Source organism: Crotalus tigris, unplaced genomic scaffold (assembly GCF_016545835.1).
Source record: "Crotalus tigris isolate CLP2741 ecotype Arizona unplaced genomic scaffold, ASM1654583v1 scf7180000017792.2578787, whole genome shotgun sequence".
Taxonomy (NCBI): domain Eukaryota; kingdom Metazoa; phylum Chordata; class Lepidosauria; order Squamata; family Viperidae; genus Crotalus; species Crotalus tigris.
The window spans coordinates 1778117-1850205 of NW_024096639.1; the positions used below are offsets into that span (position 1 = coordinate 1778117).

The following is a 72089-nucleotide window of genomic DNA, read 5'->3' on the forward strand; positions in this document are numbered from 1 at the left end:
GGAATGTTTCCTTTGAAAATCTGTGTTATTGATCCCTTTAGAGGAAGGAAGAAAGGAAGGAAGGAAGGAAGGAAGGAAGGAAGGAAGGAAGGAAGGAAGGAAGGAAGGAAGGAAGGAAGGAAGGAAGGAAGGAAGGTTTTATTAACCTCATTACTGTCAACTACAAAATTCTAAATCAAGATTTGAGAGCAATATATACCTGAATATTGGAAAGGAGTTCACTAATTTGATTTCATTGCCATTCATCACCATTTATGTATTTTTTAACTTTAGAAAAGAAACTGTCTCTAGGATTCCTTTTAAGCTTCTGCATTCTACAGGAATCACTATTTTTTCCCAAATCTATGCATAACCACTTAGATTATAGGGAGCAGCACTGTAATAGCTGCATTAAAAAGTGTAGAGATCTTCCGTTCATCAATACCTATAAGGAAAAGGGAAATGAATATTTTGTGATACTATTGTTAATATACAAACAGAGCAAAAAAAGGGGGCAAAATGGATCCCTACGTCATTCTTTTCTTCACCTAATGTTCCCCATAGTGTTTCTGCCTGTTCTATATAAACTTGCATATTGGTACCTTAAATCACTTATAGATTGAATCTAAATTAATAATTAGAATCCTTGACAGCACATACACTGAAATTATAATGTGTAGGGAAGATTAGCTTAGCTCCTGTGAAAAGAAGTTACATAAATTAATCTAATAAATTCTAATTAATCTATTAGAAATTTTATTATTTTTTAGAAATTATGGAAATCTCCCATCTTGGAAATACATGTCTGTAACAGTAAGTAAACTTTCTTAGACTGAATATTATCCATTACTATGGATTATTTTTTTCGACCAAGGAATTCTCAAAAACCTTTGAAAGATCCAGAGCTTCCTAACAAGCAGTGTGAAAGGAAATGATGTACAGTAATATATCACACAGGATTCTGACAGCTTTTGGTAGATTACATGCAATCATACTTTGTAGGCAAGGGATTACTCTTTTTTTATAGAAGTAGGCTATTAAAACAAAACTTACAATCTAAGACATTTGAAACTCAAATAAAAAAATAAATGAGACTTTTAAGGTGATAAATTTTTTATTCCACAAGATCCTTTGAAAGGAATTGAATTCTTGGTGAAGCAAAATTGATGGAGTTTAGTATACTAGCAGGTTTTAAGATTAATAAACAAAAAGGGATCCTGATTAAAATATGTATTTACATGATCAAGAAGATCTGATAAAAAAAGTTTTTAAAATGTTAAATATTGGACATTACCTTGATTAATATGAATTGTATGTTTAAAAATAATTATGTTAAACCACAGAATTAAGTTAAAAAAGATATGTTCTGATGGGAAAAAATGTAATTACCACTGTTGGGAAAAATCTTTGTGATTGAGATGAAAGTTTTACTTAGATGCTACCTTTATTTCTTACAATACCTATATTGATGAATGATGTACCATTTAAATAATAGCAAAAAGATATCTCCAAATTTGTATGGCAAGACAAGAACCAAGAATTAAATACAAACTATTGTAGGATGCTAAAGAAAGAGGAGAGTCAGGCATACTAGATTTGAAATTATATTTTTCAGCTTGTTTAATATAGATGAGTGGGTGATTTTGACAAATAAGAGGTTATTAGACCCAGAACTCATGATTTAAGATCTGGCTGGCACAGCTATTTGTGGTATAGTAAAGTTAAGGATAATGTAGATTTTAAAAATCACTTCATCAGATGTGCCATATTAAGAATTTGGTATAGGGATAAGGCAAGATTGTCTTCTAAAATCTCATTGTGGTTGTCATCCTAAGAAACATTTTAAAGAAGAGAAATGATAATTAAACAAAAATGTAATGCCTGCTGATCTATTGATTTTTTTTCAAGAATTTAAATTAGAAACAACAGAACATTTGGAATTTGAAGGTTACATGTTATTGTTTTTTCAGTTATTCAGTTAATAGAAAGATTTAAATTTGATGAAAAGAACTATGGATTTGAAAAAGGTAAGACTGAGTTTGATCTAGAATTATATGTAGATGATGACCATATTTTTGCTAAGATGCATAAACATTGAAGAATTAATGTTACAGTTTATCCTAGTGAATACTATATCTAATAATACTTCATGGCAAATTAGATAATATGCATCACAAAATAAAAATATTATTTACATAGTTCATCATAAATAAGAAAAATTCAAATTTGAATTGTGTGAATCAGAGAGACATCATGGAGATCAGTCTAGAAAAATCCTCTTTCTTTTCTAAATTGTTTTAGTGATTGCTTCAACAGCATAAAGCTGCCAAAGCTATCCATTTGCAGACATCAATAAATTCTTTTTTATTCATCATAACTAGCAGTTAAAGTGTTAGATTAGAACTGAAAAAATTAAACTCGGTGTCTCAAAGGCCAACCTTTTCCAGAGGTCATAGTTACAAGGTTAAAATTCCTATATGTCATATAAAATATAAGTAATATATAAATATTAATGTGCTGTCAACTGCCTTGTAATTTCTGAAGTATGTTAGTCCAAGAGTGATTTGAAATTTTCTTTTAAACTTTTCTTGAAGTTTTTGAAGTTATTGTATTAGATGGCTAGAAATGGTACATGTTAATGTGGGACTGCCATTAATTTCTGTGACATATCTTTCTGTCTCTCTCAGACCTCCATAGATCCTGCCACTTTTCAGTCTGAAAAAGGCTCATAGAAGAAATTTTGTCACCCTGCGTTCTCTTGGAATTTAATCGAAACTTGATAAATCGGGAAGACCGATTGTGGGAGAATTGGTGTACAATGAAAGGCTACATCTTTTTCCTCCTAGACATGTCTACCAACTTCTTAAGAGATGGAAGTTTAAAGGAGATTTTTATTTTTTTCACGTCACCAAGAATTTTACTTATTGAATACAATAAGAAATAGTTCCTGGAGAATAGTGTATAGGATATACCAGAAGTACTGTGGTCATATATTTCTTATAGTGATACTTTGAGTAGGTGGGTGGAAAGACATTCAGCAAAAACAGGTATGTTGTGTATACAGACATAAGGCATGTACAAACTCAGGTGCTCTTCTTAGCAATCTACCAATGGAATAAAAAAGATCATCAAAATCATGAGTAAAAGTAGGTAGATTAAACAGATGAGCTCCTGTTTGCTGTAGATGTCAAAATGGATTGCATTATGGATTGCATTTGGGAATAAAGAAATATACAAATGCATTGAGTGTAACACATTTGCTTACAGAACTTACTTCAATAAAAAAGAAAGGCACATGCATTAAAACACATTCAGAAAATCATATGGCAGTACTAATTGTGGTATATTGAATAGAGCAAATATTTCCATCTTAATATCAATGCTATCTTCAGAGATGTGGTATTAAAAATTAATATTAGACTTCCTCAAGGGAAGAAAGAGATTTTTTTCTTGCCGTACCAGACAACAAGTTCACTAATGTATTTTTATGTTACCTGGCAGTCACTCTCTATGAATGTAGTTAGGAAATTTATTCTTCTAAGAAAATTTTGCCTAGAAAATTATCTTATGGAAAGCTGAGAATAAACCTTATTTTGTTAGTTCACATAGGTTCAAAGAAAGGAAGGAAGAAGGAAGGAAGGAAGGAAGGAAGGAAGGAAGGAAGGAAGGAAGGAAGGAAGGAAGGAAGGAAGGAAGGAGGAAGGAAGGAATTATTAGGTAGCTATAGGCCAATTCTTTATTATAAAAAATGTCTATTTGTACAAGGGGTGGGTGGGTTTATGATTGGACATTATCTTGATACCAACAATTATATGGAAGTATTCATAATGTGTTTTTCTCCTCAAAATTGTTTCCCCTTTTTCTGCATAAAAAAGAATCTATCCAATCAGTCAAATGCTTTTATTTTAAAAGTTGGTGTCCATTTAAAGTCAGAGATGGAGGATTGTGTAAGGCAACATATTGATAAAATGGTTTAATATATGATGCTGCCACAAAAAGAAATTCAAATTACCTGCACTTTCACAATTGTAATAAAGACGTTCATGTCAAAATTACAATTGGATAAAACATGATTTGATATCATCAGGATATATACAGTATCTTAATAGTTTTCTATGTACAATTATTATAAAGATTGAAATTACATAGAAGGACTTTTGGTTTTAAACATGGTAAGACAATAGAATTACTGTCAATAATTAAATAAATGCAATAGAATTATATACAAATAATAAGCACATTATTAATAAAATGTGTAAACTTGTATCTGAATATCTTTGAAAAAGAAGATGAACAAGTTAATGTATGATAAAGTGGAACAATGGGAGAATATGTGGATAAATGGATTGGAATTCACATTGTGTTTTAATCTTAAAGAGAATTTTATGAAATTTGATTTTATAAAAGTTGGCAATTGTCACCACAGAAATTGTTTAAAATGTATGAAGGTACTTTAAATGTATGTTCTAAATGTGAACAACAATAGGAGCTTTGTAACATGTTTGTAACATGTTTGGTGGACATGTAAAAAAGCTAAAACAATTTTTAATTTAAATATATAAATTATTTCAGAAGATCTTAAACACTAATGTAGAATTCAAACCAGAGGCATTTCTTTTGGGACTGATGGACAAACAATTGGAAAAGTACTCATGGAACTTTATTTCTACACATAAATTTATACTTGTATTTCTTGTTAAAGAAAGTCAGAAATTATTTCATATTTCTTTTTTTCTGCATTCTTCACTTTGTTTTCTTTTTCAATCTTTACTTTTTTTCTCATCTATCTTCCATTTTAATTATTAATCCTTGTTAGTTTTTATCTCTTTATTTCAAAATATAATAAAATGTAAAAAGATAGAAATAGATAAAAAATGTAGGAGTCTTATTATTTGATAGATTCTGGGTTTGTTTTTGTTTTTTTTTAAAAAAAAAAAACTATTTTGGCCTTCTTTCTTCGGAATGAAACATGCCAAGTAAAATAAAAAATAAATGAGATCTTTCTTAGTATCCCAATTCTCCAACAAGCCTCTTGAGCTAGGAATTGACGTTAAAGTTGCACAAAGCTCTGATCATAGGATATGCAAGAAGGTGATGCTGAAAACCAACAAACAAAAACAGATTAATACTTCTTTTCCTTTTTTACTTTTTAACACTGTTAAGTGAATACTTTAAAGGAGACCAACTTCCGAAGGACTGAATCTTTGCATGCTAACTCTTGCTAAAGCTCAGAGATCTGCTTTATTCTTCTCTAGAGATTTCAGTGGATGTGATTCAAGCACCATTGAATGTGATGCTGTATTAATTGCCCTGGAGGGTAGTAGGCCCTTTGAACTGTGGCTGTGAGTGATATTTTGCTGTAAGACATGTGTCAGCACTTGGCTGGTTAACTATGGAGCTGAGTTGTATAGCATGCTGAGACCAAATATCTGGAAAACTACTTTGTATCCTAATCTTACATCTGTTTTCCATCATGAGATTGACTGGCATTCTATCTTTTGGGAAGTGTCATTCTAAAATTATAAGAATACATATAAAATGTATATGTATGTGTGTGTAAATCATTCTATACTTGCATGCACGCACACACACACACATCATTACATTGTCAAAGAATATTAAGAATTTGCTATGATGTTTTAAAGTTCCCTAGAGTACTTGGCAAGTAGAAATTTGGAGATGATACAATGGATTGATGTGCTCCATTTCAACATTTGGAAATAACCTGAATGTGAATATTTTAACACCATGATATCATAAAATCAAGTCCACATGCAACCTATCTAGAGTTATGTGAGAGGTTATTTCCTGAATTCAACAATGTATGTACCACATTTTGTGTGTGTTAGCAAATCTGTAGACTTTCTTTTATAGACAAAGCCATGTATGATAGCAATTTGCTTGCATTTACTAACCTGTGGATCTGTAGATTTATGATTTGCTTTTGTTATTTGGCTTTTTTGAAAAAGTGCTCAGTTGTGTCACAAACCCAATAATACAATCCTTTCAAATACATTCTAGGCCACTGCATTGGTTGAGATGAAAAAACAGCCACAAACACACATAGAATACAATTCATCCAGGGAGCTTTTTCATGATCCTCATTACAATGGATGGGAAATCCATAGGTATTGTTGAGAAAAAATCAAGATATAGAACTTTTTTGTACTTTCAGCAGAATCCACAATTTTAGTCTCAGGTACTTCATTGTGTTAATTTAAGGCTGACTGCACAAATTTGTTTCTTTATGTGAAGGGAGATGTATAAGAGATGTATATTTTAATGGATGATGTAATGGATGGAATGGGAAAAAGACAACAAATAATTGATAATACACAGAACTAGTTCAGATCCCATCTTACTAACAGCTTGGGAAATTTTTGAAATAATACAGAAATCAGGCTTATGAACAAGGTAACTATGGTTATTTTTTTAAAAAAATCAATACTTAATGAATCAAATGAATCATCTACTATAAGAACAGCTACTTATATTTAATTTCAAGGTTTTAGATTTGGGTTCTTTCTTATATAATATCACGTTAGTTGTTTATAAATTGATATCAACTTAATATTACTTTACACCATGGTTGCACAGTGGTTAGAATGGAGCCAGGAGTTCAATCCTGACTGGCTCAAGGTTGACTCAGCCTTCCATCCTTCTGAAGTCAGTAAAATGAGGACTCAGATTGTTGGGGGGCAATATGCTGACATTGTAAACTGCTCAGAGAGTGTTGTAAAGCACTATGGGGCAATATATATAAGTCTAAGTGCTATTATTGCTATTACATATATACAATATATACATTCTTGAATTATTTCCTTCTCTTTCTTTCCTGAAAACTTTTTTTGCAAGGATACTTCCCCCTTTATTTTCCAAGTCTACATGAAATGTATATCTGAAACTGGGCACTTTAGGCATTTGCATTTGATGCATATCATATGAATGAAATGTGAAATATAATTTGAATATCAGATTTTCGGAGGATTGCTTTTGAATTTTTGAATTTTTTTTAAAAAAGCATAAATTAAAATTTACTACCTTTTTGATTCTGGAAAATTATCATAAAATATTTCCCTATTAAATCAAAGCTAAACTTTGGCTATGTTGTGCAAATGGATGTTGAACTAGAAAAAAATACATACCTGGTAAAGTTGAGGAAATAGAAGGAGGAGACCATTGAGGGTCTGGATAAGGGACATCACTGAAATATCCTAGGAAGAGTTGCAAATTGTCACCTGAGTCAATCCTTTGCCCATTAAGGGAAACAAAAGGAAGCAAAATGACAACAATAAAAACATCAGCATCTGACAGATGTGTACATCTATATCAAGTTAAAAAGTGAATATCAAACTGGCTTAGTAAATATGTATAAAATCTAACTGTGGAATTTTTGTGGTCTCATAAGATTTGTAATTACTTTTAATAATGCTATAAATTCCACTTTTTTAGCCACTTCTTTAAAGACTGAGTAGAACAAGGATTTTTTTATCTCCATTTTGTGTAAACATTGAGAAAGTGTTTTAGTGTCTTATCAAAAATTTCAGTAGAAATTAGACTACAATTTACTCAGTACCCACAAAATATTCCATTGGATTTGTACTGAAATGGAATAAGTAAATCATTTTGTCAGTGTTGCAATTAGAATAATAATTAATGTAAGTATCTGTGATATTGCAAATTTATTACATTCCAGGATGTAATTATCATACATATTAATCTGATACTGAGACTTTTAATATTTTCAAAACTGCATTCTTTTAACTACAGTATCCTATCACTTGGAAACTGATAGATATCAAATAGAAATAGATTCTCCATTTAGTAGCAGGTTTGTTCTTCACCACTGGAAAAAGAAAGCTATGTCTCAAATTATTTCATGGACCGAAAATATGATGTAACTTCTAATGTATGACTAGGTTGTCTACAGATATAATTTATGGATAACCATAATGAAAGATGGCAATTTATTGAAACTATTATGTACAGTATATAATGTGTATACTAATATCTTTTATTCTGTTTAATTAAATAAAATTCATTCAAAACTGAGAGGCAATTTAATCTAGTGCAGTGGTTCTCAACCTGTGGGTCGGGACCCCATTTGGGGTCGAATGACCATTTCATGGGGGTCGCCAAACAACGCAGCCCACCATTCTTCCCCCTTTTCCTTAGCTGTGCTACTTTCTTTTATTCTATTGGCTTTTGAAAGCCAATAGAATAGACTCTCTTGAATAGAATCTAATTCTATTGACTTTCAAAAGCCAATAGGAATTGTCCAGGCTGTCTCTGTCCTGCTGAATCCGCCAAAAGTCCCATTCTGCAAATGGTGCTGCACCAGTTGAGTAGTCCTCGATTTACGACCGGTGGAGTAATCCTCGACTTACGACCGGTTGGGGATTGTGGCATTAAAAAGGTTGAGAACCACTGATCTAGTGTTTCAGTCATCAGGTTCAGAACCAGCAGATCGTGAATTCTACTCCTGCCTTAGGCACATAACCAGATGGATGTGCCAGTCACTCTCTCTCAGCCCTAGGAAGGATACAATGGCAAACTACTTTAAAAAAGCCTTCCCAAGAAAACCACATACATAATGTAGATACTCTGCCATATAGAGTCTTATTTTCATTCAAAAAATGGGTGATATAATGACATGACCAATGGAAGATCTAGTAATGAAAATCAGAACCATTTAAAAAATCAGATATGATAGGGATACTATCAGGTACCAAAGAAATATCTGTGGACGTTAAGACAAAATTAGGAATCCCAATGGGTTAAATAGATAGGGACATAAATTTAGAATTGACAGCAATCTGGGTTTTTTTTAGCAAAGAAAATAGTTTTAATAGTAAACCAGCTGGGTGACCAGGAGTCAGTCACTCTCTCTGAGCACTAGAAAGGAGAAAATGGAAAACCATTTCTGAAGTCTTCACAAGAAAACTTCAGGGACCTGCCTAGGCAATCACCAAGAGTTAAGATTGACACAAACATATAAAAAACATTCAAACAGAAGGTGTAGATGATAGATTATATGCTATCAAGTTGATGTCAAAACAGATAAACCTTCTCCAGGATATTCTGTTCCCAACATGGCCTTTCAGTTCTTTGAATGATGATGCTGCTGTAATTGAAGCCATCTACATTTTTTTTCTTCTATCTTTCTACTTCCCAGTAGAGAAGACTTTGCATAATACATTCAAAATATGATAATTTGAGCCTGGTCATTTGTGTCTTAAAAGTAAGAATTCTGGGTTAATTTATTCTATGATCCATTTGCTTGTTTTCTTCTTTCCTCGGCATTCTCTTCAAAATCAGAATATAAATTAGTCCTCTTCAAAACCAGAATACAAATCAATCCTCTTTCTATCCTGCTTTTTCAAAGTCTACATTCACTTAGTAGGTTTTATAAGCCTACTAAGAAATTTAGTGTCATGCCATAGATTCCTTCTATATTATTTTTCACTCATTTTAGTTTAATTTGCCTGGGAAAAGGGAATTGTTTTGTTTTCTAAATAAATGCAGTTGTCAAGCAAGGGATACTTATTTCTTGTACTTACAATATTTGCAAGGTAGCTGAAACATTAAGTATGTCCTATCCTCCATTGAACCAGGTTGTTTATAGCAATCTATAGGTTTCTCATAACTAAATTAAATTCCAAGTGACAACACTATGATGTCCCATCATGGCACAGATTATAGTACTGGATGCTGAATAACGGAAAGCAATTGCAGTAAATTGTTTATTTTCCTTCTGACAATTTAGTAGAAAAATAAATGCCTCCTCCTGCCAGTGGAAGAAAATGTTCAGGATATTGGAAATAAAATTTCAACTTTGTATTACCATAAATTGCCATAAATAACTCTAACTTCTTGAAAATAGATGTCAGTAAGTTTAAAATGTCTCAGACTATTAGATAATGGGTAGTGATACACTTACATACTTTGAGGGTTTTCTTTTCTGACTTTAAACTCAGGCTTCTTTCTTGTTATTCTTCAGTCAACTACTTTAGATAGATTTTTCTTTTTTGCTGTAATTCCCATAGGGTTTTTTAAAAAGTATATTTTGTTTTTTTCTGAATTTTTCTTACCTTTATTTTTTTTTTAAGTTGCCCTAGCAATGTGTCATGTCTTGGGTGACTCCCTTAGGATTGTGTCTTACTTGAAACAACAGAAGAAAAAAGAGGGCTATACTGTTTCCACTCTAGGTTCATAATTACCTATTTATAGTAACCCTTCCTGAAAGAGAGGTACATTACACAACTTCAATTCAATTTTAAATGTTTGGCAGCTAACAAAATTGGGCTCTAAGGGAGTGCATGATGTCTCACAGAAAGACATTATTGGATTTTCACAATATAAAAAGTTGTGGACTGAACTCTGTTAGTACCTGCAGGAGTCTTTTCAAATAGGTAGATTTAATGTTGCCCTGTAGAAATGGGAGAAATGTTATTCTTAAATGTTTTTCTTGCACATTGTAAATAGCAAATGGTAGCCTGTGAAAAGGTACAGAACTGAAAGCCTTGCTATTATACTGAAAAGGAATTACTTCAGTCTTTCTTGAACATAGCATTTGTATTTAGCCTCAGATTGGAGGAAGTAATAACTTTGGTTATTACTTTGGTCCCCAACGTATATTTTTAGCCACCTTACCTTCTATAGCATTTTTATTCATCTATACAAAATACATTCTGCAATGTAAATTTATAAATATTATTTATTCTGTAATACTATGATAAATACAAATAGTACATTATGAACATGTTATTTTAATGACTTATTATTTCTGTTTTCTCTGTGATAAAATATGTGTTGATTTAATAAAAAGTAGACAGATTCATTTTGTAATGGTTATGAACCAATGCATCTGAAATAATCAGCTCATTTCAATCAAGCTTCATTTTACAACATCTCTAAGAGTTATTTGTTGGGTAGCTAGACACAGCTTAAATCTCCCATTCCTCAGATCATCTTGAGATTAACAATATTTCTTATCAGGTAACCTTCCATTCCCAACATCAGAAGTCATCAACGTTCTATTCTATTAATTAGTTAACCACAATTACAACAACTTTAGTCTAATTGTCAATTATCTTAATACTCCAGCAATAAGAGTACTATATCTAGCAAAAGAAGAGTCCACAGCTTAATTCTACCTATGATGTCTTGGCCCAGTAAGATACCTAGGTTGAGATCTCAGAATAGTTACGATTGACTTAAAAGCTTAGCATATCTCCAGAAATTTAACAGTTTTGTGTTAAATTCATCTAGAGATGATGGGATATCCAGCTTCTTGTTTTTTTTAAGAAAAGAGGATAAAAGAGAATTCCTTATTCTAGTGGAATTCTAGACAAAGATAGCAAACATTTTAACTCTTTAAGATTACTATTCTTCAGACAGAATATTCATATTTACTCTTATAATCTCAGTTTTATAACAATGTCTTACAATTTTAAAATGTGTCATGGTGCTGTCAACATCTATTTTTATTTCCAACAATTTATCTAAAATATACAGAATTCTAACAGATTGAGAACGGAGAGAAAGGGAAAGGCAATAGACTAGGTTGCCCACCATACATAGTGATACACAATATCTTTCTTATAGGAATGTACAGAAATGATGTCAACAAAATTTTGAAATATTATGTGTCACTTATAAATAATTAAATGTATCATATTCATTTCATGTTTACAAGCCTACTTGACTATGAACTGGATTTTAATTTAATACTAGTAATTTGACAGCATTCTCTAAATCTAGGACAAACACATTAGCCATGGAATGCATTATTTTTACTATCCCAAATTCTGAAGTTGTTCCATGGTATTTGAGAAATGTATTCAGAAATGTACTGACTATCCTTGATTAAATGGTATTATAAAACAAAAAGTTTTCTAAATGTATTTAATGTTATTTAATGGCTTTCTGCAACCCAGATCTGGTAGCTCTGTAACTAGGTTTGTTACAGAAAACAAAATAAATGATGAACGATTCTAGACAAAAGACCCTCAAAATTTTGAGTTAAATCTGTGAAAATGCACTGAAGTATGTATCTCTTTTTGGTCAACCAATTTCACAATAACTTGGGTTCTAAGTGAACAAACTATTTTAGTTTTTTTTGCCGTGATGCTTCCCCAGGCTCCAGGTTTTCTTGGAAAAAGTACATTTATGCATCATAAAATTTTCAATAGCTGAAACTTGATTGTGATTCAAGAAAGATAAAGCATTCCCTCTTACCACAGTAATTAAATTTAGCATTTTTCATCCCACCCCCCTCTGCTTATTTGAGTTAGGGACTAGAAAGAGCCCTTCATGTTTTCAGGAAATGTCAAAAGTAGTTAGAGACCTAGATGGCTACAGGTAACATTTCAATAAATCAGTGGCTATAACTTGTTACATAAAACTTACTAAGCATTTTTTTTGAGCTTTCTAGTGCTGTGAGAAAAGATGCCTGCAGTGAAAAATATTTTGTGATACATGTCTTGTATTTAAGATCACTGCTTTCTGGTAATTCAACCACATGAATTTTAACGTGATTTGGGACTAAATAATTCCAGTTTTCTTTTTAGGGAAGAACATTTTGGTAAGATCACATGATGTTGATGATAGAGTCTGTTTGATAATACAAGACATTTAATAAGCTGGAATACACATTTTCCTAGTTTTTTCTCCTTGTAGGGAAACTATTAAATTGCTGAGCCAATAATAATATTCTTTGCCATACAAAGTACAGAAATGTACCTAACTTAGTCTTTCTTCGCTTGCACTGCAGCATGAAACAAACAAGCTCTGGTAACATCATTTTTTTGTCATTTTTCTATAATGTTGCCTTATTCTAGTCTCCATGACCCTATCAGTGTTAAAGCAGAATTTCACCCTGAGGCTGACATTTATCAGCCATTCAAAGTTTCCCAGAACTAAGTTGTATTGAATTTGAATACAACTTATATTGAATTTATAACCTTCCAGCTTATAAATCCGTGAGTCTGGGAACGACTACCCTAAGTCTCTTCATAGCTATGTCAAGCACAATTCCAGCTTCTTCTCAGCTTAATGTACCACCATTCTGGGATAACTTTCCAAAAGTTGGATATAGGGACATAATGTTTGTGATTATTACAATTGGCAGGTGGTATCAAATTGTACTATCAGTAATACAGTATTTTTATGTTTAAATTTATATGACATCTGACTCTCAATGACTCTGGGTGCTTACAATTGTTAAAAAATTAAAAAAACAAGAAAACAAAACAAGAACAAAAATATACTTAATATTTAAACTTTTAAAAATGGCAGAAATGACAAAACTGAATGAGAAAGGAATAAAAAAAGGAGTTTCATTCTCCCTTACCAAAGGCCTGGACAAAAAGCCAGTTTGTTAAGGGCCCCTTTGAAACCCTGGCAGCATGGGAGCCATTTGAATCTCAGTGGCACCTCTTTCCAGAGAGCAGGTGCTGCTACAGAAAAGGTGAACTTCCAGATTCTCAGTGGAAGCATTGTTTAATTAAACTCCTAGCATATCAGATTGGATCACGCAGATCATATGTTTTGCAAGGGTGAAAAAACAGTGGAAATATTGAAATTCCAACAGCAAAATGACAAGATACAACATAAAAAAATCTGAGACTCAACATGCATTGCCTACATACAGAAAAGTAGGCAAAGGAAGAGAAATGCTAAATGAAACCCTTGCTTTCTCCAAGCACACAGACACACACACAAACGCAGAGAGAGAGAGAGAGAGAGAGAGAGAGAGAGAGAGAGAGAGAGAGAGAGAGGGAGGGAGGGAGGGAGGGAGGGAGGGAGGGAGGGAGAGAGAGAGAAAGAGAGAGAGAGAGAGACTTTAGCTCAGGTAATAATAGAATAAATGGAATGGAGAGAAACAGTTAGACTAGAAAGAAGTCTCAAAAACAGAAAAGTCAGTCAAAGGCTTTGTGATCAAGGTAGCACCATTTGGCAGAACTTCAGAGCAGGCAAAGCAAATTTCATTTTAATTCCAATAGTTTGCTGCTAGTATATCAGCAGAGAAGAAGCCTGACTATCTTTTAAAAAAGAAATCAGCAATATTCAAAAGAAATCATGAATAAAATTATGCTGCTGCTTTTCTTCAAAATTTCAGAAACTTACATATAAAGTTGTGTCCTTTGTTATGACTTCATCTTGAATATAAAGTACTGTATTTGTGACCAAATGCTAAATTGAAATGACTAAGCAGCATTGGTAAATCTATTTTAGTAGCTTGATGATTGGATGATAGGTAGATGAAGTTCTTAAATTTCTTTTTATCAGTATTGCTTATTCAGTGGCACACTAATGTATTTTTAAAGTGCAGATTTTTTTTAAAAAAAAGGAGAATAATTAACATTTCTGGTTAGAATATGGGATTTGGTGAGGTCACAATTATGTTGTGAATGATAACAATAACAATGACAATGTTGAGGTGATCATTGACAATTATTGATCTGCCAACCAAATTCATGGCTTTTGTCAACATACAAAATCTGTACCTTTGAACATTTGAAACATTGTACCTCCTATTCAGGATTTATTAAAAGAGTTGAAAGAAAAGGGAAACAAGCTTTAGTAATCATTTTTCTAAAGTAGTATCCGTATGATCAAAATATCAAGCAATATTTCTACATAGCTGGGAGTTTGCAAATCTCATACCCTGATTACTGCAGGATCCACTCTTGCTTACCTAATTTATCTTATTTTACATTCATTTGTACTAAAGAATCTCTTGATGAAGGTGAAAGAGGAGAGTGCAAAGTTGGCTTAAAACACAACATTAAAAAAACTAAGATCATGTCATTCAGTCCTTTCACTTTCTGGCTAATAGAAGGGGAAGAAATGGAAGCAGTGACAGATTTCATTTTTGGGAGGCTCCAAGATCATTGCACTATGGCAAACCTAGACAGCATATTAAAAAGCAGAAACATCACCTTGCCAACAAAACTCCATATAGTCAAAACTATAGTTTTCACAGTAGTAATGCATGGCTGTGAGAGTTGGAAGATTGAGCATTTGAAAAACTGGTGCTTTTGAATTGTGGTATTGGAGAAGACTCTTGAGAGTCCCTTGGACTGCAAGGAGATCAAATCAGTCAATTCTTAAGGAAATCAACCCAGACTTCTTTCGAGGGACAGATACTGAAGCTGAAGCTCAAATACTTTGGCCACCAAATGAGAAGAGAGGACTCATTGGAAAATACCCTGATGTTGGAAAAGATTGAGGGCAAAAGGAGAAGGGGACAACAAAGGATGATACGTCATTGATGAAATAAATATGAATTTGGGCAAACTCCAGGTGACAGTGGAGAAGAGGAGGGCCTGGCGTGCTATGGTCCATGGGGTAGCAAAGATTTGGATATGATTTAGTAACTGAACAACAACAACAACATAACTCATCCTCTGCAATGGAATATGCATCTGGAGGAGCAGTAGGGGAGAATTTTGGCACTACAGACCATACAATCCCAAGCTTGAAAGAGAACAAAAGGAAGATCCACAACTTAGAAACTCTCAGAATATATTTAATAAATTAGAAAGTTATGGCTTAGCTTAGCAAGATTCTGTCCATTAGATGTAAACCAATAAAGGACTGGACTTAATTGGTCTTGCTGTGTTATCTATTGGCTTTAGCCTGATATCTTCATTACTCAGTAGAAATGGAATTAATCTCTGAGGTTATCTTTCTGTCTATCTATCTATCTATCTATCTATCTATCTATTTATCTATCTAATCTTTATGACATCCTTTTCTATTGTGGAAGGAATACTCTTATTCAATATTAAAGTAGATAGCTGGTGAAAATAAACTGGTAGATAGCTGATGAAAATAAAATATGGGCTGATCCTCAAGAATAGCAGATTAAATTATGATAGCATTTGTATAATGGGTGACTATAATGCAATTGTGGATAATAATCTAGATTATAAATGTGGAAAGAATAGAAAAAGAATTAGAGGAACAATATCTGATATTTTCTTTAAAATGGTAGATGAGTTTAATATACAGGATATTTGGAGAGAAAGGAATCCTGGGAAAAAACAGTTTACTTTTTATTCTGGACGTCATCAATCTTGGTCCAGAATTGATATGGTGTGGATGTCAGCTGACTTAAATTTAGAAGTAGAGGAGATTATGATTGATACAAATACCTGGGCTGATCACAATCCGATTAGAATTAAATGGAAGGGGCAAAAAAACACGAGGAGATGGACTCTAAAAAGGGCAATCTTAAATCATAAAGAATTCAAATCAAAATTAGAAGAACAATTGGATCTGTTTTTTAAGTCAAACAAAAAGGAGGATACAAACTGCCAAAATTTATGGGATACAACCAAAGCCTACATGAGAGGCGTTGTAATTTCTTATATGGCTAGGCAACACAAAATCAAAACACAACGCCAAAGACAACTGGAAGAAGAACTACGTAAAGTTGAGGATAACCTGCAAAATGAACCACAAAGATGTGATTTGAAACAACAGATTGATTTAATTAAACATAAGATGGATATTATTACGAAGGAAGATCTAGGACAGCAGATAAAACGTACTAAACAAAATTTCTTTGAAAATGCTAATAAACCAGGGAGATGGTTGGCTTATAAAATCAAAAAACACAATAATAAGCAGAGAGTTACCAACCTTTATAACGCCAAAGGTGATATGGTGTGCCAGAACGAAGGAAAAAAGCTAGTGGCATATGAGTTTTACAAGAATTTATATAAGGACGACGAAAAGAGAAATAACCATGACATAGTACAGTATTTACAACTAGTCGATTTACCCAAGGTGCCAGAAGAATTTAAAACTCTCCTAAATAAAGAGATAACACATTTAGAGCTCTCGGTTGCAATTAAGAAACAGAAAAATAATAAAACACCTGGACCAGATGGTATACCTGCAGAAATGTATAAAATTGCACAAGAATCTTTAAGCCCAATGCTGTTGGACTTATTTAACGAGGTTTTAACCCAAGCTAAAATACCAGCTTCATGGGAAGAAGCCTTCCTCACGTTGATTCCTAAAGAAAACACCAACCTGACACAAATTAAGAACTATAGACCCATTTCTCTTTTGAATTCAGATTACAAAATCTTCATGGCAATAATGGCACAAAGATTGGAAAGGTTCTTAGTGGATTTTATACATATTGATCAAAACGGCTTTCTATCTAAAAGATATATAAGAAACAATATTAGGACTGTTTTGGACATATTGGAATATTATGAAGTACATAATGAAAAGCAAATGTGTTTAATTTTTCTTGATGCCCAAAAAGCATTCGACAATGTAAAATGGGATTTTATGTTTAATCAATTATTGTATATGGACTTTGGGGAAAATTTCTTAAATATGTTTAAATCAGTTTACTCTAAGCAGGTGGCCAAAGTAATAATCAATGGAGAACTGACTGAGAGTTTCCAAATGCAAAAAGGCACAAGGCAAGGCTGCCCACTATCACCATTGTTATTTATATTATCTCTCGAGGTATTAACTAGAGCAATCCGGCAAGATGAACAGATCCAAGGTCTAGAAATCAAGAAAGAGACATTTAAAATACAAGCCTTTGCAGATGATTTAGTTTTTATTATTGAAGAACCACTACAATCAGGGATTAGGCTGATGGAAACATTGAATAGATACGGGGAAATAGCAGGTTTAAAAATAAATAAAGAAAAAACTAAAATGCTTGTCAAAAATATGACTAAAATACAGAAAAGTGAATTGGTTGATAGAATTGGTGTTCAAATTACAAATAAAATTAGACATTTAGGGATACAACTGACTGCCAAATGCGCTACGCTTAAAAGGGATAACTATGATAAGTTAATAGAACAGATTCAAAAAGACTTTGATATTTGGACTAACCTACAGCTCTCTCTTACGGGCAGAATCGCGGTGATTAAAATGAATGTGTTGCCAAAAATTTTATTTTTGTTCCAATGTATACCTATAAAATTAGACAAGAAATTTTTTCAAAATTTGAACAAAATGATGTGTAAATTCATCTGGCAAGGAAAAAGAGCAAGGATTAAATTAAAATTACTACAGGACTCAAAGGAAAGGGGGGGATTTGGTCTTCCAGACTTGGAGAAATATTACCAGGCCGCAGCATTAGTATGGGTAAGAGATTGGATATTACTAAAAAATAGGAGACTATTGTGTCTGGAGGGCCATGACCTACAAATAGGATGGCATGCCATATTATGGGATCATAAATATAAAGTACATAAATATTTTCGAAGTCACTATATTAGGCAAGCTCTTATTGATGTATGGACAAAAATTTGGCAACCAAATTATACCCAAGTACCTAGTTGGATCTCACCGTTAGAAATATATGTACACCCAAAATTTACTCAATTAGACAAGATCATAACATATAAAAATATTTTAGATGAAAGAGGGGAATTGAAATCCAGGAAAACCATCCACGATGAAGGGATAGAATTAGAATGGTGGGCATACCTGCAACTGCAGGCAAGATATCGGAAAGACAAAAAAGAGTTAGGTATTAAATTAGAACCAATAGAATTGGATAAAATAATTTTGGGGTCGGAGGATAAAATGATTAAAAAACTATACTATTATTTGCTAGATCAGGCAACGTACGAGGAACAAGTAAAAGTGACTATGTTGAATTGGAGTAAGGATTTTGGTCTTAATTTTGATCTGCATATATGGCAAGAACTATGGGCAAGAAACAAGAAGCTTACTTTGGCCACCTCTTACAAAGAGAACCTTTACAAAATGTTTTATAGATGGCATCTCCCACCCACAAGATTGTCTAAAATGTATACCAATGTCTCCCCTAAATGTTGGAAATGCAATTTGAAAAGTGGAACTTACTATCATATGTGGTGGGAATGCACGCGAGCTCGTGATTTTTGGAACAGGATTAAAATTTGGTTGGAAGAAATATTAGAGCAAGCGGTAGAACCAAAACCAGAACTCTTTCTATTAGGTTTAACTACGCAAAAACATGACAAAGGCGTATTTTATTTAATGCTACACATTTTAACGGCCTCCAGGCTGGTTTTTGCTCAAAATTGGAGGAACAAGGAAACCCCAACGGAAGAAGAGATCCTGCATAAAATTTTAATATGTGCTGAGATGGACAGGCTTACAATGATTATGAAAGACAAAACGGAACACGAATACTTCGAAATCTGGGGCAAATTTTACCGCTGGTATGAATTAAGAACTGCTCGGACTTCAAACTAATGGTAGAACTAAAAGATATACATAACTGTACATATAATTGTATATATAATTGTATTGTATAAAAGATGAGGTTTATATAGAGGTTAAGAACAAAAAATTATAAAATTATAAAATTTTTGTACTATGATAGGAACTGATAGAAAAATTCACTCTGGAATGTCATGTTTGTCCATTGTTGTTTTAATTGTATTAATGAATAAAAATTAAAAAGAAATAAATAAAAAAAAAAAGAATAGCAGATTAAATTGAATTATTCAAGATGAATTTCTGATGGTAACTCTACCAACCAATTAATCTGCGAGTGATATATAATATAATGGTAAACCTAATGCAGGGGTGTCAAACTCGCAACATCACATGACATGGTGCAATATATCATGACTTTTTTCTATTGCTGGCCATGGGGTGGACGTGGTTTCGGCATGATGCATCCAGCCTGTGGGCTGGCAGTTTGACACCCCTGACCTAATGTAACTTGGTACATCTAAAAAGGTCCCCATTTCACCCAAATTTATTTTATATTATTTTAATTTTAAAAATAGAAATTGTCATGTTAAAAAACAAAGCACCAGGTTCTATTATTATCTTTGTTTATCATAATATATATGAACTGCATATACATGTTCTTAAAGTATGAATTGATGGAGAGTGTAACCTAATTACCTTTTGCAAAGGTGCTTCCCTACCTAGAAAAAATAACAGAATGATGAAAAGCACATCAATCATTTGCTTTTTCTTTTCTGACATGAGGAATCCTTGGAGCCTGGTTGTTTTCTTGCAGATGTTTTATTACACAAACTAGGAAACATCATCAATGCTAGACTGTCTTTTCTGACAGTCAACGCCCACTACAGCAGCCATTTTACAGATAGACAACATCTACAGGAACTTCAATTTCATTCATTAAAATTTTGTGTTTTTTAGGATTTCTCTATGTGGTTTTTTAGGGAAAACCTGAAATCAAGTCTCAGTAAACTTTCTGCTAAATTGTATTCTCTCCTTTAGATTATGGGCATGCTCTTTGAAAATACTTTCTGAACTACTAACATAAATTAAAGTGCTTTTCATAGTCAATGGTAACCTGGGACCAGGTTAAAATTTTTAAAGACTCAAATAAGCAAAGATGATAAATGTACTTGCTAGGCATTTTTTAAAAAAAAATGAATCACAAAGTTAATACTATTATTGCAAACTAATTTTAAATGTATTCAATCTGTGAATATATCCCTAGAGTACAGCTGTTGTGGTTGGTAAATAAGAACATTTGCTTTTGTTTCCTGGATTAATTTGTCTTGATTTTCTCCTTTTCCCATGGTATCTTTTGATCATATTTGCACAAATGCAAAAATGTAAGCCAATAAAGAGAAAGAACGAATTTGTTTTTAATTCATCTAGAGCCAGGTTGAAATAAAAACTATTTCTTTAAAAGAACTGCCCAAATTTATGAACTGTAAAAAGATCTTGCAATATCCCATTGTATCTTGTTATTCCTATAGTCTTAGTAAATCTACCAGGATTATCCTTTAGTTCACCACAAATTTGTATTCACCTACTATGCTAGCCTATCTAGCCTAAAATCTAATCTTATCTTTCTTTTTCTTTTCATATTTCCTAGAGCTGGAGTTGGTCAATATTTTTTTCCCATTGAATGTCAAGGAAGATAACTTATTTTCCTATATACATCATGGATGTTTTTTCTCTGGTAAGTAGCAACTGGAATAACTGGTATCCAAATAAAATATGCTAATTTTATATCTTATCTTTTAAACTGATAAGAGAATGGCAAAGGGAGTTTGTAAAGAAAATCAATCTCTCCCCCCCCCCCTTTCAAGACAATTGGGGATTTAACTTATAACTCTACATTAAACAATACAAACAGATCCACAGAATCTGAATCCACTTATCCTTTCTTGTCTCTATATTTAGTTTCTGAAGCACATCACTTATTAATATTAAGATTCCATGGAATTTTAAAATGCTAGATAGATAACCTTTAATTCAAGTAGCTACTCATTTCTAAGAGTTTGACTAGCTAGCGACATAAAGATTATGGAGAAAAATAAGAGCATAGAAGCTATTATTAATAATGGACACAGATATTGTGTTGATTTTCAGCGTGCTAACAGGGATAATGATATTCTCTCTTTTTAAAGAGTATATTGTTCTTTCAAATGTAAAACAGGATTCACAAATTATTATAGTTTTATTAAAATCCTAAAATTAATATAGTGGCACAAGCTTTGTCCCATATACGTTTTTGTCATTTGCCCTTGCTGTCTAGTGTAGATTCTCCTGATGAGAGAATGCTAAATCTGTCTTCCATCTATATTTTTTTCCTTGCAATCACTTCTTCCCTGCCTTTTTTCATCATGTGATATACTATATTTCTCGAATATGGTGCCTTCCTTGTGCCAGAGCATTACTTTGTTGGTTCCTGAAGACTGTGCTGTTTCACCCAGCTGTTGGTTAGATTGGATTGAATCTCTTGTTGAATGAACTTTTGGATATTTTTTTCTACTGATCACCTGTATCCCATCTTGTTTATCCATCTGTATTGTAATTTTATTTTGTTTTCTATATTGTGAGCTAGCGTAATCTGTTTGGAATTGGGTGGCAACAAAATCAAATCAAATAAATATATAAGCAAACAAACCAAGGAATTATATATTTTACATTGTTTTACATTGTAGAATCTGATCTATCCAGAATGAACCTTTGCTTAGCTTGACACCCAGCTCAAGCAATCAGCATTTTTGGAACTAAGTTTATGGATCAATTCCATAAGCAGCAAAAATAAATGAAGCTTTAATAGCAATTGCAGAAAGGTGGTTGCTAAGCACTAGCTCAGTGTTTGTTATGGTAAGATGGGAACATACTTAAATTAGTGCATAAAATGGAATTATGAACATCAGCTTTACAGATCATGCCCATTTGAAAAAAAAAACTCTGTAGATTGTATATTAAGTTCATTTATAGGATTAATTAGATATAGAATTCTATTCTTCTCTCTTATGTCTAGGAATTCAAAAAATTATACAAAGCCGAAAAATCTCTATGCAATTAATCTGCTTAGTATAAACCAGGTATGAATTTTTCTTTTTCATTGTAACAACCCTGAAAAAGATATTTGCAATGAAAGAGGAAGTTTGGATTAAATCTGTATTTTTATATGTAGATCTCTGGTTGTTGCTTTAAATTGAAAATGAAAGTTTATACAGTCTACATATATTCATACCATTTTATTTGCATTTGAGAAAATTGATCATGGGTTCAAGTTATATAAAAAACACCTTTTTATGTCTTGAGTCTTGAAATATCAGCTGCAGACTGAAAACTTTGACGTTTCCTACTGAAAGAGTTAACTCGTATTAAATAGCAGCCCACATGGTAGTTGGGCAATTCACTGCATTACTGCAACGATCAATCTTATCCCTACCTAGCTGGCAAGGAAGCAGCAGGCCCTTTTTTCATTTGTACTTGTTTCCTTTGATCTGCTTCCCATTTCAACTTTGCTTAACTTCCCCTTACAAGCTATCAAGCTCTTTGGCAAAGGTGTTGATCTCAACACCATCTGGCAACATACAAAAAGAAAACATTTCTCAGGCTCCCAATAGACAGTCCTGTGGTCTTATCCATGATCTGTTGATGAGATTTCTAGATCTGTGTTCCTCATTCACACACTACTGATTATGTTTTTTAATGACTAAAGAGAATTAGCTGACCTCCCATCTGTATAGTATTTGGAGGTACAGGACTTATTGGTCTAAAAAAACTTTTTGTGCTATAAAGCACATTGATAGTAAGCAAATGTATAATGTACAAAACCTTATAAATAGTAGAGCCAGTTTCAATAGACCTCACAAAAGTTAGAATAGATTATTATTCCAACCCCAAAATTCTTCACAGCTCTATGAAGCCATGTGTTAACATATGCATGCTACAGACCTTATTCAAAAAGATAGGCCCCCAAGAAAGAAACAAGATATTACAATATAAACAGATCAGTGATTAAAAGTTTGAATTTTTTTAACAAAGATCCTAAATACCCAAAGGCAAACCATTTCCACATCCTAGAAAGCTATATAGCTTTTCCAAGGTAATTACAAGATGATAAGCACAGTTTGAAAGGTTATTTTCAATCCTTAATACATCATGGACACCAAGTATTTGAACAGCAATTCAATGACTATTAACCTATCATAATATATTATATATTAGACCCAAACTATCAAAAGTAGCACCATGGGATACAGAGCAGGAATGCAAGTCAAAATAGGCAAGGAATTGGTGAAAGAACACTTATCCATCTTGGATGAGTTCAAATCACCAGAACCAGATGGTTTACATCACAGGGTTCTATAGGAACTGACAGATGTGTTCTTGGAATACATTGATTGCAGTCTTTTAGAGTTCCTGGAGTACAGGGGAACTGCAGATGACTGGAAAATAGCTTATGTGGTTCTAATCCTCAAAACTAGGAAAAAAAGTAGATCCAGAAAATCACAGACCAATCATCTTGACATCAGTACCTAGAAAAATCCTTAAAAATTAATAAAGCAGTGAATATGTGAGCCCCTAATATTGAACAAGATGATTACTAGAAGCCAGGATGGGTTTGTTAAAATCAGATCATGCCAAACAATCCTTATAGCCTCTTTTTATATTAGTGGGTAAAGGAAATGCTGTGAATATAATACACTTCGATTTTAGTAAGGCATTTAATAAAGTTAACTGCAGCCTACTACTTGATAAAATAGAACAGGATAGACTGCACCACCACTAGTTGGATATACAGTTGGCTGACCAATCACACTTAATGTATGGTCCTCGATAGAACTACATGTACATGGAGGATAGCATTCAGTAGTGTACCTCATAGTTAGGTCTTGGATCTTCAACATTTTCGTAAATGACCTAGATAAGGGGATTGGAGGGACACTCATCAAATTTGCAAATAACACAAATCTGGGGGAAATTGCTAACACTTTGGAAGATATGATCAAGATCCAGAAAACATTTGACAGACTTGAGCATTGGGTCTTATGCAACAAGATGTAGTTCAGAGGTGAGAAAAGTAAGGTCCTGCACTTTGGCAGGAAAAATCAAATGCACAGGTAGAAAATAGACTGTAGGGGGTTCAACAATAGTGCCTGTGAGAGGAGCTAGGTTTTTAGTAGACCACCACTTAAGTATGAGCCAGTAATGTGCTGCCACTGCCCAAAAGTCAATGTTGTCCTAGACTGCATCAACAGAAAGATAGCCTCAATGATAATATATTTCTATGACCACATAGTAAGACCACACTTGAAACTTGAACACTCCAGTTCTGGTCAAGACAATACAAAAAAAAAAAAAAAAAAACATATTGGGACCTTTGAAAGAGCACAGATAACAGCAACAAAGATGGGGGAGTATGGAAGGGTCTGTATATTTTCAAGGTCCCTTCTAATCCTATGATTCTATTTCTATAGCTAAGGGACAAAAATTCGAAGAACTATTAGATGGCAGCTAAGCAGTGCAAGAAATTTGTGCTGTCCTGTAGTGATCCTTCAGATTTTTGCAACCAAGAGCTGATCCTCCTACTGACTATTAATTATTTGAATGTATGATTTGTGTAGAGAAATCATGTTCTATTTACAGCATTATTTATTCATTTAAGTAGTAGTTAATTTTTCTGACTTCACTTTTTATTCTGCTCAATTATGTATCAGCTTTATATTCTCATTAAATCAAGATTATGCTTATTGTTAAGAGCAGTGGTAAAGGTCTTTGGAGAGCAAAAAGTAGCATAAAAAGTCTTCAGATACAAATATAATACAAAATAAGGTGAAATAAGCTAATGTAATTTAGTTCTGAAATTCAGCATCTTAGAGATGACATTCATTTACTATAAATCAACAAACATTTGAATTTAGAATTAAGGAAGAGGCATGTAGAGGGTGAGTTCTAACTCTCATATTTTCTAAATCAACCTTACGCATAAGTTTTTATTAATAGCAAAGGGAGGGGAGAACTTTGGCAAATTTGTTTTTTCTTCTTCTCTTTTCATGTAGGGCAAATATTTCACAATTTGTTACCATGCAATTTAGTGCTTTTCATATCTGACAATGCCTCAGTAATGACAGCCTATTAAAAATATCTGTTTAAAGTTTCTCTGTTGAACTGCAGGCAGACTACTCACCTACGCTTATTCCCTGTAGATAGTTCTTTAGTACAGATGAAATGTATATTTCTTTGGTACTGAGCTGAAAGAGCCCTGCTGGTATAATGTCAGGGACAAAACTATACTGTGTCAAACTCCTGAATGAGAATGAGCAGTATTATGTAGCTCAGTCTGGCTAATTACCATTACTTGGGAGACTATAGTCACTCTCTGCTCAAACCTAAAATTCATGAGCTGCAAGAAATCTATTGCTTGATATTCTCAGTAGGCTCTATGTACCCACTAGATGCAACAATTATCAATAAATTACTGGGTCCAACATGGACGTGCACTACTCTTAGTTTACACTTAAAGCACCTCTTACCTGCAAAAGGCTTTAAGTTTGGGATAATTGTGTTAAGAACAAGAGTAAATGAAAGAGCAAAGGAATGAATACATTTCTGAATGGGAATAATTGTTTCTCCTAACTGAATTTGCACTATATAACAATCTAGATTAAATGGGTCACATAATTTGTGAGTCATTATACATTTGTTTAGGCATGGCATGATTCTTGGATGATTCAGATTTTAGTTTTAGTTTTAGATTAGGTTTTAGTACGATATGTATACTCAACTATCAAGTGCTATTGGGCCATTCAGGATTTTTTAATCCTGGTTACTAGATAGATAACTAAACTGAAGTACATTATATCTACACTCCTTTGGTGTATAAATTGTTCTGCATTATGTTATGATCTACTTGCTAAGAGCAGACGGAATGCTAGGATTTATGCAGGGATGATCAGCGATTACACAGTTCATGCAACATACATGTTAGGAAGGAGAACAGCTGTTCTTATTCAACTCTGTTTTTATCTTAGTCTAAAAACAGTCCAGGCATAAAATATACGGCTTCAAACACACATTGGTAAATTTCATGTGCCTTTAACCTTAATTCAAATGCTTATGCAGACAACCAATTCAGATCTCTGACAAGAATAATACATCCTGGTTTATTGCATGAGAAGAGAATCAGGACAGAAAAATGAGAAAGATGTCAGATTTTTTTAAAAAAAACAAAACAGTATGATAGCTTGTTGTGGAAATGCCGCTATCATACATATGTGCAAAGGTAAATGTTTGGGAGATTTTCCACTTGCTTAGAAATGTTTAAATGACTAAATGTGGATTAGGCAATGTGACAGCATTGTTTAAAATGCCTTTAAACTGATTATATAAGCTTCTTGTATGTGCAGTTAAGGTCTTTCATTTGAAAATATTATTTAATGTATCCTTGCATGTTTGAACAAAACTCTTAATAAAGTTTTAAAGATTTTTAATTTGTATCCTGATCAACTAGACAAACAGACCTCAGGAAGAGAAAAGGGAAAAAAGGAAAGCATTTCTCCAACAGTATCTACCCAATTAAATGCCTCTGTATAATCTATAAAGAAAAAGTAGAACTATATGGATTTTTTTTCATTATCTACTGGACAATTATTTATTTATGTATTTATTTATGTATTTATTTATTCATGGTTTATAGACAATTGCAATCACAACAAATTTTGAGCAGCTTATCAGCACTGGGTGTAGCCTTATTCAACTCCCAATCCATCTCCTGGCCATTTTCATTATACAGATAGGGAAGGGATCCAATGCACAAATGGTAAATGTAAAGACACAAAGATCCTGGTACATATACTTGTAAACCGAAGGTTCAGAAACATCCCAATAATATCACATAATATAACTGCTATTGTTTCAACAGATTATGTTCACCCATTTATCATTAGGAACAACTTGGACCAATGATATGCAAGAAATGATTAGCCAGTCAATCACAGTTTACATTAATTAGTTCTTCTGGTCCATCAGTCCCAAAGACAGTTTGGGATACTATAAATACCCAGCTGGCTGACATTACATCAATGCAGTAAAAGATAAAAATAATTGCACTTTGGACTTCTGGTTTTGCACCTTGGTGCACGGCCAAGGGAATGCGGAGCTCCAGACCGCACAACTAGTTTTGCCTTTCCAGGGACCCTAAATGGGTCTAAAGTCACCCCAGAGAGGTGAAAAAGAAAGAGGGGCACCCCAATGATTGCAGAACAATGGCAGTCATCCCATTTGATCCAGGCTACTTGCAATCCAAAGGCATTAACCAGAACAAAGATGAACAGCGTGCCTGAAACTGGGTGAGGAATCCGATCTTCTCTCTCCTATTTTGTATCTGATTTCCTGGAAAAGATTCGCAAGAAACAAAAATCCTCCCAAAAATCCTTCCATAAATGGAAGCAGCAATTTAAACTCTTATGGGGAACAAAAATATATTGAAATGAGGTTAAAAGTACTACAGTCAGGATAAATTTGAAAACTAAGAAAACTGTTGAAATTCCATACCTGAAAAAGTATTGATGAAATGATTAACTAACAACAACAACAACAACAACTCTGCTATAAAAGCTGGAAAATGAATAGTTACTGACACCTAGTGAAAGATTAGAGAAAACTATAGCTGCATTGACTCAGTATTTGGCAAGATGCCCAGAAATAGCAAAAAAAAAAAAAAAAGCTGGGAAAAAAGCATTGGGCTATCTACTACAGAGTGAAATTATATATGTTTAGAAACTGCTGACCTTCTGGGATTATAAACACACTGAGCTGCATTTTTAAGTTAAAGACTGTTTGCAGAGAAAGAAAAACCTTGGCCTTTTGTTAATCTTCTAAAGGGGAAGTTACTGGAAAGCTTTCAGGTGGTTAAACACTTTGGACTGAAATCTTGGCTGGCTAATAATCATAAGACCCCTGAAAAGAAGAACTGTTACAAAATACTGTTTTCAGTGGTGCTTTGATAATTAGAAACATATTGGATTACAAAAACCATATATAAAGATAAGAACTACACAAGGTTTGGTTGTTTGGATTTTAAGATGGGTTGATTTGATAAAGCTAATTAAAGAGATTATGGTACCCATGAAAAACTACTTAGAGGAGGAAGACAAAATGAATATTGTATATTTATCTATAAGTGACAGAAACCACACCTAACACCTCCTGCTGAAGACCCTAGCATGGAGCATCAGAGATTTGCAGGAACAATGACTCAAGACAAAGCAAATACATTCCAGGAGAAAATATATGCAATGCTGCAACAGATTCAAATGACAATTGTCTTAAATCATGATGAGATTAAAAACAACTTTGATAAAATAAATGAACATATCTCTAACCTAAACAACATCCCAAAAATGATGATAAAGAATGAACAAATAAATCAGAGAAATATAATACAAATCAGAGAAAAATGACTTAAATATGGAAGCTACAAATGAAGAGAACTACAACTTAATACAAACAAAAGAAAATCCACAAAATTTTGCTACAACAAAGGAAATAAAAAAGATGTTTTACTTTCCAGGACTTCAAAACAAACTTGAGGACAAAAAAGAAAACTTAATAAAATGGATTAAAGAGCTGTCAGGAGAATCATTTAAAGCATGGGAGACAAAAAACGAATATTCTACTTAATTTGTCCTTTTTATCCCCAACAATATCTACAAAAATACAACCTGGCAAGCTAAACCTACTTATTTGGAAAGTGACCTGGCAAAAGAAGATTAGAATTAGATTTAAGTGATGTGATTCAACTTACTAGATGGAATACTATATGACTAAACACTTGTTTGAATAAGTTTATATATAACTTTATATATAAAAAATATATAAAGTTTGGATATAAAGAACCCCTATAGTAAGATTGCTAGATGGTGTACTATATGATTAAATACTTGTTTGAACATGGTTAAAAGAATAGATAAAGCTTGGACATAAAGGGGTCCTATAGTAGTATAAATACTTTTATAATATATGAAATGTAAAAATATTGAGATGGTGTATTTGAATGAAAAGTTTGGATATTCAAAGATAACAAATTTTGAGAAAATTATGACTGATAAGAGTGGTTTCGATACTGAGGGGAAATTAAGCTTAAATAAGAATTTTGAAAATACGACATATAATGACTTAATAAGATGACTTCTACAAAGATTAGAAAAGATGTTATATCTTGATGTTATTATTATATGCACAAATACTAGAAAAATGTTTATACCCAACCCTGTATGTATTGAAAGTATTAAGAATTGTATTTGTTTAATGTAGACAAAAGGAGAATATTACTGGAAGAAGAGAGGATCAAGGCAATATATTATCAATTAACATACTAATAAATTATAGAAATTAATTATTGATTGTTTTTAAATACCGTATTTTCCAGTGTATAAGACGACTTTCTAAAGCCTGAAAATCTTCTCAAAAGTCAGGGGTTGTCTTATACGCAGGAATATACGGGTAGCTGTTCTCTGAATTTAAAAACAATCTGCCCTCTAGTGGCCAGCCCTATTTTTTTACAGAAATAAGCACTTAACAGGACAAAGCTTTCTAGCAGCAAAGGAGCTCCTATTGTGCTCATCTATAAACAGAAATTCAATATTGTACTGTATTTTCTGGCATATAAGATGACTTTCTAAACCCTGAAAATCTTCTCAAAAGTTGGGGGTCGTCTTATACGCCCAGTCGCCTTATACGCCGGAATATACGGTATATGAACTTAGACAACACATTTTTCACTAAGCACTAAAATTGTTATTATAAAAAATTAATAAAATATATTAAAAAAAGAAAAATAATTGTACTTTGCCATTCTCATCACCAGAGAGTAGCCTCAAATCTGACTTTAAAGTCATGACCAATCATGCTCACTTCTCATCTTGAGCATCATTCCAAGTTTATCTTCACTTGAGTCATTTTCTGAAGTTCTTCAGAAAACTAAAAAATGTTGGCTAGGATCAGCATAAGGGGAAAAGCTTCTTGGAGCAATCTTTTAAGTACCCTGGTCACTTTTGACCTCTCAAATTGCTGGAAATATCCTCAAGCCCCAACGTTCTGGCTCCATCAAGTATCTCTCATGGTGGTTCATGGCTCCAGGTAACTCATTAGCATGAGGAAATAATCTGTGACATCAAATTCTTGGCAGAGCACTAGAGAGCTTTACCATTTCCTTCTCCAGTGGATCATATTTTGTCTGACCCCTTCTCTATAATCTACCCATCATGGGTGGTCCTTCTGGAAGCAAAAAATTCTAGTGATATAGCTCCTAGCAACATTGTTATGCATAAACCATTTTACCATTATCTATAAAAGAGATGTTAACACAATTTAATTTAGATCATTAGTTATGGTTATATTAGCTAGAAGTCTATACAGCAGTGAATCTTTAAATAGCAATGGATTTTTTCACATCAATATACAAATATAACCAATATTATAGTTTTTATTTAAATTGTTATTTAGTTCATTTATTTTAAAAATAAATCTGAAAAGGTTAAGCAGGTTTAAACAATTTTACATTAAAAAAATCAATAAAATATAAATAAAGTTCAGGAAAGTTTCTAACTTAATGACAGATTTCCAGCATGACATTTTTTCTGTGTGTGTAAGTATATGAGACACAGAAAAAAAAATGGAAATAATGGTTAAAACTATCCTTAGATATATATAATTAACTTCTAAAAATTCAAATAAGAAAAAGGTTAATGAAGGAGAACTCATCCGATCATCAGCCTCCTGCAACTTTCAGAAACTCTTTGGAACAAGGAATTTTATTTAAATATCCATTCAGATAGTATGTTAAGCCAGAACTGCCTTTGCTTTAGATCATGATCATTTACTTTAGGTAGAAGAAAGTTGCATGTAGTTTGGCTTGCTTTATGCCTAGCAAACTTGATACATGGCGGTAAAAAGGTGCACCATTGTGAAGCTGAAAAATCTAACTAATGGATAAAGTCTGCTTTTAGACATAGAGCATGAAAAACAATGCAAAGAATTTTCCCTGCAACCTGCATTCCTATGTAGATAACTATCAGATGCCTGGACATAAATAGGAGACTGGGCCATACATACTAAGTCATGGGCAAGACATATTCATGCATGTGTTTTCACCATTTACTTGTTCTTAAATAAAAACAGATACATTCACAACCATGGTGACTTGCTTTACAACAATCATGATGTCACAACTTACAACAACAATGATTTACAAGCAAAATACTGGGCTCCATTGTTGTCAAAGGACTATCTGTAAAAGTGAAGGTGAGGAAGAGTTAATAATCTTTCTCCCAACTGCAACTTTCTTATTTTTGTTAAACGTTTTAAAAATCTCAGTGTACCTTTGGCTTTCACTCAGATCATAGCTCAGAGTTTCCAATCAGTGCCCTAAATTCCCACATTTGAAATTGTGAAAATATGTGTCCACTTATTCAGATTCACAGATTCTCTCTCCACAACCAAAACCAAACTGGTTTTTTAAAAAAATACCTGCCCCCCCCCCCTTCCTGGAGAAGAATCCCTGCTATTCCTGTTAAGCTTTGTTCTATTTTAGGTAAATGGGTTAACCTCCAATCAAAGAACTGCCTAGAAGTTGCCCATAATTTCTATAGTCTTAAAAAAAAGTATATTTGGTCGAACTAGAAGAAGGCAGGACGAGAAGCAACAGATGGAAACTGATCAAGGAGAGAAGCAACTTAGAACTAAGGAGAAACTTCCTGACAGTTAGAACAATTAACCAATGGAACAACCTGCCTCCAGAAGTGGTAAATGCTCCAACACTGGAAGTTTTTAAGAAAAGACCGGACAGCCATTTGTCTGAAATGGTGTAGGGTTCCTGCCTGAGCAGGGGGTTGGACTCGATGACCTCCAAGGTCCCTTCCAACATTATTATTATTATTATTATTATTATTATTATTATTATTATTATTATTATTATTATTATTATTATTGATCATCGCATAGTCAACCAGATGTTCAGACTGGATTTGGCATTTTGTCTACATATCGAGTCCTTACCCAGGACCTGGGATAGGCAGATGTGGATGTTTGATGGTATTACAGATATCGTTGCAGGATGGAAGCAGTTCCTAGTAAGGCCGCTTTTGCAATTGACTAATAGCGAATTTGTCAATGCCAATGGTGTTCAAGTGGTGCTCCAGTTGTTTTGGGATTGCACCCAAGGAGCCTATGACTATTGGTACTACCCTTGCTTGCTTTTGCTACAGTCTTTCTATTTCTATTTGTAGGTCTTTGTATTTTGTTATCTTCTCCAGTTCTTTCTCTTCTATTCTGCTGTCTCCAGGCACTGCCATATCCACTATCCAGACTTTTTTGTCTTTCTTATCGACAATTATTAAATCTGGGGTGTTATGTTGCAGGTGCTTGTCTGTTTGAATTCTGAAGTCCCAGAGCAGTTTAATTTTATCATTTTCTATGACTTTCTCTATTTTATGATTCCACCAGTTTTGGCTTACAGGCAAATGATATTTTTTGCAGATCTTCCAATGCACCATTGTTGCTACTTTGTCATGCCGCTGCTTGTAATCAGTTTGTGCAATCTTCTTACAACAGCTTACCAAGTGGTCCACTGTTTCTTCAGCTTCTTTGCATAGGCGGCACTTACTGTCTGTTTCTGTCTTCTCAATTTTGACTTTGTATGCATTTGTCCTTAAGGCTTGGTCTTGTGCAGCCAGATTTAGTCCCTCGGTCTCTTTCTTCAATTTTCCTGCTCTTAGCCATTGCCAGGTTTTATTATTATCTGCTTTCCCAGCTATTTTTTTCATGTATTGGCCATGTAGTGCTTTGTCTTCCCATGCCTCTATTCTGTTCTTCATTTGGTCTTTCTTGTAGGCCAGTTTTGGTCTCTCCAGTAGTCAGTAAGCCTTCCTGATATATTAATTTCAGTGCATCTTCATCATTGTTCTTCAGATATTCTTCCAAAGCCATTTTTTCTTCTTCAACCATCTGATGTACATTCCACACCCACCTATTTGCCTTGGTAGATAAAGTCGGTCAATGTCACTGCGTGGATGAAGGGCATGATTCATTGTCATTATTTTTCTGGTCTTCCTATCCATTGCTTTTAGTTCTGCTTGAGTCCAGTCCACTATTCCAGCTGTGTACCTAATGACTGGAATTGCCCAGGTGTTGATTGCCTTTATGGTATTTCCTCCATTGAGTTTGGACTTTAAGATCTTCTTCACTCTCTTGATGTATTCACCGCTAATCTTTTTCTTGACTTCAGTGTGCTTGATGTTGTCAGCTTGAAGGATACCCAAGTATTTGTAGTAATCTTCCCCATCCAGACTCTTAATGTTATTTTTGTGGGGCATCTTGATTCCTTCAGTTTTCACTACTTTTCCTTGTTTGATAGTAAGTGTGGCACATTTGTCCAAGCCAAACTCCATAACAATATCTTGGCTATATTATTATTATTATTATTATTATTATTATTATTATTATTATTATTATTATACGTTAGATTGTTGATTTGTATGTAACATGTAAGCTTGTTTTGTTTGTTTGCTTTGTTTTTAGTAAAAAGGAAAGGAAACTTGTATGAACAAAAAATGTATCTTGGCACAGAGATGGTATGCTGGCATGCTATTTTGGAAATGAACAAATAGAAGTCACTAGAAAAGTTGCTAATGGGTATGTATGTGGCTTTCCAAAAAATGTATGATGTAATGTATTAAAGCTGTGCAGTTTGCCAAATTTAACCATATTAGCATAGAAGAAATATCCAGTTTGCCCTTGGAATAATTAAAAAAGATACTCTCACAAATTAAGAAATACATGTTGGGAAAATAAGTTCATTGTCAACAGAGACAATTAAGTAGCTAGTTATAACCAATTTCTTAGCCACATCCAAATGAGTACAATAAAATGAACAATGAAACAGGAAACAGGTCCTGTTTGATTAATATTTTAAAACATGTTTCTTTAATATGAATTAATTTAGAGGCAAGTATAATAGAATGGGCAATGTGTCATCATATAAAATTATTGTATGGCTTCTTTATTATATTCCACACTAGGTGACTTATAAAAGCAGAAACAAAGACCAGTAAATTTAAACACTTTTAATATTATTTATTTAAAGCCAAGTATCTGGCCAAAATATCTTTTTTCATGTCATTTTCCTACTGCAAACTAAATATCATGTAGAATCATTCCACTATTATTTTGTCAAAATAATAGTAGTGAGAACAGGTTTTATTTATCACCAGTGATGGATGAGTTATGCTATGAAAATTCTATAAATTACTATTGAGGAAACCTAATTGTGTTGCAACTGCAGGGTGTGGGAATTACAACATTTGGGAACAAACTAGATTATGAAAATGAAAAAGGCATATGAAACAAACTTTTGTCTGTCTATATATTTATGCTATGAACACATGTACAGTATCATTTCACACATACACAAACGTAAATGTGTTTCAGAATAAATAAATTCTCTTTAGCTAAATTGGAACCTCTGTGTGAGGTTATGTTCTTTTATGAAAAAAACGTATATGATAAATAGAGCTTATTTATGTTGGAGATATTGTTTCCTTTCCTATATCCTATAGAGAGAGAGGCATTTTCCTATTTTTAATAAAACACAGCTTTATGTTTAATGCATATATATTTTTAGTTGCAAATGCTGTGTTATCATTTATATTTCATCTTTTAACAAGAGTTTACAGAATAAAATAAAATATAAACAACAACAGCCAAAATAGAATAAGACATAAACAGAATACAATGGAATCTCCTTCTAAAGTCATAAATAAAGAGATAAGAAGTAGCTGTACTTTAATGCATAGGTTTTTGTAGAGTATGGAGGGAGTCCTCAGTTTTATTGTTGATTATAAATATAGAAATATACTAAGATCTCAAAGGTGAATTAGAAACCAGATATCTAAAACAAGAGCACGTGTGTATAATCTCGAGGGAAATACATTATCTGAGCACATGTTCTTCACCATATGTATATTTCTGGAACCACCTGGACCTATGAATATTTACAGCAATCAAACTTCAAGAAAACTATATGGCACATTTAGTGGCATGCTTAAAGGGGGTACACAAGTTAACAGCAGTTAAGAGAAAAGTAGCTCTTAAATCCAAACAGTCATATTCAATTGTCAACCATCACAATCAACTTCTCAAAAGATGAGAGATACAGTCAGTAGCAATAGAAAAACCAACCAGTGCTATTTAGTGGCAGTTTTGTCATTTTATCATCCGTCTACCAGAGAAATGATTGCTTTTTTCCCCTACTCTTTATGGTTAATACATAAAGACAGCATTTTCAGGGGCACTGATAAGTAGGGGACATGCCCCAATTTCAAACGCAGTGAGACAAAAAGCCATCATCAACCATTATGAAAAACGGAACACTTAACTTGTGACTGTTCCAATTAACCCTGTTCCTAATGTCAGCCAAATGACATCTTTCTTGTTCAGTCACTTGTTCAGCACAAATATCTTAAAGAAAAAGAAAAAAAGAGAAAAGAACAGCTATATTTTTATCCTTGTTAAAAATACTATTTTGATTTGGGTAGAAATACCTATACTTATCGATACATAAACAAAGTCTTTTTTTTTTTGCTTATTTCAGTACTGGTGATGGGAAATGATGTTCTATATGTAATAATATTTGAATGGGGTAAACAACCTGAAATACAATATCAGCTTTGCAGATAGTTGTGAAAAATCAGGTTGTTTTTGTATTTGTGATAAGAAATATAGGTTACAGTGCTATAAAAAACTTGGTAAAGGAATGCTTCAAAATATACATTTGCTTAAGCACCCTTGGAATATTAAACCACAGACATTTTCTGGAAGTTTCAAACCATATTTTTGGACAAAATATGGACATAGACAATATTTCTGTTGGTACTGCCAGAAAAGCAAAATAGTAATTCTTGTATTTATATATGGAAACTATTGGGAAAATACATCTATGATGATTCTCAGTCATCCAGATTATGGTTGCCCCAAAGGTACTTTTTCAAAAGGCAAATAGACTTTGTTTTTCCTTAAAGACATTTTGCTTCTCATCCAAGAAGCTTCTGACCAAGAAGTCAGAACTGAAGAAGCTTCTTGTATAAGAAGCAAAATGTCTTCAGGGAAAAACAAAGTCCAGTTGCCTTTTGAAAAAGCACTTGTGGGACTATTGGAGAAAGGCTTTGAAGCAGCCACTTCATACTTTCTGAAAGATGGTGCCATGGTGTTTTAAGTAAAAATATTTTGTTTGCACTGATGTACATTCCAAAGGCCTCTTTCTAATTTATCCATCTATCTAAATATTAGAGAGCCAGTTTGGATGTAGTGGTTAAGGTATCAAACTAAAAATCAGGAGACTGAGTTCAAATCCTACCTTAGACACAATACCAGCTGTGTGGTTTTGAGCCAGTCACTCTCTCTCTCAGCCCTAAGTAGGCAAAGATGAACCACTTCTGAAAAGTTGCCAAGAAAATTTCAGCTATTTGTTCAGGTAGTTGCCAGGAATCAGGTATCTGATTCAAAGGCACAATTATCCCCTCACACACAAGAAAACCCCAAGAAGAATAAATACTGCTTTTCCAGCTAGTGGCAAGTCTCAAAGGTATCTGACAGAAACTATTCTATCAGCTTCCCAATACTTTACGATGACATGATGAGGAACTGAAACTTAAACAATCATGACTTAATGCAACATGTGAACACTTGTATACACATTGTTTAAACTGCATAATGAACAAATAGAGTAAAAAATAAAGCCAATTCTCCAAATCATTTGTATATATACTGTAGCTTTGCTATGCTGAGGCAGCAAATGCACTGAACATTTAGCCTAAACCCTGATGATTTATTATGATTTAATATTTGCTACCTTTGTATTAAGTTCAGTTCAGTTGTTTCCTAAGGAATCATAATAGAAACAAGTATAGAAATGTCTTTGATATGCAGACCCTGCTAATATCTACTTATCAATTAGGACTCCTTGGTTAACAGCCATTCTCAGGATAGGGATGCTAGAGAGATACATATAGCTAATAGTGAACACAGTTCTATGCTAGAAAAAGAATTAAATAATAATATGTGATTATTTCTTGAGCATGAATATATTCTGTTGGGACATACAAATTTGGTAAAAGTTGTAATTTTTCAACAATTTTTTCACAGTTAATTAGCTTTAAAAAATCCTGCAACAGGGATACAAAAACAATGTTAAGAAGTAGATTAAAAGTGTAAGAGGACACATTCTTTCATTTTGCAATGCCTTAGAAATCATGGTGTTAAACAATTGACATGATATGATTCCTTAAAAAAACTGTAGAACTGTTTTGACATAGATTAATATTAGAGGTATGTTAGGAAAGGAGCCAAGAAACCTGGATTAACATGCAATACACATAAATATTCAAAGGTTGACAACACCTGAATAATACATTCATTTTCTTCTTTGTTTGATATTATTATTGTTCAATTCAAAACCATTTAATTTTGCAACTCAAATGATGAATGTTCCTCATTGTTGAAAAAACTGCAGTGACGTCCAAGTTATAAAGACTACAAATAACAATGGTAAGTTCAAGAAGAGCACTCCCTCTTCATGTTGCTAAAGCCTAAAACACACCTGAGCCTCAAGGGGATTTCTTTTTTGAGAAAATATAGGTGAGTATTTTTATGGGGCAAATTGAATAGCTGTAATCACATAAGATTATTTCTGATTTGTCTAACATCTTAAGTCAGCCTTGTGTCTTCCAGATCTGTCAGACATACTGTACTTCAGTTCATCTGCTTGAGAGACTGAACCCTATTTGCATTCAAATCAGATATAAAAAAATATTGATCAAAAGTTTCTATACTCAGAGAATGGACCAAATGTAGGGCTGGAAGAATGAAATCAGGTCTAAATATATAGAAAACAGTGCAACATGGACATACCTGAAGTAAATGTAAGTGAAATAAATTTTCTCAAAATGATTATAAATGTTTTAAATAAATGCATGTATTTGCTGTACAGAAACAGAAACACTATTTACATAATACTGTTAAAGACAGATGGGGACAAATTCACATTGCCATCCATCCATGAATCTCACTTGATGATTGAGTGCAATCTTTTTTTATAAAGTTACAAGTAGATGAATGAGAATCATATATACCAACATGATGTATGCAGAAAGTGGACTTTGCAACATGACCCTAGACATTCTATCAAGGAATGGCTGAGAAAAAGAAAAGACCTGAAGAGGTCTGAAATTATCAGTTTTGTGATATAGTCCAGACAAGAAGCACACCCAGAAGTACTAGCTCTGCTTTATTGTAAGAGTACATTAACAGAATTTTTCAACTTTGAAAGTATGTTTCTCCCTTGTCTGCCTTTATAGGCCAAGATATTGAAACTCTTCTAAGGTTTTTGCCACACCTACATTCCTGCTGCAGATTAAGTAGCCACTTATTAAACAACTGCCCTGGCTACAGTTCTTCCCTCTGTCTTCCAAGATCATTTCCACATGCCAAGGTCACCTTACATGTTGTGGAGTGATTTGAAATAGGTTATGTATGCAAGAAACCCCCTCAAACATTTCACAGCTGAAAAAAATCACCATGTAGCAGTGAGAAAACATTCTTCCCAATTATGTCAGAGACATTAAACAGTTATAAGACAGTTATAAGAAATGCCTACTTGAGATTATTTCTGCCAGAAAGGGCAATAACCAGTAATAGAGCCACTGGATGAAAAAGTATTGTTGTTGTTGTTGTTATTGAATAAATTATAGCATAAAGTCAACTTTTTTCATAACCTTTTCTCAATTGTGTTACTTTTATTTTTATATATTGTTTGAATGAAGATATAATATTGACATCTCCACTTTTGTATGTTACAAAAAACAAAACTTTACATGATGTATCTTTTTTCACATGACTGTAAGTATAATAATTAATTGTCATAATAATAATAACTAATAAAAGTTTACTTTTACCCTTAGGCCCTCATATTATTTGAGTCCTTATCCAACTTTCCCCAGAGTGTGCTGTCCTTGACATGCAAGTCAAAAACATGCTGCACATGGATATACATTTCCTTATGCTGTTTGGAAAGACGATTTTCAATATAGTAAATAGAAAATTAAATTGAAAAGCTATAAATTATTCTCCTAAGCCTAAAATATTTATTTAAGATACTTTTTATGCATATATTAGGTTTATGAATACCAGAGTTATCACCGATCTACTGTTTTCAATGTTTGGCTCAAAAACAAAACAAAATGTTATCAATTTGTTTGGCTCAAAAACAAAACAAAATGTTATCAATTTGACTTTTTGTACAAAAAAACAGGGACGCATTTTAATGTCTATAACAATCTACCCTATTGTAACAATTTTTTTTAGAAAATAAAAAATTATTTGCAAATAAACTAAATATGGATAAGGCTAATTAAATGTTCATTTTTTTACCAAAATTCTACATAATTTAGCCTATGATGACTCATAAATAAATTACCTATAAAGCCTCAAGAAACAAAAATATATGTATTAGTACAATCTGGGGAAAAATAAATACTTCCTATTTCTGAATTTAAAATAAGGTTAGGGTGATAAAGAAATAATGTAAAATATTTAGACCATAGAATAAAGTGCATGTTATCCTAAAGTTGCATCATTTCTTAATAGAGTTTGCATCAGATGTTGGACACAATTAGGAATGTCAAGGAAAGCAAAGAGTTCAGTTAAACCAGAAATTTCAAATTACTTCTGTACAAGTAGTCTTCAACTTACCACCACAATTGAGCCCAAAATTTATTTGTTAAGTGAGTTTTGCCCCATTTTATGACCTTTCTTGCCACAGTTGTCAAGTGAATCACTGTAGATGTTAAATTACTAATGCAGTTGTTTTTGCAACTGAATTTTGAATTCAGACCTTTAAATTTTGATGTAAACCTTCCCAATTGTCATACTACATATACTGATGAATTTTAACAAAAAAAATTCTAAGATTTTAAAAGAATTTTAATTCTTTTAAAGAGATCTTTTTTTATTGGAGTCATTGTCTTATAAAGTTGGGGTGAATGGGTGAGGACAGCTGCCAAACATACACATCAAGAATTTCTAGTTAAATTGTGTAGTTGTTGCAAATCCTTGTTGCTAAGTGAAGAGGGAATGGCCAAAAATAGTTCCCTGCACATTCCTAACTACGAACTATAGTAATTCTTAGGTATATATACCATGTGTAATCTGCTTAAGGAACTTCCTGTGCTCTTAACATAAAAAGAATAGTCAATATAGTAATTGAAATGAATTATCCTATGTCTAGGGAGAAATTCCATTAGATTTCAGCTGCCACTTTCTGAAATTAGGAAAGAAGCTTAAAAGCAGTATATCTCCAAGTTGCTAAAGTATAATTTGCTAAATAGTCATTTGGATGGTTCCATAGTTATGGATTACAGTTTCTTCAGAATAAGAAATGATTTTAGTTAAATAATGGCATAATTCATTAATATTTGACAAACTGCAAAGATAGCCTTCCATTTTCAGCATTTGAAGAGACAGAAGCGGTGTTCAGGAGTTACCTTCATATGTTAAATCTAATAAGAAAGATACAGTGGGCAACATTATTGGATTCAAAATAAATTAGATTGGATGGAATATAGATTGAATGTTACAAAGTTTAAACATTATCAAAATTAATTAACTGCAATATGCTAAATAAATAAAAATGACTGAATGAATGGTTAAAGTCTCTCTCTCACACACACATACACATCAGAAGGTAATTCCTGGGCAGATAAATTAAGTACATAAAATGCAAGGTTGATAGACAATTCCAATTTGAGTTTACCTTAAGTTAAGTTTTGTGTATGAAAATTCCTTTCTATATGTGACTAAAATTATATGGAAGGAAACTAAAGCCTCACCTTAATAACCTTATCTCCATTTCCCATTATTTATGTACACTGAAGAAGCTGTATTGGGAATAAGTAACTCCAGAGACTATTTCTTTTCATCATTCTCTCTTAGAATTCCAAAGAATGGAATTATTAATTACCCCATTTCCTGTAAAGGAATTTGCTTTTAAAATTTCTACCAACAGAAACATTAAATTTGGTTTAATTCTTGGATGGATGTGGCATACCTGTGGTTATATTTAGTCATGTGGTAGCTGTGAGGCATTATTAATCATCTCTCCAGTGGTGTTCAGCCCCAAGCTTCTCATCCTTCAATTAAATCTAAATGGAAGTTGGTGTGAGGAGTTGGCTTTTCCAGATGGCAAGTGTCATCAGCTGGGAAGGCTTCAGAATGATGGGGAAATGTGTAGTAAAAAAATAAAAATACTTTTTGCTACCACCAAAAGTCAACTAAGCTCAAAAACACCACAAGAAATTTCAAAGAATTTTCTAACTTCTTTGATAGAGAACAGAAACAACCACAATGCAGTATTAGATTCAGGGGTTATAAAGAATAACTGGACAACCAAGTCAATGCCCACTATTACCTTAGCTTTTTAGCATGACTCCAAAGACTCAGAAAAGCTTAAATAACACCAAGTCCTGTGACACCTGATTTTTTAAAAAAATAATTCAAGACTGTCCCATATCTTCAGGGCTGTTTAGAGAAATAGAAGGTCAGCTACCACATCTTAAAATACAGAACATCACAAACAGGATTGTCAGGATACAGATCACTGGGAGACTCAAAGATCTCCTATTTTCCATCACAATATGTGGCTTGCCTCATAACCCTTTATCTATATGGTCTCTTATAACATTTACATTTCAAAACCAGTATTAATTTAAAATTTGGATAACAAGAAAATGTAATCTAAAGATTAATTTGTTCTTAGTGGATATTAAAAAGGGTCACTCTGAATGTAGACCTAATTAGAGCTCTGCATGGATATTGCCTAGCAACCAACTGGAACCAAGGAAGTTACCTCTTTGACCTGGATGTTTTCATATAGCACTATTGCTGCAAGTTGCTGTAAATGGTAGTACTGATCTGCTCTTCTGAGACCATTATTTCAAAACTAGTATGTTGCTTTGGTTTCCATGACTAATTTTGCTTCCTAACCATGTAGTTTGTCAAATTCTTAATTCATTGGATGTATTTATTATAGCATTTTGCCATACTTAGGGCTGCACCATGGAGCAGAGATCCAAGGCCCTGGAATCAAGGGCTTCCCCAAAGTAATAAAATGAGTTTCTGCAGTGCCCTCATTCTCCCAATTTAAGTTCAGCAAGAATTCGTGTTGCAGAATAATTAATTTTTTTTCTCATGCAGGAAGCAACTAAAATTGTATTATGAATAGTGGTAACGTGAAGGTATCCAGAAGACATTTACTCAGTATCATCCCCCCAAGCCTCAGAAAGGCAATTGCATTCTTCTAACGAGGAGTTCAATCCATCTCCCAAATACATTTGTTAAATTTAAATTAATTCCTAAGTGAACTCTTATTTTGTATCAGTAACTTGTGATATTTATATGTCCACAACAATAGCTAAGTCTAACTCTCTGAATTATATTTATAACTGTTTACATAAATCTTTCACATTAGCAAGCATACAGAATGATAGCACACATAAGAAAGCTATACCTAAATATACAATGCAACAAAAACTCCTTTCTGATTAAATCTCTGTAAGAAAGCATGGCTTGAGAATGCAGCAACTTCATTTTCCTCTTATCAAACATTTAAGCTATTTATACATCCTCTGATTGTTATCCTACATTACTTGCCAAGAAGCATTTTGAAAGCCCTTTAGCCATTCTTGCTTGGATCTTGAAGATTGTCATGCCAGCCTGGGTCAGTTGCTGAAAAGTATAAACAACTCTTTTGTGTGCTTGAACTTGAAAGAGAAATCAGTCATCTGTATGTGGTCTGTGCAACAGCAAAATGTAATTTTTTTCCCTCTGACAACTTGTTTATGGTTGTTAAGTTATCTTGATTGCAAAGAGAAATCTGTTTTCTGTAGAGATTCTCTAGCTTAAAATGTCAGCTCCTTCCCCCACACACAAAACTTTTTTCCCCTTCCTTCCTTTTCTGCTTTCAGCTAATTCACAAATTGAATTGATTCTTTCCTCCCTTTTTAAAATCTAGCAAAGAGAGAGAGTGCAATGGAAAAATCCTGAAAATAAGACATATGGTACCAGGGTAGACTTTAAAGATCATTCATTTTATAATCCCTCAATCTCTTTTATGTATATTTTGTGCTTAAACAATCACATCTGGTAATAATGGTTTGAAACTCTATTTGGTTCCAATGTTATCTCTTCATGAAAATTGTATTTAATCTTGTATGATTAAATTATCAATGAAAAAACCTATTGCAATTCATATCTGTTGCTGGTCTAGGGGAAAAAAATCTCTGGATAAAGGATGCTGCCATAATAGTAATCATGCCTATTTAAAAAGCAAATTGTTTTTTTTTCAAAACAACAAGCATGTGTTAGAATCAATATGCCTCCATGTTAATTAATAGAGCTATATATAAAACAGTTAAAATGTTTAATGGAAGAGTAGCAAGAGTAGCACTCACAGGAAATGATTTTATTAAAACAAGATTATTTGATGAAGAATGTAATGCTAAAAGTATGAATTGCATCACTGAATAAGGGGAAAAACATTTGCATAAGATTCTAACTGGCAGTTTATAAATATAGATGCAAATTCAGAAATGATTAATGAATTATATTGTTAGGTTCATTAATCATTCATTAATGATTAATAAACATCAAGCACAAGACATTTTACCATATCTGATGCCATTCAAGGGATATTCAAGGCTCTTGTTCCTTCTTTTTATGATCTATCATTAAACAGTATGTAGAATGGACAAACTTTCATATAGAATAACAGAGTTTTAAGAAACTTTGGAGATCTTCTTGTTCAGTCCCCTGCTCAAGCAGGAAACCCTATAGCATTTTAGACAAAAGGTTGTCCAGTCTCTTTTTAAAAACCAGATTACCATTCTACGTAAATAGGAAAATTGTTTTCCACAGATGGCAGCTTTTCCTTCAAAATACTTAAGAGAAAATTAGGTATGGAGGCTGACATAGCATTACAAAACAACAAGCATAGGTAGGAAAATGGCTTGATGATCAAGCATATTTTGGCTGTCACCTGGATGATGCTTAGAGCCTATTTCCTTCTAAGATTGCTAATTAATTAAAATGAATAAAAGGCTGGAGGGGAGAAGTACCTTTATTTTCCTACATATATACTTTAGCTTGGTAAATAGAGTAAGGCCATCCTTACAAACATCTGTAACAGAACATATGTGCAGCATTTAATCAGTAGCAACATAAACAAATGGCATTGTCTCTCTGTGTAAATTACTGTCTATTTTACTATTGGCTGATACAATTTATGTCACCTCTGATAATTTTTAGTTTCTTCTCCATTCAGTGCAGGAAATCAGCAGCAAACAGCTTCAAAAACTATCCATCTCTTCCAGCCAGAAAGTAACTAACTTTCTTGTTGATGTCAAGAGAGTTGATCCCACAAGAGGAAAATATAGGATACTTTTCTTTCTTGTGGCACCAAGCCATGGTGTTTGTTGCCAAACTAGTTCATTTATCTTATAGCGAGGAAAGCAATGTCTCTGTGAAGCTCTTTGGCCTGGAAAGATTTTTTAGGAACCAAGCTGTTTTGCAGATGGTTTGGAAAAACCATTCCAAAGATCTCACCATGCTGGTATTTTGTTTGTTTGCTTTTTGTTTTTGCCTTTTTAGTCTTCCCACAACAAGCACATTGTGCGTCCAATATCAGAAGTGATGTCATTCCCATTTGAAATGCATTTACGATTCATGTATTTATCTATGTCATTTAAAATAGCATTTTGTTATGTAAGATACAAAGCCATTTTATTATCTTTGCTACTTAAATTCCGTATTGATCAAGATTTTTTTCCCCAGCTATTCAAATGGAACTATTGTATTGAAAAAGATAGAGAATACATTTCTGCATGAGCATAATTCAGAGCTATATACTTTGCACTACGTATTTAGGGAATTGCGGAAGCTCCTATATTCATTTTAGTTTCATTTAAAGTCTTTTTTCATGACCATTATTCTTCATGCACTCCAATAAATACTTTTTGAAAGCTCCATGTATAATAAAGAAGAAAGAGAAGGAAAAGGCATTGCTAATTTTAAGGAATTATAATGGATAAATATATGATACAAATGGTACCTCAGTGGCAGATAGTGTCCATTGAGTTTGATGATGCAGAAATTAGGATAGATAACTGCATGTTAAAGCAAAATTTCAAGGTGGGAACCAAGAATAAACAGATCCACAAGTCCCAATAGTCATGTCCACAGTAGAACAGAGTTTAACTGAGTTTAATGAGGATAAAATAATGTCAAGAAACAAATAACATCAATATGAGTTCCAAGCAAAGGATTTTGGGAGAAGGAGGCCTTATAGAAAGCTAGAAACTACTGAACTTTAAAAATTACAATCCTGTAATTGGATTTTAATGTTTAGTTTTAACTTATTTATTACACACACAGTATATACAATCACATATACATCTTGAGTGTTTTTTTAATGTACCCTGTCAGCCCAAATATGGCAAGAAGAAATCTTTTTCTTCTTCCCATATTTGGGCCGACAGGGTGCATCAAAAAAACACTCAAGACGTATCTCCTCCCCTGTCTCTTCCCTCCCTGATACAGCTTACAAAGTGAGAAAGAGCCTGTGGCCTGGGGGTCAACACAGCTGCCTACCGTGCAAGCAGCCCAGGTTCGAATCTCAGAAGGTATGGCTGGCTGATGACAGCTAATTTGCTCAAAATAGCTATACCAGTCTCCCTTTAACTCTTTGTTAGCAATCAAAAAATCATATATATATATAACTCTGGAAGGCTTAGAATTGTAACCTGACTTGTCTAATAGCACAAATTTTTAAAAATTGAAGTAAAAACAACAAAAAGAATTGATTTGTGAAAAGAGCAAGAAATTCTGGGTTACTAAAACAGTTAAGATGGTGGTAAGATGGAAACCATTAATTCCCAGAGATGACCATTAAGTACAAAAACTCAGGGGTTTTTGCAAGGAGCCACATGCAAAACTGTGACTGTTATGGAGAGCTGAATCAATAGGAACAATCACTGCTAGCTATTCTTGAGTTTGTGTGGTTAGCAGATTTGGGGTACAATCATCTATATCACCACTGGATGGTAGCAACAAGAAAGAGAAAATTCTAACTCTATGCTGGCATCTAGGGATCATTAGCTTATTCAGTAACATATGTGAAGCTTCTGCAATCTGGCTTTCTTCAGCTGTTTCCAATAACCATTCATTTGTTGGTGAATAAGACAGATTAAAGATAGTCCTCGTTTAGTGCCATAACTGGGACTGGCGATTTCATCATTAAGTGAAGCTGTTGCTATAGTTCTACTTATGAACTTACTTCAGCTTTCCTTTGCTTTACAGACCTATGTAATTTATAACCATAAGAACTTATTGTAAAGTTAATTTTTCATCACTGTCATAACAAACAGTTACTAAACAAGGATTACCTGTATTATCCTCATATTACTATATTTAAAAAATGTTATCAGATTTATGAGGGACTCATTTTTCCAATTATCTTATTTCTTTCTGAAGATAGGAAAAGAGAATGAAATCACATGGCGTGTCATTTTACTTTTGTCTGACACAGTCAAACTTTTATTCCAGTATTTACAAATCTAAATGGCTGCCCTATTACATGTTCAGTATGTACAATTGTGATTATATGAGCAGAATAATTCAACATTATTTCTCATTTTATGTACATAGAAAGGAATCAAAACAAGAAACGTTTGTTCTTCCCTGTTTCTTCGCAAGCTATTTCACCATTTCCTAAATGCTGATGTCCCTGTCACAGCATCATACGTTTTCTAGTTATCTCAAATAGAACAGCTGGCAAATGTCCTTATTGTTCTTTTACTGTTTCTTTTCATCACCTCTATAGCTCAATGGGACACTTACAGGGACATTTATATGTCTCCAAAGTATCTCACTGAATTCTACACCACAAAGAGATCAAAAATTAGCAGCTCATAAGTTCCTAGACAAAGTGATACAGTTGGCAATGACTAATGAATGTAGAAATGAAGTTGTGTCACCTAATCAATGTAGTGGCATCTGTGTCATTGTATGGACATAGGGCAAGTGGGATCTGCATAACAGGAGGAGCAAAACCTTATTTCCCAAAATATCAAGGTATTATTTTAATAGCGTTCATTGACCTTTGTTGTATAAAAAAAAGCAGAAAAAGCGTAAACCATTTTTCTTTCTTGGTTGCTTATTTACTTTATAAGGCTTAGCCAAGTTAACACTGTTCAAAACACTGCATTATTTTGTATTACTTTTTATAAAACAAATGGAATCAATCCTCACTCTCCCTCACCACTTTGTTTCAGGGATAGCATATCAAAGAATAATTTGTGTTGTATGGTGCTATCAGTACTCCCCTTTCTCAGCATGGCAGCAAGAGTTAAATTGGAATATTTTGCATTGTTTCCAATTAATAGCAATATAATGCATCTTAAACTGTGGTCAACATTCATGGAAATAAACCAGCTGTGTTAAACACAACATGAAGTGGGCATGTTTCATAGCTACGTTTAGCAGACAAAATACTAACTGTGGTTAGTTAAACAAAAGCTTGCTTCCAAACTTCTCACATATTCAGAATCACAGCAAAGAAAAACAGCTCACTGCTAATCCTCTCCATTGAATACACAGCTTCAGGAGGGATGAGAGATACATTTGCCTTGCCAGTTTATTCTAATAGTTAAGGCACTAGGCTAGAATGTGGGAAACCATGAGTTCAAGTCCCACTTATCCAAGCCAGCTGTGTGATAGACCAGCCACTCTTTCGGCCTAACTCCACCTCACAGGAGTGTTTCGTGGAAAAAATCGGAGGAGGAAGAGGTTTTGGATATATTCACAGCCGTTTAGTTATTGTATTGTAAAAATAAGAGAAGTGGGAAATAAATAAATAACGAATCAGGGGACAAATTCACATTTATCTACAAAATCACTGTAGATGAGGAGACAGGAAAGAAGAGTTGGCAAGTGAGAGATTTATTTGACATAAAGTTAGACAAGGGTTTGTTAACATGTGGCCCTGGGGTCTTATGCAGCTTTCAACAGAATACTTACACACAAACCCACCCATCCATCCTCCCTAATTTATAAAATTGTTATTTATTTAGTATTTCTGGGGTCAGAGATACTAAACAAAGAGATACTTCTGGGATTTTCTGCTTCAGTTCTCAAAGTGACTATCAAATGTAGTCATTTAATTTTGGCCAAAGCTCTTCTTGTATCTTAAACACAAAGTGGCTGGCAAGCTTGAGTTATTTATCACATTTTCCATTACAATAAAGAAACCAAAATGTTTCTTCCCATTGTACCAGTGGCAGAAAGCTAAAATGTCTAAGATGGAAAAAGACATAGGTCACAACCTTTCTCAGGGCATTTTCGCAATCTGTACTACTACACAGGGTAATTATAATGCTAAATGGGATATGGCAAAAAAACAATATTTGTTCATTAGATTCATATTTTGCCTTTCTTCTGGCACAAAGCATACTTTGCACTTCTTCCAGTTTTTTTTTTTCTACAACTACCATTCCACTGAAAGACAGTGATTGATTCTAAGTCACAAGTGAGCTTGCATGGCTCAGTGTGAAATTGGGTCTCTCCAATCCTGATCCAATATTCTCATTACTACACTATGCAATCCTGGCTGAGAAATAGAACAAAATTATATATACAAAGAGCTTCAAAATCATATTCATGAGATGTGAATGCCAGTTTAGAATGTAGATGTTCTAATCAAGAAATGTCAGAAAAAGGCTGGAACGCTATATGCACATACAGTATTTCAGAATATTCCCCACTCAAATCAGTGGGATTTATTTTTCAATAGACATGCATATGGATGTACATAAAGGTTTTTCTTCTGTGTAAACCTCTGTATGATTGAACCTACTGTAAAAACAAAGTAAAATTACAATCCTGCACATGCTTATTGAGAAGCAAATGATCATGAAATACAATTTGAAGCATTTCTGGTTGGCAGAATTGCCCTTTTAGTGCATAAAGGTAAAGGGGAAAGGTTCTCAAGAGGTCCCTGGAGAATTTGTGGCAAAGCAGATATCAATAAATCCTTTCTGTAGACAAAGTTCATATTTATTACTGTCAAGCAATTAGAGAAAAATAAAACTGTCACTTTATTTTAAATGTTTCTATTTTTGTGCTTCAAGTAATTCCTTATAAATTACAGTAACTATCATTTGTAATGGTTCAGGATAATGTGTGTGAGTCAGTGCATGAGCATATCGGTGTGCACATATTATTGTTTCTTTTCTTTTCTAAACGTTCTGCCTGCAGGAAGACATTGTTATAGTCATCTTCCTTCACCCCTAGGGGAATGCTATTAGCACAAAGATACATGAAGACCTCTAAAATGGTCAGAGTTTTTTAGCTGAGAGTTTATAAGGTTATAAAGGCACGTACTAAAAAGAGATAAAAGAGCATGTGGTGACAAAGGCTGCCAGTGATGAACAGCCTAAATTTCCATTTCTGTAGGGCAAGATGTTTAATTGCTATTCACTTCATTTGCAGAAGGAGCACATTATCTTTTTCTCTGTATCTGAAGTGGACTTATTTAACAACATTCCTTATCTGGATCTGAAATTATATAAATTTATTCACTGCTTCCTCCAATGTTACTTCAAATACCACATGCAATAGATATTGCTAACTATTGAGAGCAGCAACTAGATTCTTGTGAAAATCCTGCCTCTGTTATTACAACATGCTTGTAGTCATTGTACTCATATAAAGGAGAATAGTTAGAAACTTAGAATAAGGGCTTTTTCCCCATTACTGAGTTAGAGTTCTTGAAATGGTGCAAAACAATAACAGCCAAAGTTTGCCTGTCTTCATTGCCTATCCTAACTGTGTCTGTTCCAAACCACTGTCAAATAATGTCCTGATTTTTAAATGTGCCACTTGTTATAAGAATGGTGATTAGTTTTCTGTTCCAGCTTTGCTGCTGGCCTCTTTCAGTTTGTTATTAACCAACAGGAAAAATATCCATCAATTATAGCAATAGAACAAAAAGGTGGTGGGTTTGACTAAGATTTGTCTTCTTTATGTTTGTCTAACTCTCCTCTCTCATCCCACTTAGACAATTCCAAAGCTTTAAAAAAATGAAGAAAAAAAAAGAAACATATGGAAAGACACCAGGAATAGCCTGAGAGAAAAGAGAGACAAATCATGCTATAATTCTGTAATTAGGTAAGTTCTCTAAAGTAGAAGAACTGAAATTGACTAGCTCTGGACAACCATATGTCTTACAGAATGGTTTGGGGAGTAATTGAAAGTGACAAATATATGGAAACTGACAATAAACAGAAATACATCCCCTCTTCTTCTCAGATAAATAATGAAAACTCCTCTGCCTTGATACAAACCTGAATAGAAGGTAGTGTCAAAAATATAAAACATGTGTGCAGTGGGTGGGTGGAAGATGATAGGCATCAAAGATATTCAGGAAGCAAAGGGTAATGGGAAAGACTCAGTGAGAAATAGCTGAGGTGAAAGCATCTCCCAAGACTCACAATTTCACAAATGCAATTCCAGTCACATCTACAACAGGTTATCTGCCTTTTTCTCTAAGATAGTGAGCAGCAAAATATGACACATTTTCCATAATCTTGAGTCTTTTGGGGATGTTGTTAGAATAAGAGGTACAAAGTAATATTTTTATAAAACAGCTAATGTTGATTTTAGCTCATCTCACTTATGGGCTCAGATTGCAATGAAACGAACAAATTTGGTGTGGTTGGGACATAGTTTGCCCACACTGAGGAGCAAATGGGACATCATCTAAGAACAGGAAAAGAGACTAAGAATCCATACAGTCATGAAACTCACATGCCTGTCATATTTCTTAATTTGTAGTCCCCTTTCTTGGATCTTTTATTCCTTTTTAGTTATTGATGTACATTGAAACTAATAATATTGCTATCCTGAAATTCTCATTGGCATTTTTCTCTAACCATTGTCCTTCAGTTTCAGATAAAGGAAATCTATTTTTATTCCTCCCCACCTCCCACACCATCAAAGGAGAAGAACATTTGATGAAATTGTCATCCACAGGGTTTGGAGTGCTTTTCTTTACAGTATCACCAGGGACTGTGTGTGTGAGCATCTTACCTTTCACTGCATAGTTATCTCCCCAGCAACCTGCAAACTACCTGGATATTCATGTTTCAGTTAAATCCAAGAAAAGATACAAAGAGACTCCATAGATATTTTTAAAATGTTAAACTGTTAAATATTCATTGAAGAAGCAGAATTTCAACAGATGTAGCGCATATGATTGAAGATACATTCTTATCATTTCTAAACAAATATTCCATACAACTAGTAAAGTTTCAGGAAGACTCATCTACCCATCCTAGATGCAATTGTGCATTTGTGTTCAGTGTGTAAAGTAGTGCACTTTAATTGCTTTTGGTCCTGCGCTTGTAACAAAGTGTGACACACAGATGTATGGTAAAGCATTTTCTGCTACTTTAATCTTTTATCAGAAAATTGCACCATGCTGCTGTTAAATGTTCAGAAGCACAGCAAGTAAAAGGAAAACATTTCAAGAGAAGGAGTGCCAGGTCTAGTACAAAGTTCTTCTTACATCTTACTTTCGTCTTTTCTCCATTGTGATTTTTTTTTGCTAAGATATTTGGACAAAGTGGAGGAAAGTAGAAATAGAAAGGAATCATAAAAGCTTCTTTCCTTGATTTGTTATTCTAAAAATAATAATGACCCATTAATACTTACATGCATATTCCTATGCACCATAAAAGCCAGAGCTATTTTCCAATCCATTATTTCTTTCTGAGTCCATAAATAATTTTAAAAACATGCCTCGTTCATAGGAATTATTGTCAATCTTACCAGAAAGAAGGGTTTCATTTGTATAAGTAGCACACAACATGTTGCTTCATTTTTTTTAAGAGGATGTGCAAAGACGGGAATATAAGTCCTAGATGGATAGGCAGGCAGACAGAAAAACAGTCAAACTGCATGTCCCAAGTATTATAACTTCACAATTGATTTAATATTATCAAATTAAACAAAAGAGTATTGCTTAGATATTAACCAAATTGAATCACAAATCTAGGTTTCTTTTCACATTTAACCTTTATATATATTATCCTTGTACCTTTTATTAGAAGTAATATTTTTGCTGTTTTTCAGCAAGACCTTCCTTTAGAAAGTTTATTTTTGCTTCATTTAATCTTTAAATAGTTTCTTGTGACAATACAGATATATCTTTGCGATATATGAGAAGTATAAGTTAAAATGCTACAGGCTGGGAAGGAACAATCCACTAATGTACTTAGCAATATATAAAATTTGTCTAACAATATCAAAGAATCTTTTAATCTATTCCCAGTGTTCAAGTGAATAGTCAAATGCCACAGCCTGTACTAAGAAGTAATAGCTTGTATTCTGTTTCTTTATTCAATAAGCCAATGCAGTTTGTTTTATGAACTTGGGAGTTTGTAGATAAATGTCTGAATCTGAGTTTCTCCAAATTTTAGGCAGTAATACACTTTGTCTCAAACAATTGTCAAATCAGTGTGAACAATATTAATTGTTTCTTCTAAAGAGATATTCATTGTTATCAGTAGAATACGATTCCTCATGTACATGATTTGGGCTCAAAAAGGAAAACATACAAAAACCTCCATGCTGAAGTACTTAATGGACATTTAGATTTAGCAGACATTCCTTCCTCCTTTTTGTGAAGTCTATACCTTCAAGAGTTTATTGTAGTCATAAATGCAGTGTACAATCATAAAATAAAAACAATGGTCACTCTTTACCTGGCTCAACTAATTCATTTCTGAAACCAAATAAACAAATATTTATTCCAATCAATAATGTATTTGTTTAAGGACATGATACTGATGGGAATGGGAAAGAAGAGGTGAGTAAATGCCTCACCTAAATAAATAAACTCTTTACTCAAGTGATAGTTTTATCCCTTTACCAAGGCAATGCAATCCACAAAATATAGAAAGAACCATGAAGATACCACATTGTTCATTTCTTGAAACAGCTACAACAGTTGCTGATTGCTTTTTGATTCTCATTCTAAGTGCTTACATCAATATATAAAGCCTTATAAGATTTAAGTCATCTACAGCACCATCTTCTATGCTCTTCCCATATTTTTTGCTTTTCATTCAAATAACTTTACCAGGTCCCACCATGGTTGCAGCTAATAGCAAAGGTTTTCTTCATCTTGGGACTGACATTGTGTAACACCGGAACTGAGTCAAGACGCTTCGCATTACAGTTTAGAACAGAGTTTAAATAGATTGTCCAGAATAGTATATAAATATGCAAGTAAATATATGAACTAAATATACTGGACATAGAAGAGGATATGTTTACACCACTGGCACTGCTTTTTATCATTTTTTTGTATGAACAATACTAGATCTGCAGAAATACACATTGCTTCTCCTTTCTCCATACTAAGATTTATTTTATGGTAGAATGCATATTATTTCAAAAGAATCCAATGTAACACATTGTTGGATGGCAATTCAGTAAGATCTTTCAGCCATCTACAACAATGCTGCAAAACAGAGATTCAAGCTGGGAAAAGTATCTTATTAGAATATAGCAGAACAATGTCTCTGCCAGAAAAAACAGTAATGCCAGCAATCACAGAAGGCAAAGACAGCATTCAGATAAATGAGTCTCATCACTGTAAAGCCTCTTTTCTTTTTTCAGGGTTTTGTTGTTGTTGTTGTTGTGTTTTTTGTTTTTTTGTTTGTTTGTTTTTTGCAAATTTAACAAAGAGCCTAACACTGAAGTTTCAGCATTATCCACCATGTTAATTTCCCAGAAGTGCATTTGTTCACCATATTGCATTCATGGAAAAGGAAGTTGGTGAATATTGCTTCCTGGCAGAAAAAGAAAAGTGACCTTGAAACTAAAATGCTATGGGAGGAAAAGGGTGGAGTTGGGGTTGCAGAACAGATAGAAAGCCCCCCTCATCCATGATCCTTTTTGGATCAAGCAATGACAATGTAGCAATATGAATAAAGAACTAAAGGAAGGCAAATATACGTGTCCAGGATAATGATGAGAGATCGAATTTGTGTCAGTCACTAGGACAAGACATAATATGAACTAAAAGAAAGATGTTTATTCAAAAAGCCAGCAGCACAAGAATCATTTTTGGAGCAGATAAAACTTTGGCACAAAGTAGGTAAAGTAGTAGAGCCTGCTTGTAGTATCAGGCTGCTAAAGATTTCTTTTTTCTCTCCTGATGCAATTTATTGCTTAGAATTTGAAGATCAAGACAGCACAAGGGTAGTTTTTTTCCCATTTTCATTTGAACCTTCTTTTATAATTGCCATTCTATAACATGTGCCTTTGATAACTCCTTCATTAAAAATCTGTATTCTGTAGCTAAGAATCTCAGGTAACAAAGGAAAATGTTTGTCTGGCCTGATGATATTCTTTGCTATAAGTAGCAAAATGAATGTACTAAGAATCAAAACAAATACTGATACAGCATGAGACAAACACATGTTAACATAGTCATTGTCTATCTCTATCTGGATAGGAATCATATGCACTAATGGGTGCTCCACATACATTTCCAATCTCACTAGAACTTCATATATTAATACAACAGTATCAGATACACATAAATAGACTACATGGCATTTTGGTAGGGAAGAATAAGTATTTGCCACTCAGTAAATATTCACACCAAATTTTAAATTAAATATATATACAATAATTCACAAATTACACCAGGTAATGATTGGGATTGTATTAGGCAGTTCGGGAATGTTTTTTTTTTTTTTTAGCATTCTTCACCTTTTTAAAAAATGGCATATTTAAAATAATACTAAGATTTTTGAAGAACAAAGATTTCTTATTAGTGCTTTCAGAAATGGTCTCTGTGTTGTAGTTGTAGATCAATTTCAGGAAACATATTGGAAGGACTGTTCATATCTTCAAGTCATCATACTACAATAAACGCACTGAATTCTAGTTAATACTCAATTATTTTGCATATTTAGAAAGCAAGCATAACCCACAACACCATAGGTGTTTTCCACTAAAGGACAACAGATAACATTTATGCCTAGAGGAACGTTGTCCATGGGGTCGCGATGGGTTGGACACGACTTCGCAATTAACAATAACAACAAGATCCATTGATAGCAATGCAACCAAATTTATTTAGAACAGTTAATATAGTCAGCTGCTTGGTAGTAGATATTAGCAAGTAAAATTACTGTTTATTTAGAAAGTTTATATTTATACACAGATATTTCAGAGCCAAAATCTGTCAGAAGCTTCCTTTGTGCAGATTCCATTGAAATAATGGAAGCAACAAAGATTAGTGCAGAAGAGACATTGTCTCACTCTTAAAAGAGAGAGAGGGAGAGAGAGAGAGTAGTTCAGTAGTTGATAGCTGCTACTAATTTTCCTAATTATTTCTCCATGTCAGAAAATAGGTACTATAATTACACAGTTGTTATCCCTGAGCATTATTTTTTTTTTTTTTTTTGCAATCCTTTTATTCAAGTGAGCACACTGGTGTTGAGTATTTCATAAACACTGATACCATAATCCCTTTTTAATATTGTGATAAGTGGATTTCTTCATTTTCTGAAATATTGAAAAGCAGCAGAGAGGAGCATTTTGACAATTTCTCCCATAACACTATAAAATTAACTGTGTAAGTAGAATATTTGCTTTTCAGAATTTTTGTTTATAGATTTTATCACCTGAATGTTACTAGTTCTTACTAAAATTCTGTTTGTAGGCCTGGGCCATATTTCAGAGGCAGCCATTGATAATCCTGAAATAAATTTAACCATTAATAATATAAAACAATGTAGTTTGTGTATTGTTATGTTTTAAATGCAATATATACTTATAAATATCCTCTAGTAACTGTAATGAGATAAAATAGAACCATTATATTTCTTATTTGATTTTAACGGTTGGAAATACCTTATCAATTGGGTAGTGCTTATTGTTCTCGAACAAAGATATGTTTTGTTGATTAAGATGATTCATTGATATTGACTTCTGGGCAAACAATGCCAGACTGAGGATAGTTCTTCTCAGTTAACAAACCTTTCCTGTTAAATAAATGAATAGAGAGCAATAAATAAACATTACCTTAATAGGTATGAATAACAAAACAAAAACTCCACAGGAGAAGTACATTAAAAATATTTACAAGAGATGCATCAAAATATACACAAATGCACAAAAAATGCAGTGATCTGCAACAAATGGAAACTGGTTTTTTTTTAAAAAAAACTGTCTTTAAAGAGAGCAAAATTCAGCTTATTTAGAATACAAATCTGTAGAAATATAGCTTCATTAACACATAGAGGACAGGAGACAAGCACATTTAAAACAAAACTGCAACATTGCTAGCGTCTCTCTCTCTCTCTCTCTCTCTCTCTCTCTCTCTCTCTCTCTCTCTCTCTCTCTCTCTCTCTCTCTCCTAATGACCAGATGACTACAAAGAATATAAATCTTTCTATTCTCCACTATTCAGTCAGAAGCAAAGAAGCTTCTTGGATGAAAAATGAAATGTTTTCAAGGGAAAAAAAACCCAAGAAAGTCCACTTGCCTATTGAAAATCATCTATGGATCACTAGCCTTCTGTTTCCAAGTAGGCCTGTATCTTTGTATTGATACATATCTCTCTCATGAAAATGTTCACATCTGCCTGGCAAGAAAATTGCCCCATTGTGAAAATCATTTTGTAACCTGCCATTTAAAATGGACAGAAGGACTGTTAGTATTAAACTAATATTTCTCCCTATTTGACTGTTCAGTTCTCGTGCCTTCTTTTCTTCCATATTTGAATCCAGGAGTCTTAAATGCTGCTAGATTACCGAGGGATGTCTTGGAAATGAAATGTCTACAGTTGGGGAGTCTCTGTCAGGAAAGCTGTTCTGAAGAGATATATGGTATGCTAGGATATATATTTTTGTGCACTGGTGTCTCTCATGCTAAGGATATGTGCTTGTGTTATTTAAATCTGGTATCCATCATCTTGAATTGCGTCCAGAAGCCTATTGGCAACCAGTGAAACTCATGGAGCAGTGGCATCACATGGCAGACAATTACTGCCTATCCTGCCAAATTTTGGACCTGTTGTAGCTTCTGAGCAATTTTAAAGGGCACTTCTATGTAGTAGTCCAATCTTGAAGTAACTATGTCCAGATGCCCTTCAGATGGGCATCCTTATCTAAGAAAGGGAGCAACTAGCACACTAGAGGAATATGTACCAAAGCTGCCTAAGCCACAGTTGCCACCTGATCTTCAAACAGTAACTGTGAGTTGTCCTCCCCCAGATTCTACCACAATATTGAATGGGAAAGTGCAATTTCTAAATTGTAAAGATGGATGAGTTGTATCTCATGGCCTGGTCTATGTGACCAAGTGAAGTCTGAACACTATGTATCTTTTCAAAAATGATTCTGTGGTACAATGGAAGACAGGATTCTCCTCATTCACCTCGGAACAAAGATAATTTCAAGAGCAAATTAACAAAAACTAAATTTAAAAGCAGAAACAAAATGATGGCAAGTAAAAGCATTGATGGACAATTTCTACCAAAGATTGAGGAGAAAGTAGATAAAGATAAAATCTGGCAGTAGTTTACAACTGGAATATTTAAAAAAAGAACCTTCCAAGTGCAATTTAACCCTTTGGCTGACTACAACCAAATGTAACAATATCCATTCCTAATTCCAATAAAGCATGTCTTGGTTATTTGCTTAAAACAGAATTTTCTTGCATTTTAATTGCATTCCTTCTTTACAAATTGATTGTACTGCTAAAAGAAGAGTTAAAAAAGATACCAAGTTTGATTAGTGTCGAGCAAAATTAGATACTAATATATTACCTGTAAAGCTATACTAGAATATAAGCGGCAATAAAATACAATAAGGAAAAATACTGGGGATGTACAGAACATTCCATGAATGAACTACTCCATGTAAAGAACACCTAATTTCAGGTGGTCCATGTCTACATTAAAGCATGCATTTCAAGTCCAGATACAGAGCAAAATCTGTATTCTAGGAGAAGTATTGAGGAGGGTTAATGTCATGGTTCCAATAGATGAAACCCGTCAAAAGAACTTCAAGGCAAGAATTCTTTCTCAAAGAACATTTTATTCAGGAAACAAAGTATCAGCACTACATAGTTGAACCCAGCTTATCCAAGTGGTTCAGAAAAGCTTCCAAAACACAATGTATTTATTCTGAGTTTGAAACAAACACATTATCATGCACACTCCTAAATGAAATCTAAAAATGTAGACTAACTGTGAATTTTAATCATATCCAGGGATTAGATTCTTTCTTGGAGGCATATGTTTCATGAAAATCTCAGAGGGCAATTAATAAACTTAAATAAATAACCTGTCGTCTTGTGTAGCATGAAAATCAGGTCTGTCTGAACAAGACTATTTTTTCTGCTTATTCCATGTGATACTTGATATCTGCCCAGAGAGGTAATTTCTTTAATATTAGTCAATTAGTAATTATTTCAGTGTTCCTTTCTAAATTTGTCATAACATTTCTCCAGATGAGATAAATGCCTTTGCTAAGATTAAAGAGCATGTCTTTATAAATAGGCAACATAGCTTTGAAACCACTAATTATAATAAACATATCATATAAGAAGTATCTGGTAGCCCCATCTCATATATCAGCTGTAAAGAAACATTGCAAGCTTTAATTCTAACTGTAATAGTTAAGGCAAAGTTGAGAAAAATATAGCTTTCCAAATGCAGTTGTACTTCAATTTCCATCAAACTAGCTAGCATGGAGAATAGTCATGAATGATAGAGGTTGCCCTACATTACCTGGAAAGCAAGATTTCTCACCCTGAGTTTAACCTCTTTCCTGTAAAATAGTAAAAAGACATTGTTTTTCCAAGTTCTTGGTTTTTAGTTGAGCCACCATTCTAAATTAGCGAACAACAACATTTAGAATTCCTGATAAGCCAATGGCTCTAAAAAAATTTTAAGATTGAATTAGTACATCCAGTTTAAATATTCTTCAAATATTTTGAAGAAGCTTGGTTGAAATTAGAGCTTAGAAATCAGTACCATGCAGAGACTGAATTTCTGAAATGTATCAATATAGTATAAAACAGCTTTTTTCTACCCATTTTTTAATAAATTAAGGTTTATCTATTATCTATGAATCCAGAATTCAAAAAGGACATATTCCATACAGATAATTTAGTGGAGTATCAAAGAAAATAGACTCAGTTGGCTGCCTGTTCACTGATCAACAATTATACATCCAGGAAGTTCCTCTTGTTCCCTAGTTTAATTCCCCTCACTAATTCTGGTCCAGCTGTCTGCTCTAGGACAATAAAGAATAAGACTTCTTCTATGCATCAACAGCTATTATATTTCTGCTCAGTTCTCTTTCTATAGGCTAAACATTGTTATTTCTTTTTATTCAGTCATGTCTAATTCTTGATAAGTTTGCTTGGTGAAGATTTTCAGAAGTGGTTTGTCATTTACTCTTTCTGGGCCTGAGAGAAAGTGATTGGACCAAAGTCACGTGAGCAGGCTTCATGCCCAATGTGGGATTTCACAATTTCCTACTTTCTAGCCTGATACCTAAACCACTACAACAAACTGGCTTTCTGCTGAACATACCTAGATCCTTTCACCATGCCTTGTAGGCCTTGGTTTCCAGAGCTTTTACAGGTGGTCCATTTCTGAACTCACTTGAATCTATCATTGTCCTCTTTGAATTGTAATATTCAGAATTAACTTTAAGGGCAAACTGAACTATAACAATTGGGGAAAAGAAAATGGATGTGTTTGCATAAAAAAGGACTAAGATAGCATTCTGTTGGAGTTGTAATATAGATAGTGCTTCTTTAAAGCAATGTTTTTATATGTCCTATAACTACTAAGTTCTGGAAGAAAGTAATGAATTACATGAAAATGACTTCCACAAAAGGTAAAATTTTCAGAATATTCTCTTGAAGTACATACCTATTACATATAATTTGACAACTCTGAGGTGAAAATGGATTCTACATAACCTTAGTATGGCTAAAAGAATGATATTGCAGCACTGGAAAGATAAATATATGACCTCATTTACTCAATCAGGCCTCTCACTGAAAATCTCTGATTGCATTGCCATCTATTAGCGGACTGCCTATAGACCTAGAATTTGTATGGACAGGTATAACAAAATATGGGACTCATTGATACAGAATACAATAGGTTAAAAAGAATGATAGTTATATATGAGTATACTCATATACCCAGTGCTCTTCAACATCTTCATCAACGATTTCAACAAGAGGATAGATGGGGAAATCATCAAATTTGCAGACAACACCAAACTGGCAGGATTAGCCAACACTCCAGAAGACAGGCTTAAGATACAGAAGGATCTGGACAGACTTGAACACTGGACGCTATCTAACAAAATGAAATTCAATGGTGAAAAAAGCAAGGTTCTACATTTAGGCAAGAAAAACCAAATGTACAGGTATAGTATCGGGGGTACCTTGTTCAATAGTAGCAACTGTGAGAGGGATTTCGGAGTCCTAGTGGACAATCACTTAAATATGAGCCAGCAGTGTGCTGCAGCTGCCAAAAAGGCCAACACAGTGCTAGGCTGCATTAACAGAGGGATAGAATCAAGAATACATGAAGTATTAATACCACTTTACAATGCCTTGGTAAGGCCATACTTGGCATCCAGTTTTGGTCACCACGATGTAAAAAAGATGTTGATACTCTAGAAAGAGTGCAGAGAAGAGCAACAAAGATGATTAGGGGACTGGAGGCTAAAGCATATAAGGAAAGGCTGCTGGAATTGGGTATGTCTACTTTAATGAAGAGAAGGATGAGGGGGGACATGATAGCAGTATTCCAGTATCTCAGGGGCTGCCACAAAGAAGAGGGAGTCAAGCTATTTTCCAAGGCGCCTGAAGGCAGGATAAAAAGCAATGGATGGAAACTAACCAAGGAGAGAAGCAACCTAGAACTAAGGAGAAACTTCCTGACAGAATAATTAACCAGTGGAACAACCTGCCTCCAGAAGCGGTGAATGCTCCAAAACTGGAAGTTTTTAAGAAGAGATTGGACAGTCATTTGTCTGAAATGGTATAGGGTTTCCTGCCTGAGCACCGGGTTGGACTAAATGACCTCCAAGGTCTCTTCCAACTTTATTATTATTATTATTGTTATTGTTATATATCTGTAACTGTTATAATTTGTTTCTTTTAAAAAAACTTTTATATGTTGTTTTCCCCCTTGAGAAAGTGTGTATTTGTACTGTAATTTTCTTCATACTTTGTTATTTTTCTGTTACTATTTAATTTATAATTTAAAAAATAATAAAATAAATGAAATTAAATTATTTGGTGATGCTGAGTATCTACATGGCAAACAAAATGCCATGCACATTAATCTGTAAAACTCATAATACACCTAAAAGTCTCAGTAAGAAAAATATGATCTTTCTTTCCAATTATTATTTTTCTCACTTAACTGCCTCCTTTTCTATTGCTTTTTAAAACAAACAAAAATAACAAAGGAATAAGCATAGTACACATATGCTTTAATACAGAATCTCATTTCCAATGTGTTTTGAGGGGAAATAAGGATAATAGACTAGAAAAGATATGTTGTTACTCTGAAAACATTCTGAATCCTCAAAGTTAGTTGGAATACAGAGTTTGTAATAAAGTACATGTGCAGCATGCATTTTCATTTCTTGACTTGGTGAATCCTTTTCTCTATACAAAAGAGATTAATGTTTGTTTCATATTATGATACAGTGTTTTAAAATTTGATACATTTTCATTCTTATAAATAAATAGCATTATCTTAAAGTAAAATTAGACTTGAGCATGAAATTCTAAATTGGGATTAGGGTAACAGAAATACCTGTAGGATATAAAAAATTTTCTCAGCTCACAATCTGTATTTGCATTTGATTTAATTATAGCAATGTCCTTTGACTGACCAAGAAAATTCTGTAGTTTAATATTTAGTAATTTAATATTTAATTTAGCATTTCACATTTTTGTTTGTTTCAATTATTTAAGTATATAAATACATTTATTTCATTGGACTAAATAGACTTAATAATGCATTCCTAGATATTCTTTACATGAACATTCAATTCATTATTGTACTTTATACAAAGATATTTTTAAAATAGAAATGTATTATATGTACTGAATTACTTCCAGGTAAAGAGATAGGCTTACAGATATATCCAACATTTGTAACCCTTTCATAGAAAAGTTTATCATTTTGTCCCATACACTGAAACATACATTACAGAACAGTGTCAAGAGATATTTTCCACTTATGTTAACCAAAACTTTGGTTTTGTCTCAATTATCCTCAATTGAATTCCACTTTCAGGATTTACCATCCATCATTCTTTCTAAAGTCTCCCTTGCTGAGATAAAGCTGCCAGCATGCCCAAACGTTTGGAGTATACTATTTCTTTTTAGAGTGAATTGATGCTGAGAATTACAATGAACTCTCTGGAGCTTTAAATCTGTCTTTCATGGTGATAAATCCTTCACATATCTTCAGCAAATAGAAGGAGAGGAACCTAAAAATTGCATAAAAACATAATGGCTGCTTTAAGTTTTGCTTCTTTTGCACAGAAATAATGTAAAAGTCTGTCCTGAAATGGAACAATAGTGACTATTATGCTGAAATCTGATACTCTGACAAGTTAAAGTACTGTCTTGTAAAATCAAAATCCCTAGACATATCAAAAAAATATATTCTCACTCAACAAAGATTAATTGAAATAAAGGAGTGTGTGTATGTGTTTGTGTATGTATGTGTCCTTGTGTTTGTGTGGAAGTGTATATGAGCAAATGAATGAAAAATATTATGAGAACAAGATAAAATGCTTAAATTTGTACCTAAATAGTCTTTTTTAAAGAGACCAAATAAATATAGGCATTGCAAATGTTAACTCAATATAAACAGAAGAACTTAACTTACATCTCTTTATCAAAGTAAAGCCACCAGAGTAAAACATTCAGAAGTGCATTTGTGCTACTTTATGGAGAGTTGTATGAATAAAACTTGGTTTTATCAGTTTTGCATTTCTGCCAACAAATTTGTCGGATAAAAAGTCTGCCTATTTGATGGGTTTTTTTCTGCTTTATCAATATAGCAACATCCTGAAACTTAAAAATAACAAAGATAGCTCTGACTTCTGTTAGAGTAACAGAATCATATTACTATGATTACTGTAAAATCTATAAAGTAAATTTTTGCAGCACTTTAAATTATGAAAAAAGATGGGAAATCTGCATTGCATTTTGACCATAATCACAAAATACAACTATTTGTTCATAACATTTTGAAAGAGTACTTTTCTTAGTTTTCAGATTTCTCCTAGGCTGATCTTTCTCTTTCTGACTTTACCTAATTAAAACATATAAAGCAAGTAAATGTTATGCTCTTTTCTAGGAATCAGAAGAAACTATAAAAATGTTTGTTACTATTTGCAAATAGAACACTATAGGAATCCATTTCTACATCTGGCTGGGTCCTTGTGCAAGCAGAACGGCATAAAAGAAATTTTATCTGGTGTTCTACATTTTGATGAAACCAGAAGAACATTTGACTTAGTTATCTAACAAATTTGCAAGGAAGACTCTCTCAGTCTCTAAGAACTCTTAGTGTGTGCGTGTATAGGGGTGCACATATGTGTGTTGTTGCATTTGGTTCTGTTCTTTTGTGTCTTTGTAATTTTAACTAGGAAAAAAAAACCTTTAAATCTTTGCAAATTACATTTCATTCAAAAGCTATAGAACCCATACAAGTAAAGGTTACTGTTGTTAGGTCTTGGAGCATGAGAAAAACAAAGAAGGGAATGTGAATTACAGGAAAAGTTCATGCCAGCTTTATCAAAATTAAACCTGTTCAGACTTGAATTTTCAGTATGTGTAAAAAAAGCATTCTTTCTTGTGAGTTGTTCTTAATATCAAGCTACACACTTGACTGGAAAAGGTTACTTCTGTCACATATCTATTTTGTTTTCATTCTTTCCTAAAGAATGTTATAGCAAATAAAAGAAGGTATAATCTTCTATAATTTTAGAGATCAGATTACTTACTAGAGCTTGGATTCCATTTTCTCTTATTCTCACTGCTGAAAATGAATAAAATGCTTTGTGCATGGGAGTATAAGGCTTACATTTATTTTTCTGTCAAGAATGATACACCAAATGTTACTCAACATTCCTTTAGTCAAGAATAAAAAAAAAATCAATAGCCATACTCCCTTAAAAAAGAGGAAAAAATACCTATCAATAAAATGCAAACGTTTCAATTTGGAAACAATATATAAAACAGTTTATTGAATACCGGAAGGCAAATCCTATGCCTTGCATTAATCTTTAATATTGACTCATAGAATATCCTGAGACTTATATGGATTAAGAGTCCTTTCAGATACAATGCACATAAGAATGCCTAGATCCATGTAAATAAAATTTGCTTTACTGTTCACACTGAAAGGCACTTTTCTACCATTTATATTATAAAGTATCATATGACTTCAAATTATATATAATTTAACTACAATGTAGCTGGTATGGAATACGTTTTTGACTATGATTTGAATACGCTAATTTCCTAGTCCAGCATATTAATCACTACAATGCAATCAATTAATGTTTCACCCTTTAAACATGATATAGTACAAGTTTGTACAAAGTTTTTGGAATTCTACCCTGGATTCATTCAGAACCTCCAGTACCAGTTTGACTTTGCATCAGCTTACCACTCTAGAAATAATTGAGTGACAATAATTGCTTTTAGAGCTGGAAACTTCAAAAGAGAGCTTTGAATGAAGCACTCCATTCAAGTGGTCTGCTCACTTCTAAAATAACCATGTGGCTTCACTTTGGTCTCTTTTGGAGCCCTGATCACTCAGAGATAATGCCAGGAAAGAAGGCTGAGAGAAGACTTCTCCAACAGCACTGGGTTGAGATGATTTTAGGTCTCACTGTCAAGGTAACCAGAGCAGAGCAAATCCAGTTGCCACTGTAAAACAAACCTGTTTATCATTTTGTGTTTTCTTATGGCTCTAGATGCACTCATGAAACTTTCTTAATTTCTTGCCTGGTGATAAAACATTGTTAAGAATAAGAACAAATCAACACACATAAAACTTCTCTCTTTTTCACACATACACACACACACACAATTTCTGTTTCTGAAGTTTTAGAGGCTTATTAAATAGTCATTCCTTATCTGGTCATTATTTTCATAGCAAATAGCCAAATACTGTAGAATGGAAATATTCCTAAAATGAGAAATCCCTAGATCTTTTGTCTGAAATTTGGCACCTAAATTTCCACATGGAAATATCAGTTAAAATTTTTTAACAAATGCACTATTTAGAAATGATGGTATTTTGACTCATCACCATGATTTTGCTCATCACCATAGAATCAGCAGCTTTCAACCATTAAGAGTTTCCTGGTGGAGTTATAGCAGTATTTGACTGTTCTCCATTTTTCATTAAAGCTTTTCTATGTATGTAAAGATCTGAGAATTTAACAAGCTAATTATAACTCTTGACAAAAACACTGCTTCACCGATTCTATAGTCTCTCTGGTGTAAAAGCCTACTTTTTCTGGAGCAGCAACACTAATTGTTTTTATTATCTTAATAATCTTAACATTTCCTTATCTAATAACTGTTAGCTTAATGTGTTCCTATAAAGCAGATTTAAATTACTACATTCACTGTTGATTTCAAGTTTCTGCACACTGTATTAATTATCTAGAAATGTGTCTGAGATTTCCTGCAGCAGGTTTGCAGCCTCCTTAATATCTTCTTTGCAGACACTTTAAACACATTGTAGCAATTTTAAAATTCATCATCCCTATAATTTATACAAACCTTGTAATTGATACTTATAAGCACTGTGCATACCCCCCCACACAAAAAAAGAACAAATGGAAGGAAGGAAGAAAAAAATCCCTTAGCTGCCATGACTGTAGCTCACAAACCTTTAATTTGAGTGTATAAACACAATGATGTTAAGAAACAGTATCACCTTTTCTTGTTCTTGTTCTTTGGCTTCTACCTCATACTTCTCTTCTACAAAATACCTTGCGATTGTTCTTGGTCTGTTAAAGACTTTTGGAAATGAATTGATAAAGGAAACCCAAATATCAGTCTGGCGGAAAAAAACAACAACAACAACACAGCTATATGTCAATGAAGATTTTCAATCTTCCAGATAGAGGTGTCTGGAAGATGAGTCACGGCAACTGGACTTCTTCTATTTGGTTTGAAATGTTTCACTGCTTATCCAAATAGTTTCTTCAACCTGAGCAAGTTGGTTAGGGGCACCCCATATATGTCCTCCAGGGTGGTTTCACTTTTCATCTAATCTGAAAGTGCTCATTAGGTGAATAGGCAGAGAGTCCTTTTGCAATGTAAAAGTTCCAAATCTTGTGAGTTGTGGCCTCCCTGTGAAATGGTCTTAATCTTCCTGGTAATCAATGAAAGAGTAGCAAAGAAAATGGGAGACATCACTGGAAAATAAAAATCTTCACAGCACATTCACAAGTTAAAAATAGAAGCAGATGAGTAAAATAATATTCCATGAAAGAATTGAATTTACTGCGTGAGTTGAAAGGAATTTCTTTCAAATTTCTGAATCACCAAATGTTTAGTGTCTTTGCAATACTCTGTTCATTCAAAATGATTCAAAGCAATTTATTTATATGAAGCATTCTGCTGAGACTGTAATTTTGTCTTTATCAGAAGTGTATTTAATATGTAATAATAATAATAATAATAATAATAATAATAATAATAATAATAATATGTGGCAGTGCCTGGAGATAGCAGAATAGACGAGAAAGAACTGGAGAAGATAACAAAATGCAAATACCTACAAATAGAAATAGAAAGACTGTGGCAAAAGCAAGCAAGGGTAGTATCAATAGTAATAGGTACCTTGGGTACAATCCCAAAACAACTGGAGCACCACTTGAACACCATTGGCATTGACAAATTCGCCATTAGTCAATTGCAAAAGGCGGCCTTACTAGGAACTGCTTCCATCCTGCAACAATATCTGTAATACCATCATATATCCATATCTGCCTATCCCAGGTCCTTGGTAAGGGCTTGATAGGTAGACAAAATGCCAAATCCAGTCTGAATATATGGCTGACTGTGCGATGATCATCATAATAATAATAATGTTGGAAGGGAACTTGGAGGTCATCTAGTCCAACCCCCTGCTCAGGCAGGAAACCCTATATCATTTCAGACAAATGGCTCTCTTCTCTCTTCTTAAAAACTTCCAGTGTAGGAGCATTCACAACTTCTGGAGGCAAGATATTCCACTGATTAATTTTTCTAACTGTCAGAAAATTTCTCCTTAGTTCCAGTTTGCTTCTCTCTTTGGTTAGTTTCTATCCATTGCTTCTTGTCCTATATATGTACTAATTCATATATAGTATGCCTCAACAACATGGTATCTTCACAACCTACTGTTTACACAGACATACAAATATACAAACAAACCTGATATGGTCAATTGTCATGAAATGTCCATGATGTATTTACATTTACATTTATATGCAATGTTGCCACCTCATTATGATGGTGACAGTGGAATTTTTCTACTAGGGTCACCCAAGGCATGAAACTGACCTGAGCTGCTGAGCAATATTAGACATGGACCTAGAGCAGGCATAAGATATATATAGAAAAATGACAAAGGTGGATGATCAATTTAGTGAAAATGGCAAAAGAATTATTTCATGCTGTTTAGAAGGCAATGGTAAACTACTCCTGTATATTACCAAGAAAACCACACTGATAACAAACTAAAGTGATTAATGGTACAACTTCAGATGATACCCCCCCCCCGTCAAGTTGGATAGCATGTAATAAGCTATAACTGAAGGAAGCCGAGGAGTTTTTAGAGTACCAGTGGTATTTATGATGCAGCTAGATTAAAACCTTCAATACATATATTTGTTGATCTTGTCGTGCAGAAAAAAAAAATTGAAAAATGCATGGACAGATTTACAGTGAGAACATGGAGCCAAAGAAACATGATTAGTAAAAAGTTCAGCACACTGAAAGATAGAATGAATCAAGTACACATCAACATCTTAGGCATAAAAAAATTGAAGCAAATTGTAATTAGACATTTTCAGTCAGATCATACTGTTTGATCATCAGGACATGAAAACTATAGAACAAACAGCACTGCTTTTAGGAAGGATAAAGCAAAGACAGTGCCTGAGTACAATACAATTGCCAAACATCAGTTAGACTCCATAGACAGCTCTTTTATATGGCAGTTATCCAAGTTTATGCTGCAACCACTGGTGCAGAAGAAGAGGAGCTGTCATATTTTATGCTCAAATTAAATCTGAAATGAAGAGAAAATGAAAACAAGATATGTTCCTTGTGATTGGAGAATGAGAAGCAAACTAGAAAATATTAATGAAGAAAATGAAGTTGAACCATATGGTTTGGGAAACAAATTAAACAGAAGAACAATTTATCAGTTTCTCCTAATCCAATTAAGTTTCATTGTTAATTAAGGCTTCAAACAACTAAAACAACACCTTTATGGATGGAGACTGCCAAACAGAGTACACAGAAGTCAAATTGACTATATCATTGATACAAGGAGGTTATTACTGCAGAAACATCCCATGGGCTGATTCTGTAACAAATCAAAAACTGCCCAACTGCAAATTCCAAGTCAAGCTAAAGAAATGGAATCAATTCTTATAATATGATCTTGAGCATATATCCAGGAAGAGCATCAATAATTGCTTTGAAGATCTGAACATTTTTTATATAAAACTAATAGAACTGTGGAAGAAATTACAGACAAATGAATGTGCAAAAAAGACTGCCAAAGAGCAAAATACCGAAGAAAGCAAACTGGATATCAGAATAGATGTAGATATTATCAGGAAGTGAAGTAAAGCCAAAATCAAGAAAGTCAAAGATCTTGGGAAGAAACTTAACAAAGAATTTCAGAGAGATATTAAGGAACAGTGTTATGGAATCTGTAGAGACGCTGAAGATGAAGACTGAGAAAGAAAAACAAGGAATGTTTTTCAAAGGACCTGAATTCAAAGGGAAGTTCCAAACTCAAAATGGAATGTTAAAGAATAGACAGACTATTATGGACATAATGTTAAAAAATGTATATAGGTATTAATGGAATATCTATATAAATGTGGCAAGTAATATAAATATAAGGAGGGGTTCTAACCAAACTATGACAACAAGGGTTAACAGATTGAAAGAAGTGTACATAACACTATCAATGAAAAGGGCTTAAAAGAGTATGCAAAGTATTGTGCAATATCTTTACATTCACATACTAGCCAAATAAAACCATTAGAAAAAGTTGAAAGGATCAGGCAACTCGGTTCTAATTTACATGAAAGCTGGGACATGACCATTGAAGTAAAGACACGGATAGAGAAAGCTTGAACAGCATTCTTCAAAATGAAAAAGGTCTTCTACAGTCATGACATAAGCCTAAGATTGAAAATCAGGCTTGTCAGATGTTATATTTTTTCTATCCTGCTCTGACATAAGGCCACCTGAAGAGACTAGAAGCATTTGAAATGTGGATTTACAGTCGGCTGTTACATATAAGCTGGGCTGACAAGATCAGAAATGAGGAGGTGATAAGCTGCCTGGGAAATCCAAAGGAAATCATCAAAACAACTAAAAAATGAAAGTTAGAATATTTTGGACATGTGATGTGACACCCAGAAAAATATGGCATACTCCATTTAATCCTCCAGGGAAAGACTGAAGGCAAACGAAGTCCAGGTAGAAGAAGAACATCATGGCTTCAAAATCTAAGGGACTGGTTTAGACAAAAACTCAGCAACGCTTTTTCATGTGGCTGCTGATAAAAATAGGATCGCCAACATGATCGCCAATGTCCGATAACGGATATGGAAGAAGAAGAAGGAGGAGGAGGAGGAGGAGGAGGAAGAAGAAGAAGAAGAATGCTTAAGATGATTGAACACGAATGAGAAAAGGGAGATTCCAGATATTCAAGAGGCAGGGACAGTTTAGTATAATAATTGATGAATGCAGGATAATTGAGAAACTCAAAGAATACCAAAACCCAGTTTTACTGATTACAAATAAGTCTTTGAATTATATTCTTAGAAAAATGGGAATCCCAGAATGTGCTCACATTAAACCTATACAAGTCAGGAAGTCAAAGCAGAACAAGGTGAAATTTAGTGACTTAAGGTTGGTAAGGCTGCATATTCTGTCTTTATTTATTCAACTTATATGCTAGTTGCAAAAAGTAAATTGGAAGAACATAAATATGATTTTCAAATTGGACAAAGAAGCATCAGTAACCTGAACTATGCTGATGATATTACTGTACTATGATAGATGAACATGCAAATAATCTTAAACTCCAGTAATGCTTACTGAGATCCTTTTCCTTCAGATCCCTTATAAAGCCTTTTACCTTTAGATGTTTAACCAAAAAGGTTGCACCTTTCTGGCTGTATCCAGACGTTATCTTGATTCTTTTGGAACAGTTTCTCTCCAGTGGACATATCCTTATTCTTCTTTATCTTCAATTAATGTCCTTAGGGTGGGTGCTGTTACTTTTGCCAGCTTTTAAAATCTGGCTTAAAGTATTTGCATATTTTGGTTTTAGAAGCTGATATGCAATAATTTAGGATTACTTTTACCATGCAAAATATACTTTGTTTATGCTTCAATTATAAAGTGGAGAAAACTGATTAGTTGTTCAGAGATTTCACATACAAAATTTACCAGTGAAATTATACCTGCATTTCAGATCTATTTTGAGGTCTACCACAGTGAATCTGCAAACTAGATATGCAAAGTTGAATTTTCAGGGAGAGGTTACAGGGATAGTGAAATGATTAAAGATTTGACCCCAATAATGAACCCATATGCAATTACAAATAGCATAAAATCTGAAAGTCATACACTAATTACAATTTGAAGAAATTAATATGGTAAAGGTGGAGAAAAAAATTATTGTACAGAATAAGCTCTGCTAATCTAATTTTTTAATGACTTTATGCACTTGTCTCACAAAGTTTCCTTATTTCTTATAGTTATAGTTGCTATTATCAGAATTGCAGTGCACCACTAAATTGAGGACTTTTGATTGCAACTTCAACTGCTATGCTATCAGTTGTAAACTCAGGTCTGGGCAAGCCAGCTTGTTTCCCGATTTTATATTTTAAAAGCATAGTAAAAACAGATATGCATATTACTTCAGAAATAAACTCTATTGGTTTGGATGTACATGTTCACAGAAAATTGTCACCTATGAAGATGTTGGGTTTTGTTAAATATTTTTCACAGTTTTCTACTTTTATACTATAGAAATGCCATTCATTTTTCACTGCTTCTAAATTTTATTTAGCTCACATCTAGATCAATTTAGAAATAGTAATCAATACAGCCCTAATGCAAGAGCAAAGGTACTTTTTCAAAGACAACTGGACTTTATTTTTCCTTGAAGACATTTCTCTTCTCATCCAAGAAGCTTTTTCAGTTCTGTTTCTTGGATTAGAAGTGAAATATCTTCAAGAAAAACAAAGAAAGTCCAGTTGCCTTTTGAAAAAGCATCTTTGAGACAATCATGACCTGGATGACTGAGAATCTCTAAAGACATATAGACAAGATATACATATTGTACATGGATTGTGTAAATG

General features: G+C 33.4%; 1 long non-coding RNA gene across 2 annotated transcripts; it reads left to right on the forward strand.

Annotated features, from left to right (window-relative positions):
- Positions 1-37829: 37829 nt before the first annotated feature.
- On the forward strand, positions 37830-53069 carry LOC120307580. Of its 2 annotated transcripts, XR_005556582.1 has the most exons (4): positions 37830-37899; positions 37978-38183; positions 50426-50535; positions 51313-53069. It is a non-coding gene; the product is annotated as an uncharacterized LOC120307580 (long non-coding RNA). The 2 variants fall into 2 exon arrangements; XR_005556581.1 differs by lacking the exons at positions 50426-50535; positions 51313-53069 and adding an exon at positions 39222-39579.
- The last annotated feature ends 19020 nt before the right edge of the window (positions 53070-72089 follow it).